The following is a 71508-nucleotide window of genomic DNA, read 5'->3' as shown; positions in this document are numbered from 1 at the left end:
TCCTCCATACGTGCATACTTCTCTGCACGGACGAGCATATTCGAAAACTTTCAGAGATAAATTTTGGTCAACAATTTTTTCAAGTCGTTCTTCAGTAGGCCACCCATCATCACAACCATCGTGGTCAACTGATCCAGGTTGCAAACCTCCAGGGTCACCGCGTTGAATCTATTCACAAAAGCACAGATCAACTCACCCTCCTTTTGTTTGATGGTGTGGAGGTAGTTAGACTGCTTCGCTGTCGCCAACTGCTGATAAAATGATCGATGAAGGATCAACACAAGTCTTCAAAAGAATAGATGGAGGCTGGCTTCAAGCTTGAATACCACTGTCGAGCGACCCCTTTAAGGATCGGAGGAAATATTCGACAGAGGATTGCATCTGATGCTCCTTCAAGGAGCATCACTATCTTAAAGATCTCCAGATAATCGACGGGATCGATAGTCTCATTGTAGATCTCTAGCTGAGGCAATTTAAAGTGTAGGAGAAATGGCTCCTGCACAATCCTCGAGATGAAGGTGGCTTGCTTGTTGCCCAGCTATGCAACCCAAGAGGGGGGGTGAATTGGGTTTCTAAAAATTTTAAGCTTAACTAATGACTTATGAGAAATGTTTGACAAAGCTAAATAGATAGAGTGAGTAGAATTAATTCAAGGCTAATAGCAAGAGCAAGAATGCAAGAAAATAATGAAGAGATAAAGAAGAGCAATTAGACACACACCAAACAAAAAGATTTATAGTGGTTCGGTGCCAACCTTGCACCTACATCCACTCCCCAAGCTCCTACTTGAAAATTTCAATCCACTAATCTTGTATTCAACCCGAATACAAACGTCGAAAACTCCGACTCTAGCTATTCCAAGCTAGTCCACTTGTTTTCCGGATACAAGCCAATCCAATACACTCCTGTTGGGTATAAAATACCCACAGCCGGAACCCACGGCGGAACAGCCATCAGCAAGTGCAGCTCTGCCCGGACTCCTACGGGAGCCGGGCTCCACCGCCATCAGCAAGTGCAGCTCCGCCCGGACTCCTACGGGAGCCGGGCTCCACCTCCATCAGCAAGTGCAGCTCCGCCCGGACTCCTACAGGAGCCGGGCTCCACCGCCATCAGCAAGTGCAGCTCCGCCCGGACTCCTACGGGAGCCGGGCTCCACCTACGACATCAGCGCAGCTCCCTCCGGACTCCTACGGGAGCCGGATTTCGCCGCCAACATCAGAACAGCTCCGCCCGGACTCCCACAGGAGCCGAGCTCCGCTCTCAGTATCAACTGCTGGTAAGCTCAACCCGGACTCCTATCGGAGCCGGACTTCACCCTTAACTTTGTTTGCAGCGCAGCTCCGCCCGGACTCCTACGGGAGCCGGGCTCCACCGACGACATCAGCGCAGCTCCCTCCGGACTCCTACGGGAGCCGGACTCCACCATCGACATCAGAGCAGCTCCACCCGGACTCCTACGGGAGCCAGGCTCGGCCCACGACCCCTACCGCCAGGAGGACCTCACCCGCACCTCAACAGAAACTGGGCTCCGGCCGCTATCGAGCTTCAATCGACAGATCCACGACCCCTGACAGGCCCTCAAAGCGGCCACGACCCTGCTCCACCTCCTGTGGCGGACTCCACGCAGTACCATCATTCCCTGACAAGCCGCAGCAGCCATAGCCGCCCTGCTCCACCTCCTGTGGCGGACTCCGCACAGCTCCACTATCCCCTGGCAAGCCACAGTGACGGCCACAAACCTGCTCCACCTCCTGCGACGGATACCATGCGATTCTCCTGACGACGGACGCTGCTCCACCCCTCATAACAGATTCCACGTGGCAAGGCGAGGCGATGCCCACGTGCCTGCTCCATTATCTTTCGCAATCATTTCCCCTGACCGTGGGCGGCCCACTACCAGACGGTTACAAACGTCGCCATCAGTCCGTTGCCTCCCCCGCCTATAAAAGGGGGAACTCAGATACGTTATTCCTTAAGCTCTTTTGCCTTATCTCAAAAACTCTGCTAAATTCTCCGTTCGAGCACTCCATTCTTGTTGAGGCAGAGAACTGACTTGAGCGTCAGAGGGTCTTGCCGGAGCAACTCCACCTCCGGTTTAGACTTCCCTTGCAGGTCCCGGCGGCGACCGCGGCTTCCTTAACTCCATTCTTGTTGAGGCAGAGAACTGACTTGAGCGTCGGAGGATCTTGCCGGAGCAACCCCACCTCCGGTTTAGACTTCCCTTGCAGGTCCCGGCGGCGACCGCGGCTTCCTCAACTCCAGCTTCTCCGGCGCAGGTGGGTTTTTGCACCAACAGGATTGGCGCTAGAGGAAGGGGCTGTGTCTTCGCAGCACCCTTGTTCTTGAAGGAGCGCTCGACGGAGCCATCTCCGGCCATCTCTCCGTCATCTACTCCTAATCCTCCCCCGCGAGATCGACACCCGATGCCTCCATGCAGGGCGTCCACCTGGCGGTCCACGGCCTCCGCGGCCAGATCTCAGGCTCCGGCCTCCCCTCCCGTTTCTCAGCCAGCTCCTCCTCCCCCTCCGGCGACGGCGGTCGGTGCGGAGCAGTTTGACTTGCTGGCGCAGCAGGTCAAGGGCCTCGTCGAGGCCGTACAGGCAATGCAGCAGCAGCCGCCGCAGGCGTCGGCGCATCCGGAAGAGGCGTCTCCGGAATGCCAGAACCCGACGGTGGGGCGGGCCACCTGGGCCAGCCGCCTCGTCCTTCCCGGGAAGGCGGATCCTAGGGTGGAGAGCCCTCGATCGGACCACGACTCCACCCCTGAGAGATCCCTGCCCCCGTTCTGCCAAAGGACCCTCGAGACTCGGAGTCGAGAGGACTTCCTGGACCGGAGGCTCCAGGAGATGAACCGGCGGATCGAAGAACTCCGCCATGCGCCTCCCACTTACGGTGAGGATATCTGCACTGACCCTCCCTTCTCCCAAATGATTATACAGGAACCGATCCCGCCGAATTTCAAGCTCCCCCAGTTTGAAAGCTATGACGGGATGTCGGACCCGGTGGACCACCTGGAGGCCTTCCGAACGATGATGCTGCTTCATAGTGCCCCCGACGCCATCTTGTGCCGGGCTTTCCTGTCTACTTTGAAGGGAGCAGCAAGAAACTGGTACTCGCACTGAAGTCGGGTACCATCTTCTCCTTCGACCAAATGAGCCACCAATTCGTGGCCCATTTTGTCAGCAGCCGACGTCCCCGAAAAGGTTCGGAGTCCCTCATCAACATCAAGCAGAGGGAAGGGGAGTCCATACGGGCCTACATCAACCGCTTCAACATCGCGGCATTGGAGGTCCGGAACTTGGACCAGTCGGTTGCCATGGCCGCCCTGAAAGGTGGCCTTTAGAAGAATGATCTCTTGTACTCCTTGGAGAAGAAGTACCCCAAAGATTTTGCTGATCTGCTGGCTCGGGCTGAAGGATACGCCCGAGCGGAAGAGGCCTTCAAAATGAAGGATGAAGAGACTGCGAGGGAGCGTCAGGCGGAAGATTCTGGCAAGCCCGCAGTTGAGAAGAGGCCAAGGGAAGTCCGGCCTCGCTCCTGATCCCCTCCTGGGCACAAGCGCGCCCATACTCCACCCCGGGCACGCAGGCAGAGAAGCCCGGACAACAGGTTTCGGCGGGGTTCCCAGCCAGGGAAGTTCCGCAGCTACGCCCCCCTCAACGCTTCGAAGGCCCAGGTACTGATGGAGGTCAGGGAGCTGATCCCTAGGCCGGAGAGGATGCGCACGCATCCTGGGAAGCGCAACCCCAACAAGTTCTGCCTCTACCACCGCGACCACGGCCACGACATCGAAAGTGCATCCAACTCCAGGACGAGATCGAGGAGCTCATCCGGCGAGGTTGACTCGACAGATTCATCCGCCGCCGGCCTGAGGGTAGAGGAGACCGACCAAGAGCCCTCCCACCGCCCGAACTGTAGAAAAGGGAGGAGCAGCCCGGGGATCGGCCCCCTATCGGGACCATCGACTCCATCGTCGGAGGGCCTCAAGAAGGAGCGGGAACACTGTAAATGTATCGCTTACTATTTCGTTTTGAATCTACTTTTCTTTCTAGCTAACGCACTCCTCCTGCTTAATGCGGATGTATTATGACTGGATATGACCTCTCCAAAAACAACGGCCATGTCAGGAACAGGAGGAGAACCTCGTCCTGACATGAGCAAAGTCAAAGGCCCGATTCTTTTAGACCGGATGAGGGGAGAGGCCTTACAACGTCCTAATGTGCCCCCACAGCCCTGTTAGGGACAGGAGGAAAATCTCGCCCTAACTTGAGCAAAGTCAAAGGCCCGGTTCTTTTAGACCGGATGGGGGGAGAGGCCTTACAACGCCCTAATGTGCCCCCACAGCTCTGTTAGGGACAGGAGGAAAACCTCGCCCTAACTTGAGCAAAGTCAAAGGCCCGGTTCTTTTAGACCGGATGGGGGGAGAGGCCTTGCAACGCCCTAAGGTGCCCCCACAGCCATGTCAGGAACAGGAGGAGAACCTCATCCTGACATGAGCAAAGTTGAAGGCCCGGTTCTTTTAGACCGGAGGGGGGAGAGGCCTTACAACGCCCTAACGCACCCCCACAAACCAGGCTGATAACGAGAACCTCGCACCGGCTCAAGCAAAATGGAAGACCCGGACTCCTACGGGAGCCGGGTTCCGCCGCCAAGGTAAACTTCACCCGGACTCCTATGGGAGCCGGGTTTCACCGCCCAGGTAAACTTCACCCGGACTCCTATGGGAGCCGGGTTCCGCCGCCAAGGTAAACTTCACCCGGACTCCTACGGGAGCCGGGCTCCGCCGCAGGAAAGCTTCGCCCGGACTCCTAAGGGACCCGGGTTCGACCGCCAGGAAAGCTTAGCCCGGACTCCTACGGGAGCCGGGTTCCACCCCCAAGAAAGACTTCGCCCGGGCTCCTAAGGAAGCCGGGCTCCATCCGCTACTTCGCCAGCAAGGGTTAAAAACGGTGGCGAGGCTCGGCCACATGACGAGATCGGATGGAAGGGAGGAGCCCTTTCCCACGACGACCTCTAAGCCAAACAGGCCAAACGACGAGAAAGGGTCAACGAACGACAATATTGGTGCTACGCGCGGACAAGGTAACACAAAATGCTTTTTCCTCATTTCCGACATATGTACTACAGGGCCGGGACGGCCAGAGAAAGAGGGACAAAACGATAAAAAAAAAAAAAAAAAAGGGGCAGCTACAAAAAGGAGGTGACTACAAAAGAACTCTAAGGAGGTCCTGCTCCCTCTAACCTAGGGTGATCACCTCCATCCCCCAACCAGGACTGTCTCAGGCTCTCCACCGTTTCCTCTAGTTCTTCCTTCTTTTGCAGTATATCCTGGAGCGCCTGACGAAGTCGCCGGCTCTCAGCCTCCGCTTCCCGACGCCACTTTCGCAAAACTTCGGACTCTGCCTCTGCGTCCGCGACGGCCTTCCGCTCAAGCCCCAGTTGGATTTTTACTTGTTGCAGCTCGGCTGTCTTCTCTCCAAGAGAGACGGAAATCCCGTCGACAGTGCCTCTCAGGGCTTGGAGCTCCTCGTTATCTTGGGCATTGGCAAGCTGCGCCCTGGTAACCAACTGCCTCTGGAGGCGAACCACCTCGTCCGCCGATCGATGGAATCTCCCCTTGTACTCCTCTACCTGTCGGCGCCAGCTGGCCCGCTGCACATCGTGGCTCATCTCGGCATCTTGAAGCTGCTTCTGAAGGTCGGAAACTTTTTGTGACCATATCTGCTCATCCCGCGCTGTGAGCCGGGATGAGTTTCCTTCCAGCTGGCCGATCCTCCTCTTGGCCGCCGACAGCTCCACTTTAAGGGCGCTGATCCTGGCTTCTTGAGCCCAAGTTCGGTCGCTGGCGCTCTTCGTGCATTCTTCGAGCTCCTTCGCAAAGTTCGCCTTCCTCCGGCTGTAGTCCATGATTGCCTTCACTTGGAGACTCCTGAAGTGGGCGGCCTCAGCGGCGGCCTCGGAATAGCATTTTTTCGCCTGGCGGAGCTCGCCCTCCGACTTTTTCAACTTCTTCGTCAAGTGGAGGACCTCCTTTTTGAGCCGCTGGATAGTCGACCTCAGCGGGACCCCCAGGGGCAAGGGGAGTGCTTCGGCGGGATGCCGCCATCGAAAATGCAAACGTCAAAAACCAGCTCATTGCGAGAAGAAAGGCAGAAAAGAAGGGGCAGGGGAAGGAAAGGCCATCCACAATAAGAAATTCAACTTTATTGATTAATTTTGAAGACAAGCGGAAAGAAAATATGGCAACAAAAGAAAGATACAAGATCGGAGGTCTCAGACCTCGGAGGCTGGGGGTGGAGAGCCCGGCGCGGGGGGTGCGACTGCGGCGGCGGCGGACGAAGGGGCGGCCTCGTCGTCAGACTCCTCCAGAAAGCCGAGTTCAAGGTCGGGGTATCTGCTGGCCACCCTCTCTCGGCAGAGCTCGAACCCCTTAGTGAACGCCTCCAGGCCAAACTGGACGTTCAGCTCCCTCATCTCCGTGGAGGTCTTGAACTCCTCCACCGCGAGGGTCCTGGCCTCTGAAACCAGAACCGGAGTTTGCTCGGCCAGATGGGTGACCTCGGCCTCCGCCTTCCTTGCCGACTCCTTCAGGCTTCGCCTCTCCTCCTCCCGGACTCGTCTTTCCTCTTCCCGGTCTTGTCTCTCTCTCTCCAGGCCTCCCGGAGGGCGGCCACTTCGGCCGTCTTCGCTTGAAGACGAGCAACCTCATCTTGGCAATGCTCCTCCGCCCGAAGAAGGTCCCTTCTCATGCGGCCCGACGCCTCGACATAGGCGAAGAGCTGGTGCCCGATCTGCAAGGACAGATGCAGAATTACAACAAAGACCGAGCAACTGAGCAAATAAAAATCCACTTACCTCAAGAAAGGACCCCAAGGTGTCCCAGGCCCGCTGCTCGGGATCGGCACGGTCGATCCTCTCCACGACATCGGGCAGAATACAACCATCGAGCAGCCGACGGATCAGAGCCTTGTCGTTGAAGGGGTTCTCCGATCCCCCCTCGGAGCAGACGGACTCGTCTGCAGTGGCTCGGTGGCTGCTTGGCCGGCGGGCCACTGATTTTCTCCTCCTCCCCGCGGCGGGCGCCTCCGCGGGACAGGCCTCCAGAATGGGGACCCCGACCGGCGGGCTCCTTAAGGGAGCCCGGGGGGCCACCGGCTCGGCATCCGAAGGAATGTCGATTGCCGGGGTCGCCTGGACGGGCGCAGCCAAGCTCGTCTCCTCCACCCTGGCCCTCTTCGCCGAGCCAGAAGTCGTCGCGTCCTTCCTTTTCTGGGCCCTCATGGCCTTGGCGAGCATCCGTGTGGCTTCGGCGTCCATTGCTAAAAAAAAAAAAAAAAAAAAAAAAAGAGAAGAGAAGAAGGAAAAAGCAGCACCAATCAGTCCAAAAAAAAAAAAAAAAAAAAGAGAGAAGAAAGGAAAAAGAGAAAGAGAAAAGAGGAAAAAGGAGAGAGAAAGGAAGAGAAAGAAGAAGAAGACAAGAAAAGGAAAGATGTATACTTGCTGGATCCTGAGGGCTCAGGCCGATGTTGAAGAGAAGCGGCTCCCTCAGTAGGTTTGGAAGGGAAGAAGCGGGGTAACTCAGGAGCTTCTGGGCGGCCTGAAGGTCGTCCTCTCCCAGGCTGGGAGCCCGGCGTACGGAATCCCTCAGAGACCCCCAAGGGGGCAGGCCCAGTTCCAGGGTCGGACAGTAAATGAAGAGAAATTTCTCCTTCCAGTTGTGAATCGAAGAAGGGGCGCCCTTCAGCAACCCCTTCTTACCGAACTGGGGGGAGAAGTACCACCAGTCCTTCGCTGAAGGATGGCGCTTGAAGGTGTAGAAATGTCTGAACAGGGAGAGGGAAGGCTGAACCTCGGCTATATGACAGAGAGAGAGAAACCCTATCAAAAACCTAAAGGAATTCGGGGCGACAGAGGCAAGAGAAATGTCTAAGAAACGAAAGAAGGCGGCAACAAAAGCAGGAAGCGGAAGTCGGAGTCCGGCACGGAATGCCTCCTGGTACAAACAAAAGCGACCAGGAGGGGGAGCGCTGGCCCGGTCAGAGGGGCCAGGAAGCTCCAGGTCGTACTCTGAAGGGATCCCGTACCGAGCCCTTATCAGAAGAAGTTCGTCCGGAGTCGACGAACAAGGAATGGTGCCCGGTGCGAAAACCGGGCGAGACCCTGCCCCGAACGCGGGTTCGTCCGCGGAGACAGGGGCCTGGGGGTTGGAAGCAGAAGAACTCCCAGAACTTACGGGGGCAGAAGAATCGGAAGATATTTTTCTTTGGGGGAGAACCTAAAGGGCCCTAGAAAAGCAAGCCGAGAAAGGAGGGAGACGCCGGAAGTCAACTCGGGAGAAGACACAAAAAAGGGGAAGGAGGAGAAGACCCTAGGCGGTAAGAAGGAGAAGGTGGGCACTAACCTATCTTGCTCTGGGGGCCTGGGGAGCGAGAAACGGAAGGCGCCTACGGCTCGAGAGGGCGTTCGCTAGAGCAGACTCTCGGGAGACGACAGACGCCAGCAAGAAATCAGAAGCGGAGTGGGGCGCCTGAAGGGGGAGGACGGGTTTAAATAGACTCTGGGATCCGGCGCCATAGTGATCTCGAATCCCCCCAGGCCAGTCCGCATCCGACACGTGTCCCACTCCCCGTGGCAGACGGCTGAAGGCGGCTGGCAGGGTCATAATTGTGCCGTACCTAGCCCAGCATACCTGCGGGGTATTCGAAGCATCCCCTCGTACCGCCCCAACTCGAAAAGACTCCGGCACGTGCTCATTTAATACCAAAATATCTGGGAGCGGCGGGGCGCGGGATTCGAAGGGACGGTTCCGACTGTACTTTTGTGTACTTCTTTCGTTTGAAATTCAAAACTCGGATGTAGGGGGACTGGTGTTGGGTATAAAATACCCACAGTCGGAACCCACGGCGGAACCGCCATCAGCAAGTGCAGCTCCGCCCGGACTCCTACGGGAGCCGGGCTCCACCGCCATCAGCAAGTGCAGCTCCGCCCGGACTCCTACGGGAGCCGGGCTCCACCGCCATCAGCAAGTGCAGCTCCGCCCGAACTCCTACGGGAGCCGGGCTCCACCGCCATCAGCAAGTGCAGCTCCGCCCGGACTCCTACGGGAGCGGGCTCCACCGCCATCAGCAAGTGCAGCTCCGCCCGGACTCCTACGGGAGCCGGGCTCCACCGACGACATCAGCGCAGCTCCCTCCGGACTCCTACGGGAGCCAGATTTCGCCGCCAACATCAGAACAGCTCCGCCCGGACTCCCACGGGAGCCGGGCTCCGCTCTCAGTATCAACTGCTGGTAAGCTCAACCCGGACTCCTATCGGAGCCGGACTTCACCCTTAACTTTGTTTGCAGCGCAGCTCCGCCCGGACTCCTACGGGAGCCGGGCTCCACCGACGACATCAGCGCAGCTCCCTCCGGACTCCTACGGGAGCCGGACTCTGCCATCGACATCAGAGCAGCTCCACCCGGACTCCTACGGGAGCCGGGCTCGGCCCACGACCCCTACCGCCAGGAGGACCTCACCCGCACCTCAACAGAAACTGGGCTCCGGCCGCTACCGAGCTTCAATCGACAGATCCACGACCCCTGACAGGCCCTCAAAGCGGCCACGATCCTGCTCCACCTCCTGTGGCAGACTCCACGCAGTACCATCATTCCCTGACAAGCCGCAGCAGCCATAGCCGCTCTGCTCCACCTCCTGTGGCGGACTCCGCACAGCTCCACTATCCCCTGGCAAGCCACAGTGACGGCCACAAACCTGCTCCACCTCCTGCGACGGATACCATGCGATTCTCCTGACGACGGACGCTGCTCCACCCCTCATAACAGATTCCACGTGGCAAGGCGAGGCGATGCCCACGTGCCTGCTCCATTATCTTTCGCAATCATTTCCCCTGACCATGGGCGGCCCACTACCAGGCGGTTACAAACGTCGTCATCAGTCCGTTGCCTCCCCCGCCTATAAAAGGGGGAACTCAGATACGTTATTCCTTAAGCTCTTTTGCCTTATCTCAAAAACTCTGCTAAATTCTCCGTTCGAGCACTCCATTCTTGTTGAGGCAGAGAACTGACTTGAGCATCGGAGGGTCTTGCCGGAGCAACCCCACCTCCGGTTTAGACTTCCCTTGCAGGTCCCGACGGCGACCGCGGCTTCCTCAACTCCATTCTTGTTGAGGTAGAGAACTGACTTGAGCGTCGGAGGGTCTTGCCGGAGCAACCCCACCTCCGGTTTAGACTTTCCTTGCAGGTCCCGACGGCGACCGCGGCTTCCTCAACTCCAACTTCTCCAGCGCAGGCGGGTTTTTGCACCAACAACTCCGATTCTAGATTCGGATCAACCTTCTCTTATTTTGGAACCCCTCCAAAACAAAACCAATCACTGAAACTGAGTATAACAATTTATAGCACAAATAAGTACAAAAAAATTTCTTTCAATGAGCGAATATAACTTTAAATACACTTTACTTAAGAGAAGAAGATCCTTTTTGGATTTTCTCAAGGTGGATGGAGACTTGAATGTGCACTTGAGGAGTTGGTGAGCTTGGATTAAAGGCTTCTTGAAAGTTTTGAATGAGCTCTTGCTTAGGGCTGAAAAGTTTGCTTGAAATCTCTTTTTCAAAATCTCTCTCTTTTAATCCTCTTTTTTATTCCCACCTTTTTGTTCGTTTTATAGCTTTAAGAAATAGAAGAAATTATTCTAGACTGGAAAAAGAGCCGTTAGACTGCATTAAATGAGCATTAAAAGTATTTAAAATTGGTTAAAAACTAGCTGTTGCAGAAAAATCTCGACACAGGGGTCGACTCATGAGTCGACTCATGCCTAGGGGATCGACTCATGGGTCGACCTCTGTGGAAAATCATCACAGAAGTAAACGGGATCCATGGTTCTGTAAAACTGACAAAAAGACCCGCAGAGGTCGACTCATGAGTTGACTCATGCCTTGGGGGTCGACTCATGGGTCGACTCACAGGTTTTACCAAGTCTGTGCCGGCCAGAAAAATCAGCGTGCCAGTCATCTCATGTGCCATGAGTCGACTCATGGGTCGACTCATGATTTTCAATCATGCATATCTTTCAAAATACAAGTCCAAAATCAATAAAATTTTCACCATTGGATCACAAATCTTTTGTTCTATCATTTGATACTATCAAATCAGGGTTTTGGTAAAATTATAATTTTATCCCTGAAGAGCAATAAAATTTTTTCAAGTGAGAAATATTAGTACCCCTTCAACTGCTTTGTAATCATCAAAATCAATCTAAGGAGCAATAATCTCTCCCTTTTTGATGATGATAAAATATTTGAATAAAAGTATTTATATGAATCAATGATCATGAATTTCAAAGGAATAAAATGCATTATAGGTAGTTTGAAGATAAATAAAAAATTTATAACCAACTTATAAGTGTATTTTCTTGAAAAGAAGATTGATTCTTTTGGCATGTGATACATGTATCCATTTGCATAATTAATTTGCCTCTTGCTTGATGATTTGAAAATTTGCTCATTTGATTATGTGATTTTGGTATCAGAGTAGAAAATTTATTTTTGTTATCAGAGTAAGGCAGAATTAACCTTATGATTTGAAAATTGCGTGTTTGAAAATATCTCATTTGCTTGTTTTTCAAATTTCTTAGCATCTTGAAAATTTGCTCATTCTCATTTGATTATTTAGTTTTAGTATCAGAGCAAGTTTAACAATTAAGTGTATCAATGCATGCCTAAGAATTAATTTTTAAAGCATGTCAAAGCATGTCAAATTTTAAGATGTATCAGAGCATGTCTAATTTTAAAATATATCAGAGCATGTCTAAGAAGTAATTTTAAAGGTTGCTCATTTGCTTTGCTTAGCAATTCATTCATTTTGTTAGCAATCTTGTTAATTTCTCCCAATTCACTCATTTTATTTTTAAGTTTTGTATTTATCTCTCTTTTGATACTTTTGCTTAGCAATTCACTCATTGTATTTTTAAGTCATTTAATAATCTTGCTTTTGATACTTTTCTTTAATTTCTCTCCCTTTTTACATCATCAAACATTGTTAACTCTCCCTTTTTTTTTTGAATACATTTTCTCTTTAGTGTTTCTTCAAACTTCTTGTGCTAATCATTAATGTTTACTCTCCCTGAATACAGCAATCATAAAACAAAATATGCCATTGAGTACCATAGATATGCCAAGAGAAGATATATAATCAAGAGATGATTGATACCATTACAAAGAGTAGATATATAATCAAAAGATGATTAAAACTATAGTTGTTTCAATACATATTTCATAATATAAAAGTCAACCAGTTAATATCATTACATGGCCCAAAAGACAGATCCTAGAAAGAACAACAGACATGACTAACAACAAGGATCTAGTAGAACACATGACTCTATGGATCAGAATCAGATGTATCAAAGATGGGGTGGGGAGATGATGGATCACGATCAAGAGCTCGTCCTCTACCCCGTCTGCCTCTACCATGAGTGGAGGTGCTGGCACGAGTAGGTGGGCGAGATGATCCGGAAGGCTGAGAACGTTCAGAGTCCAAAGACTGGACTGCAAGAGAGAGCCTGATGGAATCAAGAACGTTCAGAGCTCTCGAAACAGACTGAAGCAGTGCAGTGAACTGTGTAGAAGCATGCTCACTAGAGCCTCTGATCTCTCTCCTCAAAAAATCAAAACCACCCTCCAATACACCTCTGAGTCTGCCAGCCTCCGCAGTAAGGTCTGTGACCTCAATAGTGCACTCCTGTGGCTGAGGATGGGCCAAAGCTAAGACTTGCCCCTGCAAGTCAAGTACTCTCCCAGTCAGTCTCAAAATATAATCCTCGAGCTGCTGAATCCGAATAGACTGATCTGAGATCATCTGAAATACAGTGGAGATATGAGGGATCAAGGTCTGATCAGATGTATCTAATGATGTGGATCCCGATGCAAATGTAGAAGTGCTCCACTGACGAGAAAGCAAGGAAGCCACACGCTGAGAAATCTGCTCAATCTGATCATCAGCCAATTTGTACTCTGAGGGAGGTGCTCTACTGTCTGGCTGCTGAACTGGTGTGTGCCTCCTGGTGGACTCTGAAGGGCCAGCCTCTGGATCTGAAACAAACTGGATGTCTGGAGATGCTGCCCTGAAGTCATGGAGAGGTGATGAGGGACCTTCTTCCTCAGCTCTATCCTCAACTCTGTCCTCAGCTCTTTCTTCTGTACCCTTGATCCAACTACCATCAATCCTAGTGAATCCCATGCGGTGCAGAGTGTGTTGGTTGATGGTGTCTGCGTGAGAAAGCTTAGCAGATGCCTCCCCCTCAAAACTGACTCCAAACCTCCTGAAAACCAGTGTGAGGGCCATACCAAAAGGCAGATGTGCCTTGGATCTATTCAGTGTTTCTCTCATGGCCTCAATCATTAAAGCAGGGAGGTTTAAGGGGGTTTGAGTGATCACATGAAACATTATACAAATGTCTCGGCCAGAAAGGAGGTCATTCCTACCACTCCTCGAAAAGAAAAGCTTTGTCACTAATTGATGTAGAATTCTCATTTCAATTGACAAGATTTTGGCTTCTAATTTATTTAGACTTCCCGAGTAGGTTCCTCCTAAAATTACATTGATCCCCTCTTCCTTCACTGGGAGTTCCATGTATGAATATCTCTCACAGGGCAAATGTAGAATCTCTCCCAAAATAATAGGATCTAAGCAGATATCAATTCCCTTAATATAGAGGTTACTGTTCCATTACCATAGTGCAGATTTAGATAAAACTCTCTAACCAAGTCTACATATATAACTTCCTTGAGAGATCAGTAAAATCTCCAACCTTGGTTTTTGATCTTTGTTCCAAAGGAGAAACCTTCTTTTTCAAAGAATCTAAAATCCACATTCTTGTCGGTTTCTACCTTTCTGTCAGAGAGAGGGATTTTGCTAGGGCTAAGGGGAGACTGAGAGGGACCTGGTGCAGACGCTGAAGCTGGAATGGGAGCAGAGGAGATCTGAGAAGCTTGTCTTTTTCTGCGGACGCCTTCTTCCAGTGCACGGACCGATTTTCTTCTTTGAGGGAGTTTCATCTTTGGTGCCATTCTCATCACAAGAGCAAGCAGGGAGACTCGGAAGATCAAATGGGTGAGGAGAAGGAGGGTTACTAGAGGATGGAAAGGGTTTTGGCGGAGAGAAATGACGATTTTGAGAAGAACGGTGGAAGCTAGGGCACGCTCCAACCGCTTCAATCAAGGGAGAAAGATGCGAGAAGCTCCTTTCCGAAGGGGTGATTTGAGGTGGAGATGTGAAGGGAGAATGATCTTGGGCTAAATCCTTGATTTTAGAGAGAACAAAGATGAGGACGATGAGTTTTAGAGGAAGAAAGACGAAGAAGAAGAAGGGGTCGGCTTATGAACGGGCTTTAAGTTAAAAAGAAAAGAACCCGTGGGAAGTTGGCAAAGAATTTCAAGTATGCCATTGGGTCGACCCTAGGGGGTCGACTCATGAATCACAAAATTTCAGAAAAAAATATGAATAAATTCTGAAAAAATTTAAAATTTTGGGAGAAGAAATTTTGCTCAATGACAAGTTGTGAGAATGATAATCTTGAGCTTTTAGGTCCAAGAGAGATGATGAAAATTGAGCTCAAAGAAATTTTGACATCGATTTCTTGGAATTGGAGAAACATTTAGGCAAAAGGATCAAGAATTTCTAGATTTCTCCTAATTTCACAGAATCTATCCTCACTAAGGGCCTTTGTAAAGATATCAGCTATTTGATTTTCAGTGCAAACATATACAAGAGTTATATCTTTGTTTTGAACATGTTCTCTTATAAAATGATGTCTTATTTCAATATGTTTAGACCTTGAATGTTGAATTGGATTTTTAGTTAGATTTATGGCACTAGTGTTGTCACATCTTATGGGTGTTTCATTAAGTTTGATACCAAAGTCTTCGAGTTGTTGCTTAATCCACAAGATTTGAGCACAACAACTTTCGACTGCAATGTATTCGACCTCAGTCGTAGACAGTGCTATCGAATTTTATTTCTTGCTAAACCAGGAGATTAGGTTAACTCCAAGAAATTGATAAGTTCCACTAGTGCTTTTTCTGTCTAATCTACATCCAACAAAATCAACATCTGAATATCCTATTAAGTCAATTAGTGAGTCCTTAGAGTACCATAATCCTAGAGTTTGAGTACCATTTAAATATCTAAGGATTCTTTTAACAGTATTCAAGTGAGACTCTTTAGGATTAGATTGAAATCTAGCACACAAACAAACACTAAACATGATATCAGGCCTACTTGTAGTTAAATATAATAGAGAGCCAATCATACATCTATAATATTTTAAGTCTACACATTTACCTTCATCATCCTTGTCAAGCTTACATGAGGGGCTCATGGGTGTGTCAATTGGTTTGGAGTTCTCCATTCCAAATCTTTTGAGTAATTTCTTGGTGTACTTGCTTTGGGTGATGGAGATTTCCTCTTTTGTTTGTTTGATTTGGAGTCTGAAGAAGAAAGTAAGTTCTCCCATCATGCTCATCTCGAACTCCCCCTGCATGAGCTTAGCAAAGTCTTGACAAAGAGATTCATTAGTAGACCCAAAAATTATGTCATCAACATAAATTTGTATAACTAACATATCATTTTGATTTCTTTTAATAAAGAGGGTTGTGTCTACATTACCTCTTGAAAAATTATTATTTAGTAAGAATTTGCTTAGCCTATCATACCAAGCCTAGGTGCTTGTTTTAATCCATATAGAGCTTTATTTAATTTAAAAACATGATTAGGAAAAGCATGATTTTTAAATTCTGGGGATTGTTCTACATAGACTTCTTCAGCAATATATCCATTCAAAAATATACTTTTGACATCCATTTGAAATAATTTGAATTTCATAAAGCAAGTATATGCAAGTAGAAGTCTAATGGCCTCTAATCTAGCAACAGGTGTAAAGGTCTCATCAAAATCAATTCCTTCTTCTTGATTATAACCTTTAGCAACCAATCTTGCTTTATTTCTTATTACATTTCTATGTTCATCTAATTTGTTCTTAAAGACCCATTTTGTGCCAATTATTGAATAATTTTTAGATCTTGATACTAAAGTCCATACATTATTTCTTTCAAATTGATGAAGTTCCTCTTGCATTGCATTAATCCAATTATAATCATTTTAAGCTTCTTCAATAGTTTTTGGTTCAAGATGAGATACAAAAGCACAATGATTAAATACATCTCTAAGTGAAGAACGAGTTTTTACCCCATGCATAGGATCACCAATAATTAGCTCCTTAGGGTGATTGTGAACATACCTCCATTCTTTGAGTAGGTCAGTTGTACCTTGAGGTTGTTCTTGATGTTCTTCACTTTCCTCATCCTGTTTGTCTTCATGTTCCTCATCCTCTTGAATTGTTGAATCTTTCAGAGTGATTTCCTTCATTCCTTCTATAAGAGGATCTGCATCATCAACACCTTCATTCTTCCTTGAAGGAAGATCATTAGATTCATCAAAGATAACATGTATGGACTCCTCTACTACTAAAGTTCTTTTGTTAAAAATTCTAAAAGCTTTACTAGTGGAGGAGTAACCAAGAAAGATTGCTTCATCCGATTTTGCATCAAATTTTTCAAGTCTTTCTTTACCATTATTTAACACAAAACATCGGCAACCAAAAATATGAAAATAAGCAATATTAGGTTTTCTTTCTTTCCAAAGCTCACAGGGGGTTTTCTTTAGAATTTGTCTAATCAAAACACGATTTAAAATGTAACATGCTGTGTTGATTGCTTCCGCCCAAAAATATCTTGGAAGGTTGCTTTCACAAAGCATGGTACCGGCCATTTCTTCTAAGGTTCTTTTTTTCTTTCTACTACCCCATTTTGTTGGGGTGTCCTAGGAGCAGAGAAGTTATCGCCAATTTTTTTTTCATCACAAAAATTTTCAAAGTCTTGATTTTCAAATTCAGTTCCATGATCGCTTCGAATATTTTGAATTGAAAATCCTTTCTCATTAGTGACTTTTCGGTAAAATTTAGTGAAAACATGAAAAGTTTCATCTTTGTGTGCTAAAAAGAAAATCCAAGTAAAATGAGAGTAATCATCTATAATTACAAAACCATATCGTTTTCCTCCTAGACTAGTGGTTCTAGTAGGTCCAAATAAGTCCATATGCAAAAGCTCTAAAGGTCTAGAGGTTGAAACAATATTTTTGGATTTAAATGAAACTCTTGTTTGTTTACCTAGTTGACATGCATCACAAATTCTATCCTTTTCAAAATTCAGTTTTGGCAAACCAAGAACTAATTCTTTCTTAATTAATTTTGAAAGAGAATGCATGCTAATGTGTGCAAGTCTGCGATGCCAAAGCCAACTAGTCTCATTAACTTTAACATTCAAGGATACTAGGCATTGCATGTTTATTTTGGCTAAATCATTTAAATCTATCATATAAACATTATCATGTCTATGTCCAATAAATTTAATGCCATCATTAATAGGACTAGTTACAATGCAAACAGACGATTCAAAAATAACTTTATATCCTTTATCACAAAATTGACTAATACTTAGTAAATTATGCTTTAAACCATCAACTAACAAAATATTTTTAATGTATTTGGAGGGAGTGATACTAATGTTACCTATACCGATGATCTTTTCTTTGTCATTATCTCCAAAGGTGACCATCCCTCCATCCTTAGCATCAAGAGTGATGAATTGAGATTCATCATCAGTCATGTGTCTCAAGCATCCACTGTCAAGATACCATTTCCTGTTTCTTCCTTAGGATGCTAGACACACCTGCAAGCAAAAGTCAAATTTTTGTTTTAGGTACCCAAGCTTTCTTGGATCCTTTTTGGTTAGTCATAATGATTCCTTTTGGAACCCATATTTTTTTTATAGTTGAGTTTGCAGACTTGTTAGAGAAGCAAGTGTATGACTTATGTCCTACTCTACCACATTTGAAGCAAGTAATATTAGAAGACTTGTTACTTAAAAAATTTACATAAATATTTTTCAGATATTTTTGTTTCTTCAAGGGGTTATAGCCAAGTCCAGCCTTATCATACACGACTTTTTGATTATCAAGAATCATATTGAGTTTATTTGAACTCAAGGTGAACTTTTCTACTATTGGTTTTAGCTTGGTAATTTCATTCTTTAAGCTTTGATTTTCTTGAAGCAGGGTGGATTTCTCAATTGAAATATTTTCAGTTTGTTTCAATAAAGATTGATTTTTCAATTTTAGCTCTTTGTTCTTCATTCCTAGTTTCTTTAATTCATCAACTAAATCATAGAAAGCTTCATGTAATTCTTCAAATGTAAAGTCACTAGGAGTTTCAGAAATTATCTCATTTTCGTGTGCCATAAGACACAGGTTGGCTTGTTCGGTTGAGTTTTTCTCATCGGAGCTTGAGTCATCACTCGCACTCCAAGTGGCCATCATGGCCTTCTTCTTGTACTTCTTGGAACCTTTCTTCAATTGTGGGCATTCGGATTTGAAGTGTCCCAGCTTCTTGCATTCGTAGCAGATAAGGGGTTGGTCTTTCTCTTTTTCTTTGCTCTGTTCTTCTTTTGTGAATGGCCTCTTCCTCATCTCCTGTTTCTTTTTTCTCAAAAATTTCTTGAATCTTCGGGTAATGAGTGCCATCTCTTCATCCTGTTCTTCATCTTCAGTGTCATCAGTTTCTTCATCTGGTGGAGCTGTGGATTTGAGGGCAATGGTTCTTTTCTTTTTGACTTCTTCCTCTTAATGTTGCTTCATGCTCAGCTCATGAGTCATCAATGATCCAAGAAGCTCTTCCAAGGGTAGAATGTTCAAGTCCTTAGCTTCTTGGATGGCAGTCACTTTGACTTTCCAAGTTTTTGGTAGGGACCTGAGAATCTTTCTTACAAGCTCACTGTTAGTATAGGACTTACCAAGACTCTTTAAACCATTAATAATATCAGTAAAGCGAGTAAACATTCTGGTTATGGACTCATCATGCTCCATTTTAAATAATTCATATTTATGCACAAGCATGTTGATTTTAGACTCCTTTACTTGATTGGTTCCCTCATGGGTTACTTCTAACCTATCCCATATTTCTTTAGTAGATGAGCAAGTAGAAATACGATTAAATTCGTTTGCATCAAGAGCACAATAAAGAACATTCATTGCTTTAGCATTTAATTGGGTCATCTTCTTATCAACCTCATCCCATTCTTTCTCGGATTTGGTTGATTCCTCACCATCTATAATTTTAGTGGGTGTGTGAGGACCGTTCATTATGATACTCCACACATCATAGTCGAGTGTTTGAATAAATATTTTCATCCGAGCTTTCCAATAGGTGTAATTAGACCCATTGAAAAGTGGAGGTCGGTTGGTGGATTGCCCCTCGGTTAAAGAAGTGCCGACATGAGTTGCCATAGATCTTTTGCTCTTTGATTGTTTAGATCAAAGAAGGGCTAGAGCACCGGGCTCTGATACCACTTGTTGCCCAGCTATGCAACCCAAGAGGGGGGGTGAATTGGGTTTCTAAAAATTTTAAGCTTAACTAATGACTTATGAGAAATGTTTGACAAAGCTAAATAGATAGAGTGAGTAGAATTAATTCAAGGCTAATAGCAAGAGCAAGAATGCAAGAAAATAATGAAGAGATAAAGAAGAGCAATTAGACACACACCAAACAAAAAGATTTATAGTGGTTCAGTGCCAACCTTGCACCTACATCCACTCCCCAAGCTCCTACTTGGGAATTTCAATCCACTAATCTTGTATTCAACCCGAATACAAACGTCGGAAACTCCGACTCTAGCTATTCCAAGCTAGTCCACTTATTTTTCGGGTACAAGCCAACCCAATACACTCCGATTCTAGGTTCGGATCAATCTTTCCTTGTTTTAGAACCCCTCCAAAACAAAATCAATCACTCAAACTGAGTATAACAATTTATAGCACAAATAAGTACAAAGAAAGCTCCTTCAATGAGCGAATATAACTTTAAATACACTTTACTTAAGAGAAGAAGATCCTTTTTGGATTTTTTCAAGGTGGATGGAGACTTGAATGTGCACTTGAGGATTTGGTGAGCTTGGATTAAAGGCTTCTTGAAAGCTTTGAATGAGCTCTTGCTTAGGGCTGAAAAGTTTGCTTGAAATCTCTTTTTCAAAATCTCTCTCTTTTAATCTTCTTTTTGATTCCCACCTTTTTGTTCCTTTTATAGCTTTAAGAAATAGAGAAAATCATTCTAGACTGGAAAAAGAGCCGTTAGACTGCATTAAATGAGCATTAAAAGTATTTAAAATGGGTTAAAAACTAGCCGTTGTGGAAAAATTCCATCACAGGGGTCGACTCATGAGTCGATTTATGCCTGGGGGGTCGACTCATGGGTCGATCTCTGTGGAAAATCGTCACAGAAGTGAACGAGATCCATGGTTCTGTAAAACTGGCAAAAAGACCCGCAGAGGTCGACTCATGAGTCGACTCATGCCTTGGGGGTCGACTCATGGGTCGACTCATAGGTTTTACCAAATCTGTGCCGATCAGAAAAATCAGCGTGCCAGTCATCTCATATGCCATGAGTCGACTCATGGGTCGACTCATGATTTTCAATCATGCATATCTTTCAAAATACAAGTCCAAAATCAATAAAATTTTCACCATTGGATCATAAATCTTTTGTTCTATCATTTGATACTATCAAATCAGAGTTTTGATAAAATTACAATTTTGCTCTTGAAGAGCAATAAGACTTTTTCAAGTGAGAAATATTAGTACCCTTTCAACTGCTTTGTAATCATCAAAATCAATCTAAGGAGCAACATTGCTGTTGAACCCCTTGTAAGGTAGCACCAAGAAATTATGGTTATTAAGAGCATTTTCTATCTTCTTATCCAATTATTGGCCGAGCACCTGGAACCGCCTTTCGATGTCAAGGTCTCAGATGGTGCAGACCTTGGAGCACAGAGAAGAGTGGGGACCAGGGGTTGAACCATACCCTGATCGCAGACTTGGAGATCACCGCCTAGCCGGTTGGGCCCTAGGGTGGCTTTGATGAGTTGGCCTCCTCTCCGGACTTCGAGGAGGCACTTACAGTTTCGGCTGAAGTGGCAGCTGTGGGGTCGAGTTTAGAACAGAATTCTACGAGGGCACCACCATGAAAATTGTAGGTTGCACTGCTGAAGAGGGTGCAGGGGCAGCCTGAGCAGGCTGTGGTGCCATCTGAAGAGGCGCAAGGAAAGTTTGGACCGCCTAGGCTGTGATCGTCAGATTCTGAACTTGCTAAAAAAGTTGGTTGAACTAGTCAACCAGTTGGTCGGTGGTGGAACCTCCGACGCCGTTGGCTGACTTGGTTATTGGCCTAGCCTACTGCTTGGTGGGAGACGACAGCATTAGAGAGTCAGAAAGATGTTCGTCTAGGAGCTATAATGCGAGTGCTGACCCTTTCTCAATCTATTGCTATTTGAAATCGATCGAGATCGGAGAGAGGATGACTGAGCCTCACGTAGGATTGCTGGTGCTGGAGTAACCTGCAAAATAAATCCAAATCGGAGGTTGTGGCTCCGACGAGGATTCTCTGATATTCAAATCAGATTCAAAAAATAGTGAAGCAGCAACGAGTTCTCTGAGAGAGATTGATAGGCTTACCTGATCCTCAGAGCTCCGGTGGTTTATATAGAAGGCTATTGAATAGTTGGTTGCACAGCTGTGAGATCGTGCAATCTTGAGATTGCAGAGCCGTTGGACATGCCATTATAGATGAGATAATTCAGCCTTCAATCATTCTTGTGAGATTGGGGGAGTCAGTTACGTCTGAGTCAATTCACTCGGGATGGACAGCTGTCGCGCACATTGAAGAAATAAGTCGATTGAGGCAATAGGGATGGTTTGTATGCTAAACGGACCGTGCAGATACCTCAGCTCTGTATAACAGTTGATGATCATGATGGTAGCTCGATAATTTAAAATAGTCCATGATATTATATTGATCCGAATACTCATGATAATCATCGATCCGAAATACTTACCGTAACCATCGTAACAAAGATGAAGATAATGTCTGCCAGCTTATCCCCGGGAGCTTTGAGTGACCCTTGATCCGCGCCCACTTCAATTATCGATCGCCTTTTCTTAATTTTTATCACTTAAAACTCTGTTTGAGCTTGGAGGCCAAGGCAAAGCGATGGAAACTATCACAAAAGCCTGACAGCTGCCATGCGCACCTAATTATGAATGCCTTCTGCACTTTCAGAGGACTTCGTGGACTAGCATGATTTCTATTCTTCTTGCGGTGCATGCGGTTGGATTGACTAAGGATCGACCTCCATTAGGTTATTAGCTTACCAGGGTGGTTTTGAGGCTTCCAAAATGCCGGTACTTTACATATGTCACTGGGCTCAACCAATTTTTTTTTTTAAAAAAATTGTCATGTTCGTCTTTTGACCTCAGAGGAGTTAAATCTATTTATTGGGTGTGGATTGTTTCTTTCTTATCTCGTTCGGGACGTCAGGAAGTAATCATGATAAAAGGTGGATATTATTCTTAATTCAACAATGATTCAAAACAGCAGTTAATACTTGATTTAGACGTGGTAAAGGATAATGAGTGATGATTGCACATGGATGACAAGTGTGTGTACCTGTGTGTGCGTGCGTGCGTGCGTGTGTGTAATTGAAAGATCACAAATCATAATGCGCAGCTTGAGGTTGGTCGTAAAAATCTTCAGAACATCTATTTCGTTATGTTATTGTGGTATGTTAATTATTATGATGTATGTTATTACAATTTGTTATTGTGATGATTCAGATCGGCGAACTCCACTTTTAATTAAAAATCACAAAGCAAATGATTGCTTTTATAATATTAGCACACGTTAGGTCAGACAGAAGTGATCGCTGCTTTGATCGTTGCCATTTGCTTTTAGAAAATTAACTACAAGCAACTACACGTATCAAGGAATATTAATTTCATTTAAACGCCGAGCCAAGGTTAAACAGGAAGTCTGGATGTGACCTTATGCATTGTCAAGGAATATTAAGTTGCACTCGGCTTTATGTTTTGGCATATGGTAAGCTTTTAGTTAAGAAAATATGGACACTACAGCAATAACCGAGACGCTTTTCGCAATATACATCGCGGAACCTGTGCTCTGCTTGGAGATGTGCCTACGAGATTCCGCTTACTCCGTTACATAATTTACATGTCTGTCTTAATGGGAGTGAGAGGAGGTAAACAAAGATGCTTTGCTGTCGCATCCAATGTCCACCTCGATGGCTGTCGTCACAAAAAGGGTCTTGGCAATTTGTTTACAAATCAATTATTCTAAATTTTATTGGCCATATATGTGGTATACAATAACTTGTACGTTGAAATGATCATCTCCACAGAGATGTCAATCGATCGCACATTATTAAAAACCTATGAGCTGCTAACCTCATGCTAGTTAGATATGCAATAGGAAGTTGTTGGGTATGAATCACCAGAGCACAAGGGATAGAGAAACGGTTTCAGGATGAATATATAGAACTAATTAGGAGAGAATCAATTAGGTTTTACTTTTGGGAGTGATTCATCCTTCGCAAATTCATTCCTCGTGGTTATCATAGTTTGTTTTACTTTTGAGAGTGATTCATCCTTCGCAAATTCATTTCTCGTGGTTATCATAATTTAACATTGTGTTCCACATGAGAATTTTAGTGGAAAAGGGAGTGTTTTCAAGAGATCTTCCTCCATTCCACAAAATTTTTAAGTGAAGGAAAAAGTTTTAGAGGGTTTCCGTGAAATGCTCCAAATCTCATTTTTCAATCCCACCAAATCGGTAGATTTTGGAGGGAAGAGATTCATTCTTATATATATAATGATACATTTATATATTTTTTAGATCTATTCATATATTTATATATAAATTTTAATTTTATCTCCCTTTTCTTTCCTTTTCTTTCCCATCTAATTTTTTATTATGAAATATATTTTTTAATTTTACTCTTTTTCCCATCTTTTTTCTCTCTTTTTTTTTACCTCTCTTTCCCACGAGATTGTGGAACGCTGTTAAAAGAAACACCAAGACATTGCATCAACTACATATATTACAACGACTGTCTTCTAAGAGAATTCATTAATTTTTTTATATATATTTGCTATCGAGAATGACCAATATCGCTCCATTCTAAAAATCTTTATTTTGTATTCAATTATTTTTTTTTCATATAATTAAACATATTAAAATTTTGAAGGGAAAACTCAATATTTTACTTCCCTTCAAAATTTTCTAAAACCTTTATCATGAGTTTGTCCCAAGTAAGAAAGAGATGATGATGTTTATGTACCATTTTCTCTTGCCCATTTTGGAGGTTTCGAAGGAATTGGATTTTATATTTCACATGCTCACCGACCTAACTTGGCTCGTACATGCGAATGCGGCATGGCATGTTGATGCGTAAGATGATGTTCCGAGGCATCCAAAAAGATCTGCAATCTGACCCCACTCACATGCGTGAATGCGGCATGACGGTGGGATGATGTTTCAAGTTATCAGAAAAAATTTGTGAACTTTCCCTCTATTATTTTTTATTTCATCTTGCCCTCCTACTTTTACTTTCTCAAGAGTTTTTTTTTTTTTTCTTTATTCTTTTTGCTGAGTATTGACGAAGAATCTATCAATCCTCTCCATATTTATGCTCCAAAAAAATTTATTTTGATCATATTTTGAGATAAAATTTTTGATAAATACCGACATAAAAATTGAAAACTTATCTTAAGATACTACTTAGCATGTTTTCGGATTTCTTCTTCCTCTGTATCTTCAATCATCAGATCAATTCGATTAGATTTTAAATAAGTTAATTTAAATTTTTTATCTTTATCATATAGTTTAAATAAATATAAAATTTATCAAAAATTTTTACTTAATATGATTCACAATTTGATAAAAATTTTTTCTCCATAACAAAGTATTCATTGGATTATCCCTCAAACCATGGCTCAGGACTTTCTTATTTACTTTAATTTTTCATAATATTTTTTTCTATCGGAAACCTTGAGTCTTTTTACTAAAATAGTTGAAGCTGACCTTCCATTGATCTTATTTTGCTATTCGACCTAACCAAACGAGGATGTCAAGCATTTAATCAATTATTAATCTTAGTTTCTCCAAAATTATAAATAAAATAAAGAATAACATATTTCTTTTGCAGGCTGGAAGGGCCTCGTGTGGTGACAAACAACGACGCGGGTGTGGTGTGAGCAGATAGATGGGCAATTAGGTAGGGAATGATTCTAATTTGGAGTCTTGTCAGGTATCTTCTTTTTCTTTTTCTTTTTCTTTTTTTTTTTTGGGGTAAGAAGATCAGGTACCTTTCGAACTCAATAAAATGCTAGCAAAGTTACGGAGTGGTGGGCATATGGCGGCGATCACAATGGCATCGGAGGTTGACGGCGGTGGGGCAGATCGAGGTGTTTGCAAAGTGGAAGTGCTGTGGGTTGATGAAGGATGTAGACTGGCGTATATCATGCAGGTGCATAAGCGGTACAGTAAGCGATGGGTCTCTGGCCTCAACGGTGAAGCCATCACAAAAAATCTGCCTTATGATCCGACGGCAGATCTCCATAAACGAGGCACTTCACCCACACATGAGCTTCTCATGGAACACACGGTTGGTATCACCGCCGGCCAACACGACGAAAGATTACATTACTATAATGAGCCATCTCCTTCGCTAGAACCTAGACTCATCGAGGGTTCTTCGCTCAACCCCCATCGGAAGGACGATGATAATGGGGACTGCCATGGCTCTCTCACTTGCTTTTCAAGTTGCTTTTTGTTGCGGTCAATTCTCTCATCATCTGGTCATCGGAAATGAGCGCCTGCAAAAGAAAATCCACACTGATCGGAGGAGGCTCCGGTGGAAACCCTCCGACGGTCAAATCAGAGAGGAGACTAGACAACAGTGCTAGACGGGGCTCCGGAGAAAAAGCGCTAAGGCTCTCTCTGTCGGAGCCACGGAAGTCGTCCACCGCCCGACTAGTGACTCCTTCGCCGGCCTCGCCTCCGCTTCCATCCGGCCGAGAGAGTCCTTCGCCGACTCTGCCTCTGCCTTCGCTATGTCGGCGTCGGCCTGGACAATCGACAAGTCTTCCTCAACCTTGGCAAGGTTCTCCAGGCTGACCCGGAGCTGCTCGTGTTCGGCCTCGAGCTCGGCGGCAACACCGTCCCGTTCGCGCCGCAGACGGCACGCAATCCGACCCTTGCGTTTGGCCTCCTTTCGAGCCGACTTGAGTTCGGACCCGAGACGAGAGACCTCGTCCTCCAGCCTCGCCTCTCGGTCGGTCGACTGCTTTAAGTGCTCGACCAACGCCGCCTTGTCCGCTTCGGCCGCCGCCGCCCTGTCCTTTCAGGTTGCCCGGATGTTCCCGAACCTCCGGTACCCGGCCTCAAGTTCGGACATTGTATAAATTAGTTGCAAACGTGGACGCTGCGTCAGGAAAGCGAAATAATGAGAATAGTAAGAAGGAAAGACCCTTCCGGGGGTTGAAGAGCCACCACCCTCGGGCCTTAGGGTGGGATCGGAGGACAAAAAATGCCCGAAAGAGAGAGATCCGAAGGTTGGTCGGCAGGAGCTGACACAAAAGAACAAAGCTGATTATCAGCCGAACCGAGTTCGACGCCAGTTGCACCGGACAGAGTCCGTAATAATCTAGTAGATTCCGAACGAACTCCGGAATCGAAAGCCGAAGATTAGCCCGGAGGTCCTCGACGTACAATGCCACCTGGCCCGTGGGCGGGTTGTTAACCTGACCGCCGGTCCCTGGGGCAGAAAGTCAGAACTGCTCCGGGATATGATACTGATCCCGAAGCCGATCAACATTCGGCCCCGAAAGTGAGAAAACCTCAACTTTCGGAGTCGACCGAAGGTCATCGGTCGGGTTTTTCGACCGAGCCTCCTGAGGTGAGGTTCTGGCCATAACACCAAAACCAAGAAGAGGACAAGACCGAAGAAGAAGGAGAAGGAAAAGAAAGGGTTTTAAGGAAAGCAAGAACAAAGAAGAAGGGGGCACGAATCCCGGATGAACCCTTGCGAGAGTGGGGGTGGGGGCAGCTGCCGGCGACGACAGAGAGACCGTTCGGACAGAGTCTCCGCAGCAAGACCATCAGAAATGAGGCTTCGAGTACAAGTGGCCCCATATATATAGGGCTGTTCGACGGTCGGGATGTCGCCGCGCCGACCGAGACTTCTCGGATGGACGACACGTGGCAGCATCCGGGCCCTCTTTCGGTCCGGCGGTTCGGTGCACCCATCCCGGAAGGACCACGTTGCCTTCATTAACGCGAGGGACGCCGGTCCAACAACCTCTGATGCGTGGCAGAAGGGCCGCGATTCGGAATTAAATCGCCCGCGCCGATTCGCGTCCCCGATGGGATGCCTGGTAGCGGCCCGCGCTCCCAAAACCGGCACCGGATGACGGTTGGCATTCCCTAAAAGGCACCGGACACCCGATCGCCTGACGTCGGATCGTCCGGCACTCGATCGTCTGACACCCGATCGCCTGACACCGGATTGTTTGACGTCGCGTCATCGAACAACGGAACGCCTGACATTGACTTGCCCGGATCGTCCGTCGGCAAAACTAGCAAACTCGATCCAAGATGCAGCAGAGAATCCACTCCTTTCGCCCAACGTCCCACCAGCGTGGAGACGCGGGCCAATGCGACATCAGGCTTGGGAGTGGGGGGGGCAACTGTTGGGATATACCAACCGACTCCATCCGACCGACCGACTCCATCCGACCGACCGACTCCATCCGACCAACCGACTCCATCCGACCGACGGCGGGCGACACCGACAGCGACTACCGATTGTGCCTCGATCGGAGCGGATCGGCCTAACGATCCGACGTCACCTCCGATCGCCTGAGGGCCGATCCCCCGCCACCGACTTCCTATCGGAAGGGACGCCGACGACCCACCATCAATTTGGATGACTGACATCCCACCTCTACAGGCCCTCCTAGCCGTCGGATGAGCGGCATGGGCTGCAGTCCCATCAAGTAAACGCCGTACGAATGCTAGGGGGCATTACCCTGCCAGGAAGCCTGGGGCGCTGTCCTGCTAAGGACGAGAATTAATTCCTAGGACCTGTCAACTTTGTCAATGACGTGACAACCCCCGACGATTTGACAACTCTCCAGTTGTCTACATCACCGACGGCGAGGCCCTACCACCTCCTACTATAAATCGGGGAAGGCAACAGTGCTAGAGTCTCCTCCGGGAAAAAAGTGCTCAGGCTCTCTCTCTCTCTCTCCCTCTCCCCATAGAGCTTCTTGTCTCCTTTTTTTTACTGTTGCCTAGTCTCCTCTCTGACTTGACTGTCGGAGGATCCCCGCCAGAGCCACCTCCGGTCAGCGTGGACTTTCTTTTGCAGGCGCTCGTTCCCAGCGACCAGGCGACGAGGGGATTGGCCACAACACTTTCCACCTTTGGCTCTTTAAAGTGTTGGGCAACATAATTTAAGAATAAAAATAAATTTAATAAAATTATATTATTTAAAATAAATTGAACCTCATTAAAGATATATTTAAAAGCTATTTAATCATTAAAATAAGAATTAAAAGTTATGTATGTCACATGATAATGAAAAGCAGATGATGTTGAGTTGGCAAGATTTTCTGATTTGGCATGATTTATCGAGATTGTTAATTAGATAGCATGATTTGTCAAGATTATTAACTACATTATCATATCCTAAATAAGAGTGTGCATTCGATTTTTTTGACTTAAATTGATCTGAAATTTTAAAAAATCAAACTTCTAAATTTGTATTTTATAGAATCAAAAATCGAATCGAAATAGCTCAAAATCAAACAAATCAAACCAAAATAATTTCAGTTTGGTTCGGTTCGACAATTCGATTTTGAACTTCTTTATGCTGGACTTTTGGTTTTGATTTAAATTTATTAAATTTTTTAATAGTTTCATTATTTGGACTGCTGAATTGCACTTGAGCTCAGTCTAGGTTGATCGTGATTTAAAAGAGAGGTGATGAGTCTAATTCAAAATTAAATTAAATAAATCATAAAAGATAGTCTTTTAAAAAAAATATATTTTAAGATTTTATCACACATTCTCCTAAACATAAATATCATCCAAAGAAATAACATCAATCCGTCTCACCTAAATAAGGCATCAAAAAAAATTAGAAAAAAAACACAAAATTTATATAAATATATTCTCAGAATATTAACATTTGAAAATAAACTACTTTAAACTCAAAACAAGAACCTCCTCTCACAAAGCAGATGCACGATGGATGGTGTGCAATTAGGAATTGATCAAATACAAGGGGTAACATAGCATGTTATCTATTGTGGGATTTGGTATAATCTAAATGGATCATCTGGTTCAAATAATATTTAGTCCAGATATAAATATTAAATCAAAAGAGATTAGATAATTTTGATTTTTGATTAACAAAAATTATCAAATTAAATACTAAAGACTGAACCGATTAAAAAAATTTCAGTTTAGTTTTAAACCAAAATCAAAATTTTTAGAAAAAATTGGATCAAATACTGAAATAATTAATGGTTTAGTTCAGTTTTCAATTAACCGAACCATTTGCACACCCCTAATCCTGAGGCTCATTTGCTCAATTAGTAGTAGTATAAAAATTAATGATGCAAAAATATGTTTTTCTTATAATCATTCACATTTCAAATGGATGACTTGGACATCTACAAGTACTCGGAAGAGTTTTTGCATTTACAATAAAGGTCTATTTGGTTGGGCATAATTTGACATGAAAAAATAAATTTATATGAGGTTATCATATTTGGTATGAAAAATAAAAGAAAAAAATGATAAAAAAAAATTGATGGACCCATATTTATTTTTCGAAAAGAGAAGGTAAAATAAATACTATGAGGGATTGGTATTTATTAAATTTCTGAGTGGTTCTAATCTATGCTTGACAAAAATACTTACAATAAAACTACATATATAATTATCGAATTTGTTATGATATCTTTTTAAATTCATTCAATAAAGAGTTTTTATAATAATATTAAAATAGAGATGGTATTATACAAAAAGCTATGTGATTTTAATCATTATATAAAAATTAATTAGAGATGATAATATTATTTTAGTATTAAAAAATTATTTTATATTGAAGGATATATTTATAAATTTCATCATATTTCTGTATAAGATTACCTCCAATCAAATATAGTAATCTTTTTTACAGTATAATTTTTTAGTATAATATTTTTATTTTTTAAATAAATAATTTTATAAATTATTAAATAATTTTATAATTTAATATATTTTAATCAAATGGATCTTAAGAGAAAAAAAATATATATATATCTATCTATCTTTTGAATACATATCTTGTCCTTTTTAATTTTTTTTTCCCCCTTCTCTTTATTTTTTACTTTTTGCCCTTTCTTTTAATTTTCTCAGCGGCTCAAACTCCGCGGAAGCTCCGGCTGGGCGAGTTTTCGGATCCTCCTCTCCCCTCGATTTGGCAAATCAATATACGGAATCCACTCATACAGTGCTTCCGTGCGGGATTCCGCCCTCTGGTTTTCTGCAGTGCCGTCTCGAGGGCATTACGGTCATTCGAATCCGATCCACCCATTGGTCCATACCATTCCCTTTTTCTTTCTTTTTTTCGTATCCTGTAATAACGCATCAGCAAACGGTAGGGGCGACAACGTTTCTAATTTGACAAGGTAGAAACTGAAGAAGCCTTGGGAGCATCGCGGGAGAGGGGAGATGGGAGGAGAGCGGAAGATCGGGGTGGCGCTGGACTTCTCCAAGAGCAGCAAGAGGGCGCTGGAATGGGCCATCAGCAACCTGCTCGACAAGGGCGACATGCTCATCGTCCTCCATGTCATGCGCCCCCAGAAAGACGAGTCCAAGCACGCTCTCTGGGCCGCATCCGGTTCCCGTAATTAAGATCTCCACCCTCACCACAACCACTCCGATTCCATTTCTTTTTTTTTTAATTTCTTTCTAACCGATCAACTCCATGCACATGTATGTGTTTCAGCTCTGATTCCTCTGACGGAGTTGAGGCAGCCGGAGGTGATGAAGCACTACGATCTGGAAGTCGACATCGAGGTCCTCGACATACTCGACACCGCTTCCAGACAGAAGGAGGTACCTCCTTCCCCACTTTAATTAATTTCCTCTTTACCCCCATCTTATAATTTATTCTCGATCGGAAATTGTTTTACGACCATTTCTTCTGTTCCCTTCCGTCAAAATCAGGCAACGATCGTGGTCAAGTTGTACTGGGGAGATGCGAGGGAGAAGCTCTGCGAAGCCGCAGAAGATCTGAAGGTGGACTCGCTGGTGATGGGCAGCAGAGGTCTTAGCCAGATCCAGAGGTAACGCACTAGCATTTCGACTTTACTGTTGCTTGCTTGCCAGTTGCCAAGCTTCATCCGCCCTCCTAGATCGGCATGTGAAAAAGAGAGAGAGAGAGAGAGGGTGCAGACATAAATATCCAAGCAATCTCATATTCCTTTTTATAATCATATTTTTTAAATTTTAACTGATCATCTGGTGCACATGAATTCCGTGAATTTATATATCTGAAATCTGCGATTATTGATTTTTTTTTCAAAAAAAAAAAAAAAAAGAACAGTCAATAGGCTTGTTGTCTATTAGATAATCCCTGATCAATAGGCCGTAAGTATGGATGTTTAGTGGTGTTGCGGACCCATTATATTTAATTGCCTGGATATAGGACCTACTCCATCCACACACGCTGCTGATTTCAGAGACCACGGAGTGATCTCAGACGTCAGAACGGGACAATTAAATCTGTCCCAAGAGTTTCAGACAATTAGATTCCAAATTTGAACTAGTCATCTCCTCTTGTTGCCCGGAAAAAAAAAAAAAAAAAAAAAAGAAGAAGAAAGAAAGAAAGAAAGAAACAATGGTTTTAGCCGTTCAAGTCCATAGTAAGAATTAGCAAACAAAGCAATGCCAACTACGCCAATCAACACCTATGCGCATTTTGTTTGCCTATGGAGGCCTTGTAATCGATTTGTGAGTCTTCATCACCGCTCAACTCGAAAGTAGACCTTACTAATATCCAGGATAATTGGAATTGTCTATTTGCTGTTGCTTGATCTATTCGGGTTCAGGCTCATTTGTCCTACCCAAACCTGCTCCAATAAACTTAGATCGCATTATTCAAGCATATCCAGTTCCCATAGTGGTGATTCTCACCTAACCCAGTCCTACCAATGTCAACATCTTGATTTCCCACACACCTAGTTGATGATAATAAGGAAAAAAAAAAAAAAAGGCTTACCTTCATAAGTCCAATTGCTATGTCTTAATACATCCAATTAGAACTTTGCTATAGGATGAACTTCTAAGTATTGCCTAAGCATGTACCCTTGTTTATATGTGATTTGCCTGGGCCCTCATTTGGTTTCGTCATGTGGATCCGTCAAGCCATATGCTGGGATATCACTGATCAATGACCACAACATGGAGTTCACATTGTGCAATAGCCAAACAATTGCTTTATATGAGGGAGCTCTTCAGACAGTCTAGACAGCCAACTGCCATCAGCTATTCTTATTTTATTAGATGAAATGAGTTGCTAGCAAGTGTCTTGGCTAGTAAGCCGATTATGTTGTGGGGTCTTTAATATTTCTTAATATATCTCAATTCTAGCTGATGTAGAAATAATTGGTGCACAATTTATCTTAAGCTGAACTTAACAAAATCGACAAATTTCATCTTAGGTTGCAGAGTCACATGTAGGACATGGAGCTTGGACTCTTCGAAATATCATGTTGCAGAGTGGCTCCTTTATGTGTTCATACATATGTTCTCTTCAGGACAATTCTTGGTGTATGCATCATGTGAGTCCTCCAAGTTTGCATGCCATCGGACCCAGAGGCTTAAGTACTCTCTACATATAAAATTAACAAGAAAAAATCCTTTAGAACTCCTATGCTTTGAGTTTGAATTCTTTCCTATTAAGAGCTAAATTGGAGCTATCCAGCCTACCAATCACGGCCATCTATGTACTGATGATGGCCATGTTTGACTGAACCCACATGGTGCATGTGATAGCTAAAATAGACAGAGGTGTAAAATAAAAATGGGCAAAAGAAAAATATTTTTCATTGATATCTTTATTCAGAACTTTTGCAGCTTTTATGGGCAAATACATAACAGAAAAACATCAAAATAGGAACTTACGTGCACTTTTATAAGCAAATACATAACAGAAGAACATCAAAATAGAAACTAATGTGTAAAGATTTCTTTCTAAAGTCTAGGTAGCAACACTGCATAAATAAAGTAATTGAACTCCTAAAGACTAGGACTACTTGGACTGAGACAACACAGCAAAAATAAATGTGTAGAAATAAATAATAATTTTTTAACAATCCCTCCCTTAAACTGAAAACTTTTGGACTTCAGTTTACTTGTGAAGCTCCTTCACGAAGGATTCTCCAAAGTGCAAACTCCCATCAACCTTCTCAGATTTTGGAAGGAAAAAAATTTGAGCGGTTTAGTAAATATATCAGCCAGCTGTTCTTCACTTCTGCAATACTTTAGATCAATCACTCCATCATTACTGAGATCTCTTAAAAAACATCAATATGCTTACTTCTTCCATGTAGCACAGGATTTTTTGAAAGCTTAATAGCTAAATTGTTGTCACAAAAAATTATAGTAGCTCCCACTTGCTTGAAATGTAGCTCTTCAAAAATTTTTCTCAGCCAGATTGCTTGACAAGCACAAGCTATTGCTGCAACAAATTCGGCTCTATAGTTGACAAGGTGACAATTGGTTGCTTCTTGGATGATCATGAAACAACCCTTGTACCCATCATAAAAACATAACCCGAAGTGCTCCTTCCATCATCTTGATCTCCTGCATAATCACTGTCAGTAAACCTGAACAAATCTAACCTTTTACCCTTTTTGTACAGCAGCCCAAAATCTTTGGTTCCTTGCAAGTAGCGAAATATTCTCTTGATAGCTAACAGATGCATCTCAGTTAGATTTTTCATATATCTACTTATTAGACTCACAGAATGCATTATGTCTGGTCTTGTTGCAATTAAATACATTAGACTACCCATAATTTGCTTGTAAAGTGTGCTGTCCACCTTCTTTCTTCATGATCTTTGTTTAGCTTCAAGCCAAACTCAATTGGAGTGCTTACAGGATTGCAATCCTTCATCTGAAACTTATCTAAAATCTCTTGCAAATACTTCTTTTGAGAAATAAAGATTCCATTAGCAAACTGCACTACTATGCCGAGAAAGTAATGCATCATAGCAAGATCAATCATTTCAGATTCAACCATTATAGACTTCTTAAACTCTTCAAACATGGCACTATCATTTCTAGTAAATATAAGATCATCTTCATATAAGCAAACAATGAGCATTTTCCCTCTATCTCTGACTTTAACAAAAAGTGTGTGCTCATATGGACATTTCTGAAAATCTTTTTTTAAAAAATAAGCCTCAATGCGACTATACCAAGCCCGTGGGGCTTGTTTTAAACCATAAAGAGCCTTTTTTAATCCATACACTTTATGTTCATTTTCAATCTTAATATAACTGGGAAGTTGATCAACAAATACCTGTTCCTTCAAGTTTTCATGCAAGAATGCGAATTTGACATCCAACTGGAAGATAGGTCATGAATTTTGTGCTGCCAATACGATCACCAATCTAATTGTATCATGTCTTGCAACTGGAGTGAAAACTTCTTTATAGTCAATCCCATAATCTTGCTTGTATCCCTTAGCCATCGATCGCGCCTTATACTTGTCAACTTCACTATTTTTTCATAGTTTTGTCTTGAAGATCCACTTCACACCAATGGTTTTGTGCCCTTTTGGGAGATCAGATAGCTCCCAAGTATCATTTCTTTCAATGGCGTCGATTTCATCATCCATCGCCTTCCGTCACTTTTATTCTTTGACAGCACTTTCGAAAGTTGTAGGATCACAGTCTGAAAATAAAGCAAATGGGGTGATTGGATCTTCAGTTTAGTCAATCTCGATTACCTCATAGTCTGACATCCATGCCGGCCTCTTTCAAACATGGTGAAGATGATTCAGCTACTGCATCAGTAACTTTTGCTGCTGTTGTTGAAGTTTCAGAGGCTGTTGAAGCTACATTTGTTGGATTTTCAGGTATAGAAGCTGCTGAAATTTGTTGTTGCAGGGGCTGCTGCCTTTCTTCTTCTGCTTCGCTATCAAAAATGACTGGAGTCGGCTACTGCCCACTCCAATTCCAAATGCTCTCCTCATCAAAAATATTTCTGTTGGTCAAAATCTTTTTTGTCAGTGGATTGAACAATTTATATGCTTTGGATGCTTCACTTACACCAAGAAAGACACACTTTTCACCCTTGTCATCAAGCTTCATCCTTTTCTCATCTGGGACATGTGCATAAGCGATACAATCAAAAATTCTGAAATGATCTACAGATGATTTTCGCCCACTCCATGCCATGGATGCTCCAATTCACTACTTCCGGCTAAAAATTCTTTAGAATACTCTCTCTTGCTAGCAAGCTTCTCACCATGTCGAGGATGGTTCTATTTTTTCTCTCTGATATACCATTTTGTTGTGGTGTATAAGTGGCTGTGAGCTCTCTTCGAATGCCATGAGCATCACAAAAAATTTTAAATTTTTTTGAGCAGTACTCTCCACCACAATCAGTGTGGAGGGTTTTAATGGTTTTTCCTGTTTCATTCTCAACACGTGCCTTGAAGCTTTTAAATGCATTAAGAGTTTCTGATTTCTCCTGCAAAAAATAAACTCAAATTTTTCGAGTATAATCATCAATAAAAATAATTAAATATCTTTTATCCCCATTAAAAGTTGGTTTTATTGGCCCACAAATGTCGGAATGAATTAGCTCCAGGACATTCTTTGCTCTTCATGACTTTTCTTGAGGAAATTGAGAATGATGTTGTTTGCAACAACACATTCTTCACAAACTTGGGCAGGAATGGCAATTTGGGGAAGATCGGTTACCATATTTTTCTGTTGAAGAGTCTTTAATCCACCGAAATTCAAATGGCCATAGCAAAAATGCCAAAGCCATGAGGGTCTTTCACATCCATCAGCAAGCAAGGTTGAGCACTTTCGATCGTCAATGGAAACAACCTGTTTGAACTTATTTGAACAACAGCAATAGCTCATCTAGAAGAATCATATATCTCACAAGTACCTTTCTGAATAGTTATTACATAACCCTTTTCTTGCAATTGACCAGCACTTAACAAATTGCTTTTTAAGTTAGGAACATAAAAAACATTGGAAATCGTTTCTACAAAATTATTTACAATGGGAAAGCTTGCAATGGCTTGATCGGACTCTAGATTTCACCTCAAGCCAATTTATTTACAGATAATCCCCTGGTGATGGCAGTAGGAGAGAAGTGGAACGTTTTAAGAATGATGAAATTTTAGTTCCATTATCGCTGGTCTGAGAAAAAATTATCATGTCATTATTATGTAAATTTTAAATTTCATTTGTAATGAAATTAGTGTCTCTGTCATCATCAGATTATCTCTAGCTTTTTGCTTGTTCCATGTCTTTGGATATTTTTGCAGGATTCTGTTGGGAAGCGTGGCAAACTATGTATTATCAAATGCAGCATGCCCTGTGACCATCGTTAAGGATTCAAACTTCAAACCTTGATGTACCTTCTGTCTAGATAAACTCAAGCACCAGAAATTCAAGGAATGGATGATCTCCATGACAAGGGACGGGAATTTAGTAATGCACATGGACTTGAAATAAAATTGAAATGTTAAATGAACTTGCGGAAAGTGAAGCATATTTTGTTCCAGCTTTGTGTAAGAACTGTGAGAATAAATTGTGAGTGATGTTTAGTTGATCAGCATCTCATGTACCTCTGTCATATAAACTAGTATCAGTTCTCAACATGCTATCAGATCCGTAATAATTTCTGAAGTTTCATATGATTAATCTGCTTGAGAAAGGAATGCAGTCGCTGTCTTATGTTTTGTTTCTACTGGTGATATGATAAAAATGCCAAGTAGCTGGTGGGCTGGCTACGGATCAGAATCACCTCACATGCGAAGTTATATCGGAATGTGCCTTGTCCTTGAATCAGGTGTTTCTTCTCCAATTAAAAATCTGAGTTGTTTGTTTATAAGCTTGTGCATGTGCCCGAGACATGTAAAAGAGCTTTAGTTTACTTAGATGGGTGATGCCTTTGAAAGAGGCGTCCGGTGCAGTTCCCGTTCTCCTCAATCGCGTCTGAGAAGCCGTTTCGGGCCGATCGGTTCATGGCCTTATAATCGCAGCTTCAATTGGGCTGGGGCTGAGATCCACTAACCGGGCCTCAACCGGCCCAACTGGATGCCCGTGTGGATTTTATTTGTGGGTCGTTTCGATCGGGGGATTTGGCGGGAGACGACTCCGACCCGGTAACGCAGCTCATTTTTGAGAAGAGAGCCTGGACTGTGAAACCCTAGACTAGAGAGTAGAGAGCTCGCCGATTCTCTGATCCCGTCTTCGCGAGCCGAAAGCCCAGGGTGGTCTTCTCCGACTCCGATCTCGTCCGGTGCCGGTGAACGAGGTAATGCATCCCCCGTTCTCAATCCTGTCCATCTTCCTCTTCTACCCAATCCTCTCTCTAGTGGCATCGTGTTCCCACGGGAAATCCCTCGATTGAGTCCTAAGTTGGCCGGTCCCTCGTGCAAACCGTTGCCCAACCCGACCCAACCCCCGTCTCTCTCTCTGAAGGGATTTTGTTTGGGAGAAAATCCCTGAGTGGAAATTTATGTAACCTTTTTCATGATTCTGAAAACCTGAGTGCATTGCTGGGTTGGGATTCATGAAAATCTGCGAATTATGTTATCTCGTTCTTGTCTTATTCAATTTATTGGAGTACTTTCTGTTCCTGATTGCTATGTGCCTGTGGCTAGACCTTTCTTGCAGATTTTGTTCTTAGTCAGTGCACTTCCTCTGCAATTTTCCCATGATTGGATTTTCTTTTAGTTGGGAAAGTTCTCATCATACATCTTATCCCATTGTCATCTGTTCCTTTGGTCTATATCCTGGCTGTAATTTTCTTTCTTATTACACTACTACTAGTTGCTTCCATCCACTGATTTTCTGATTGTTACAAACTGCAGTTTTGGTATTTAAGCAATTATCTAAATGCAATTATGTTCCTTGTATGTTCTCTCTTCTTTTTTTCTTTTTTCTTTTTGGCTCAGTCAAAGTAACTGCTACAATAATTTATTCTTTTGTTCCATGTTTGAATGATCGATGTTTTATCCTTCAATATTGCTTTGGCAGTTTAAATTGCTTGTTAGTTTAGCCTAAAGGAGAAAAGGTTAAAGCTTGATGGCTTGAATCTTATCTGCGGCTTTTGGCAGATATCTCTGATTTTGGCTTTCTACCTTTTTGGGTGAACTTTACTGTCTATTTTCATCTCCTTTTGGATGTTGAATGTCTATACCACTCAGGTGTTGGTCATCATTCTAAGTTTGTAAGCAAACCTTAGGTTGAATATACCATAAAGGTGTTGTTTTGGTTTTTGTGTGTAGGAGGTGAAGATAATCTCCTACCAACTTCTTCAGTTTATAACTCTAAGGCTGCAATGAAGCTCATAAACAACTGGAATTGTATGTTTGTACCTAATATCAGGTTAACCAAGTTTATCGAGGACTAAAACACTGCTGGCTCCTATAGGGCGAAAGCTTGTTAGAGGAGAGGTTGATTCTCATGTGTTTCACATGAAATTTCTACATGCACATCTATAGTCCAAGTGTTTTCCCTGAACATATAAACAACATCAGCACCAAAGTATGGCTTTGCTATAAACAACAGAAATATTTAAATTATATATACCTATACATGCATGTATGTGTATGTGTATGTGTATGTATTTACACGCATTAATCCCAGTTGTCATTTTTGATATATAATTGCTTTGTGCTTATTTAAAACCAACTGCAACTGCTCTTTATCTAGTTAATCTTCGATGAGCTTGTGCTTTTTGAATTATATTTATAAACACCAGGCCCCCTTCTTCCGACGGTGTTGCATGCTCTTCTCTTCTACAAATATAGACAACCTCCTTCCCTGAGAACTGATTCTTTCATCAGATCTATTGATGTTGGCTGTATTCCTAGTTAATTAGAGGCTCTGGCTAGGAGCCCAGAAAATGTGGTCCCCTTGAGGTTGGGAGGTTGGATTTTATGCTGTACATTGTTACTGCTTTGATTACAAAACAATAAATATACAATTTCCATATTTCTTGAAAAAAAGAGGATAAGAAAGAAAGAAAAAGAAAAAAGAGAAAGGAAAATATATGTCTCTGCAATCTTCCATTGTATTATGTTTCTCGGCACTCTTTCCAACAAATGACTGGTGGTTATTTGTTGATCAATGCTTAAGTTCATTTTGTTTGTTTAACACCAATATAATTTGCATGATATTTCATGTAGAGTGATACATTTGATGAAGCCACTAAAGAATGTGATGAGCACAACTTGCAACCCCAGTTCTTGATCAGGTAACTCTGATTGCTCGATGTATGTAAGCAGGTATTTGTTCATCTGCATGCAAGCATGTATTTTATTCATGTGGATATTGATCTTTCTTGTTGAATTAATGTCCAACAATCTGCAATTTCTCCATATTTTTCTGCATTGATTCAGGAAAATTGAGGATGGGAACCTTGACGGACAGACAACAAGAAATGAGGAAAACTTTGATGCAATTATACATCATCTTCCTTTAATCAAAAACAAAGCTTGTCTCATGGCTTATATGTTAACCATAACCTTTAACATGATCATTTTTGCTTAACACCATATTTTCCTTCTACCTTAGTATGTTAAGATTTTTTTACTTTCACAAGCTTGACCACATGATCACGAATCTTTATCAGCTTCCTCGGAAACTTCAATATATTGTAGTTGAACTGGCACAACTGAACAGAAATCATTTAGAGTTTGAGATGGAAGGTTGGCCCTATACTTCCCTAAGAAATTCAACAAAAACTTAATTATTTAGAAGAATATTTCAAAAATCATTCTAGGCTTGATTGCAGTATTCTGTCTTCAACCAACTCATGTGCCATTCCTCAAAATGCTTGATGTATATATATTTTTCATCTGCTAAAGAATATTAGTACCCTTTCCAGGATATGGTTCCTCCTAAGGGTCCTTACATCTGTGTTTGGGTAGATGACATAGGAGAAGTTTCTCTTTGTGATCGTTTGATATCTCTCACCAAGCAGTCGCTGCATTTTCTTAGATGCACAGATGCTGAACCATTTTATTCACAGGTTTGCTATTACCAATCCAGTGTCATTTCTGGGTTTACACACACACACACACACCCTTCTAATACTAGTGACTTGCTTGAATACTACGGCCTGATGGAATTTCTGGAGTGATATGAGAGGCTCAGTTCATAATAAAGTATGGCATGTGCTTTTTTGTATTTGATTTAGTTCTACTTGTAATGGCATCATCAGGTTACAATAAATTTGTGTTGATGCTTGATGTTGCATTCACTAACACATGCCAACATAAAATTTATTTTTCTAACAAGTAGTGCTCACAATGCTGTTCGAGCATCTGTTCCTCCAGTGCCGTCTAAGCTACTGGTTTCAGGATTTATTCCTCAAGTGCTGCATGTTGGATTTAGTATTGAACCATGAGAAAATGCTGCCTACTGACTGGATATGTCACATTGTCTTTACATTCCATTTGTTTAGCTCTTACAAATCTAGTCAGAGTAAAGTGGCATGCATAATGGAGTTCCAGTTATGTTGCATATATTATGGAAACTTATAATTTTAGTTGAAGAGCTCTGCAAGCAAAGTGTGGAGAAATGAAAGGGTGGCTGGAGCTGGGAATGCTTCTGGGTCTGGGATGGTACTTGCTCCTTCTTTTGGTCTATAGTGTTTACCCGGATTTTTTTTTTTAATATTTTTTTTTTAATATTTTTTTTTTTTTCAAATCTATCCTCCATCCAAAAATACGGTTGTTGGGCTGAGCTCCCAAATCTATCCTCCTCGTCGCCTCCCTCCCCGCTCGCAAGGCTGCTGACATGGACCTCCCCTCCTTGCTGCCTCCCTCCTCCCCCCCCCCCCCCCCCCCCGCGACTCCACGCAACACCCACCACCCAGGGCGCCGCCCCCCACCAATCCCGCCCCTTGTTTAGAAATAATATTTTTTTAAAAATAATATTATTTTTAGATATAGAAAAATAATATTTTAAAAAAAATAATCCGTGTTTACATGGAAGAAGCATAAAAGCTGCAAGCAGCAGCAAACGCACCGCTTGTCAGCATCAAAGCTGGGAGCATTAGAAAAAGCACTGATTGCCCCAGTGAAGCAGGACCATCGCCTGCCACGGCCCATGTGCTGCACTATTCATCTTTTTGGTTGGTCCAGTCGAAAATGGTTGCTTCCTTTATCAGCTTCCACATCAGAAGGGGCCAGTGGAATCGAGATGGCGCTGCATTACCTTCCACGTTCCAATCCATCTTCTGCATCGATCACCACCAAACCACTGCAGTCCCTGCTGCTCATGAAATCCTGCATCCCATTTCGATTTCGGTCATGAATCAAACGCTTATGAGAATTTGGCCATTCTGATTCTAAATCATTTCGATTTTTATTCTCATCTTGATTTCGATTACAAACTAAATACCCTCTTAGTATTTAGTCAAAGGAATGCATCCAAATTTGACTCCAAAGCTATCCATTACTGTTTGTGGCTCCATGGATGTGGCCAGAGAGGATCTTGTATCTGAAAAACATCTTAAGAAATAGAGACAATGAATCTAATGCCTGGGTCCGTGGCATTGTAATATCCTGATAGGTCTGCCTGATATGAGCAACCTGGATGGCCCATCATCTTTGACTGTTAGCAAAATTTTTTGTGCACCGCCATGGTGTAGAAAGTCTGATGGAAAGCGCATCATTTCATCCTATTGGATCACGTGATTATTGTTTTTTAGCATATTGAATGCTCATAATTTTATTTTTTTCGTTTGAAATTTGAATGTTGAAAAAATTCTCTCTTGCAAAGAATTATGACATTCCGTGTTGATATTATGACATTTTCATTGAAATTATGATTTTCTGCATAGGATGTCATAATTTTTTTACAGGATGTTATAAATAAATAAGGTATTTTCATCAACGCAAGATATCGTACTATTAGCAAAGGATGTCATAATTTTTTTGAAAAGAAAAAAATATTTTTGTCATTTAAAATTTTAAATGAAAAAATAGAATTATGAATATTAAATGTACGTTGGAAAATGATAATTACATGATTCAATAAGATGAAGTGGTGCATCAGATTTTCTACGCCGCGGATGGTGCACAAAGAATTTCTCTGGACTGTTATGTCAAATAGATGGAAGGGGATTATTCTCTTATGGTTATGTAATGGATTAGTGTTCTTTCTTGCTCTGGCCTTGCTAGTATTCCTATTCTTAAAGTATATGGTAGATTAAAAGAGCTCTGCAAGCTTTCACGGCAACACGCATATTCAGTCAGGGGAGCCAATCAGCTGACTTCTTGGCTACTGATGTTTGACAGGCGGACACATTAATTTGAAAATTCTGTGCTTCCTCTTTCTTACAGTCAATAGGTGGTTGTACTGTTCTTAGATTTTGATTTTGAGACTTGCCTCCACCAATGTACCAAAAGAAAAAGAAAGTGTGCCTGTTGTTTTGTTTTATTTTATTTTATTTCTTAAGTTTTTTTTTTCAAAAAAAAAAAACTTTGTCCTGACGGCATTTGTGTCTTCTGTAGATTATTAGATAATTTTTGGTCATCCTAAACTCAAACCTTGAGAGCCAAGGCTTTGCCGGAGAGGTGGGTGGGAATAATGATAGAGGAACCTCAGAATGTCCAACCCAAACGGTCAAGAAGCACGAAAAGAGAACGAAAGGAAACAGTCAGCTCGGTGCTAAGGAACGGCTGTGATGTGTAAAAATGTTTGATGGCCAACAAACCCTGATCCTTGTTCTGTTTTTACCCTTACGAAACAGCAAACAACAGTCACAGCGACGTCCCACCGGCCCTTTTGAGGAGTCCAGCGTAATGCCCCCATCTGATGGAAGTTGGAACCACCAATTACTTGATGCCATGTTTTCTTTGGGAGCGTGTTTTCGAAGCCAAGCATGTTCTTTTCACCTCTCTGATTCGCCCCCCACCGTCGTAACGGCCATTGCTTGTTAGTGCTACTCAGGGCTCAGAAATTGGTTCCCAACGCGCCCCCCCAAAAAAAAAAAAAAAAAAAAAAAGAGGGGAAACAAGGATTCAAAATTCGTAGAGACGCGGAATGAGTGATCGAAACGTCAAGTGACATCCACTCGTGTTTTGGTCTATTTTTGGGCTTCGCTTCCGAGTAGGGAGTGATTCGTTGCCATTTTATTAAATATTTTCACGGGAACGGGGGACCCCTCTGCGTCGATCGTATGATGGACTTGGGCTTTGTTTAGGCACGAAGAGCCGAATTGTTTCGAAAACCATCCTACCAAATTTCTCTAGAACCAGGATTCTGCATTCATTAAAGACATCATGGAAGCGCCATCTCCTGCAGGAGCCTGCCTTTGCTTACCGTCATCATTGCCTGTAGATCTGCTCTCCCGGCAGGGAAGCTTTCCTGCCGAGATGATAATTGATTAAAGCGAGTACATGCTGGGATTAAATAGCATTTGGCCCAAAATTCTTGCACAGAAACAGGTAAATACGGATACCATGTCACGGCGTAGGTGTACCAGACGCGCACCTCCTACCAAAATTACCGGTAACGGAAATACTTAAACATGATTGAAGCTTTTGTTGATGGTGCCAAAAGCGGGGGAGAATCGATATGGACTCCAAAGAAATGTGCTAGATATGCGATTGGGTGTAAAATATTTGGAAGATAAATTACAGTGATATTTTTTTTAATTTAATTTATATTTTTTATATTTTAAAAAGTATTAAACTAATTCTTTCAGTTATTGATATATTTCGATATAATTCAATTATTTATCTTCGTTAATAAAAATTTTTAAAATGATAAAAATACTTATCTCCTTCCTTCTTTCTTCTTCTTCATGGCCGGTGTTCCTCTTTCTCTCTCGTCCTTTCTTTTTTTTTCCTCTCTTTCCTTTTCACTCATTTCTCTTCCTTCTCTTCCTCCTCTTTCTCCCTCCTCCTCCTCTCTTTTCTCCACCCATTCTCCTCCTCTCCTTTCTCTACCCATTCTTCTTCTATCCTTTCTTCTCTTCTTCCTTCCCATCGACTTCTCCTCCTCAACCTTTTCCTCCAAGCCATCCCTAAACCATCCTCTATACGACGGCCTCCTCCACCTTCATCCCTTCTTGTCTTCACCATTTTATTCCTCCCCATCCTCTTCTCCTCTCTTTTCTCCTCTTTCACTCTATTCCTCACCGATGGCCCCTCCCCTTCCTCTTTATTCTCTTTGTTCTAATTTTGTTTCTTCTCTAAACCAACCCATAAACTTTTTCCCTTTAAATGGTTCCCTCTACATTATCCTTCCTCACTGGCAAAAAAAGCCTTCCCCTTTCTCTTGCTCTTCACTCATTTCTTGTCCTCCATGGTAGCTCCCTCCATCTCCTTTTCTTCCTCCTTATTTATTTCACTTCCTCATTCTTCTTTTCTTCCAAACCGCCCATAAACCATCCTCTTTACGGCAGTCCCTTGCACCTCTACCTCTTTCTATCGGTAATCCATTCTTTTTTCTTTTCTTTCTCTTTACCCTCTTCTCTTTCTTATCTTCCTTCTCCTTCTCTAATCCATTCCTTATCTGCGATCATTCTCTCTTTTTTTCTTATTGTCATCCATTTTTTCTTCTCATCTTCTTCTTCCTCCAAGTCCATTCATAAACAAGGGGCATTTTCATTCAATAAAAAAGAAATCTAACACCGTTTATTGATAAAATGAACAGTTGAATCGTATTGAAATATATCGCTAACTAAAAGGATCAGTTTGATATTTTTTAAAATATAGGGGTGTAATGAAATTGAGTTAAAATTAAAAAGGTGTTTCTGTAATTTACTCAAAATATCAATAGATGGTTACGATAAAATACTGAATGGTGATCTAATATTATATTAATATTATCTTAATATTTATATAAATATAATATTAATATTTTAATATTTATTATATTTTAATATTTATACTAATATAAAATTTTTATTAATATTAATATAATACTTATATTAATATATTAATATTTATATTAATATAATATTATATTTAATATCTGTATTAATAAATTTATTATATTAAAATATTAATATAATATTAATATATATTAGTATTATGTTAATATAATAAATTATTATAGCTAATGTTATATTATAATATATTAATATTATATTTTATATTAATATTTATATTTATATAAATATAATATTTATATTTATATAAAGTTTAAGAGTAAGAAGGTATGTTCTTATAAAAAAAATATATATTTGTGAATCTAACGAATTTTTAGAGGAAAAATAGTAATTGCTTAGCTGTATGCTATCTATTTGAGCAGGGAACGAAGAAAATCTTGTTTAATACGATTTGAGATACATTGTTAGATGGCATCATAATGAGCGCTTAATTTTGATAGCCCCTAGGTTCTACGTATAGATTATGGTGCATTAAATCATTGCAGCGAGTATTGATGCTTCAAGGGGTTCCATAAAATTTGTCACTTTGATACGCTAGCCCTTCGAATCTCTCTCTCTCAAAAAAGAAAAAATAAAAAATAAAATGCAGTAGACCTCAAAAAGGGAAATGCCCTTGGTTTGCGAATTTGCGATGCCCAGCGTGGGGGAGGTGATCCAAGGAGGGAAAGAAAAGAGAGCGTCTGTTGGCGGTGATGGATCCCTTGATACACGCCTTCCATTTAATAGCCGTTGGAGCAAATAATTCAAAGGTAAAGGGCGCTCTCGCTCTCCCTCTCCCTCGCACTCACAGAGATCATGTGTGAGGGCCAGCGCCAGTAATAATCATGGCCATCCCCAACCTCCCCCTATAAAAAAAACAGAAGAAAAGAAGGAAAGATAAAATGATATGGAGCAGCCCCCACAAGGCCTTCTCCTCTTCTTATGGACGGGCGGCCCCAATTCTACCGACCAGAGGATCCTAAGAAGCACCATTGTCTTCCATTAGCCCACCGTGGAGCCTCCGCCCTCCATCCCCTTTTACTTCTCGGTTCCTGGGCCTCTAGATCTCTCCGAAGAGCTCGCTTCCTCGGCCTGAGGAAGCCCGGGCGTGGGGTTGCATTCGACGAATCAGGGGAGCTCGAGATGGAGGGTGGTGTTGGCGAAGGCGAGACCTTCAGCGAGTCGGTGGTGGTCGAGAACCATGGGAGCAGCACTTCGAGCTCTGAAACCTCGTTCGGTGAAGATTCACAAAGCCATGTTAGCGGCTATGAGGAATCATCCAAGCACTCCGCGACATTGGGTTGGACGATGCAGGGTAGCGTAGAATCTCATCTGGTTGCCAATGAGGAGAAAACCCAACAGCACGATAGGGGAAAAGATAAGCTGAAGCCTAATGTTTCGGGTATTGATATCTTCTTCTTCTTCGTCTTTTTAGCTTCCATAGACTTTCAGCTCGTGTCATCTACTCATCATCATCGTCCGTTTATTGCAAATATTTTTACAAAGCAGTGGGAAGAATGCCACAAAATTGGATCATTCAATTCATTTGTTTGGACACTTTACCATCAATTTTTATCGTGAGATCTTTTCTGATTTTTCTTTTTCTCTCCACTTCTCTTTTTTATGTGTGTTTAAAATTTGAATTCTCAATCAACATTTAGTCAAGGTAGAATAGCCAGAAATTCATCTGATTGGGTTATTAGTGTAAGTATGGATTATAACGTCAATGCCGGTCTGCTCTTACATAATCTGTACTGATTAAAGTTCTATGTGGTTATGACCTGTATTCTATTAGAAATTGAGATGATGAAGGAAAGATTTGCCAAGTTGTTGCTTGGAGAAGACATGTCCGGCTCCGGGAAAGGAGTGTGCACTGCATTGGCTATTTCAAATGCTATTACGAATCTCTGTGGTGAGTTTTGTAGTTGGTTCTAAGTATTCCTTGGTACCATTGTTCAAGTTATAACATTTTGTCTACCTCAATAAATTCGGTGCGCTCTTGTTTAAAGCCCTCGTTCCTTTCTCCTATTTTAGCCACGATTTTTGGGCAGCTTTGGAGGTTAGAGCCTCTAACCCCTGAGAAGAAGTCGATGTGGAGAAGAGAGATGGAGTGGCTTCTCTGCGTTGGTGATCACATTGTCGAACTGATACCCACCTGGCAAACATTTCCTGATGGAAGCAAGCTTGAGGTGATTACTATTCTAGGACTGACTATTTTCTTGGGTTATATGGATTAAATTTGCCCTTGTTCGGTAAATTTAGCGATTTGCTCTATTTCTTATTTCACCACATAAATTTGTTTTTGGTTAGCTTTTTCAGGATGCTTGTTTATGCTAATAAATTTCACTGGCTGGATCGTATCACTCGATCGTACTAGTATGAATTCTTCCATGTGTATCCAAGTCACTGCGTTTGGTTGGGTCCTAAGAGAAAATTCTCAGTGGAACTCCCTACCCTAGATATTTTCTCCATGGCTATTTCGGGATCATTTTGCTCCGTTTCTTTCAGGTCATGACTTGCATGCCGCGGTCTGATCTGTATGCCAATCTTCCAGCGCTGCGCAAACTAGACAACATGCTCCTTGTGAGTCTCACCGCTTCTTACTGTTTCTCAATCCCAACTTGGGGGTGATAATTTTTTTATTGAAATTTTACTCCTCACAGGAAATATTGGATAGTTTTAGCGACCCAGAATTTTGGTATGTCGATCAAGGAATAGTAGCAACTGATTCTGATGGCTCAGCCTCTTTCCGGAGAACTCTTCATCGTCAAGAGGAGAAGTGGTGGCTTCCTGTACCTCGTGTCCCTCCTGGTGGTCTCCACGAGCAGACAAGGAAACAATTGCAGCACAAACGTGAATGCACAAACCAGATATTGAAGGCTGCAATGGCAATCAACAGCAACGCTTTGGCTGAAATGGAAGTTCCTGAGTCATATCTTGACTCACTTCCAAAGGTGAGAGAGATCTCCACTAGGTTGTCCTTTTGGTTGCTTATCTGCTTATTGATTAGGTCTACTCCACTATACGATAATGTTTTTGATCCAATGCTCTAGTGCTCGTAACATTTGCGTGCATCAATGTATAATGATTACAATGTAATTGAGGAATATAATGTTTTTCACTTTATCGTAGCAGAAGTATCCATGGCTTGTCCCATCATTCTGAAATTTTATACATTTTTCATCATATCATGAATCTCGAGGTTGAACTGTGTTGGTTATGTCTTGGATTTCAGAATGGAAGAGCATGCCTAGGTGATGAGATATATCGCTGCATTGCTTCAGATGAATTCTACCCGGAATGCCTTCTCGATTGCCTTGATTTATCCTCCGAACATCAAGCTTTAGATATTGCCAACCATGTCGAGGCATCAATTTACGTGTGGCGTCGAAGAGCACCGGCCAAACCTATAAACAACACTAGCGCTAAGTCATCTTGGGGCATGGTCAAGGATATGATAATGGACACGGACAAAAGAGAATTGCTGGCTGATAGAGCCGAGTGCCTCCTATTATGCTTGAAGCAGAGGTTCCCTGGTCTTACGCAGACAACCTTGGATATGAGCAAAATCCAGTTCAACAAGGTTTGGGTCCTCGCTACCCTCACTTATTTCAAATGTTCACACTTGCTTTAAGACCTCTTATATTGTGACTTGCTTCTATGATCGACCGTTCAGGATGTTGGAAAGTCCATTCTAGAAAGCTATTCCAGAGTTCTGGAGAGCCTTGCATTCAACATTGTTGCTCGCATCGATGATTTGCTTTATGTCGATGACTTGAGCAAACACTCAGATCAGATCTCATCAGTTCCCACGGTCAGTGTTGTTGCTCACAAGGAAGTGCCATTTCCATTCTTGGTGCCCGCCGCAGGCACTCCATTTGCGTCTGCTTATGCCACGCCTAGCATCTCACCCCCAGATTTAATTAGTCCGGTAAGGGGACAGAGGACCCCTTTTATCAGCAGAAAGTCTTATAGTCGTGGATTTGGTGTGAAAAAAGTTTTGACAGATTATCTTGGAGTTGAAATGAGGGGGAAAAAGACTGGCGATATGGTTGAGGTATCAAGCATGAACCTAGAAGCCTCGGCCTCCTGAACACGACTGGCGGAGCTCGGTATTGGGTGGTTGATTTGTCATTCTATTTCAAGTCTCCCTTGGAATGTAAAACAAACATGCGATGCTTCTCATAAGTGTTGTAGAACAGAATTCTCTGTGCTAGATTGATACTTGCATTCAATAGACAGATGAATGCACAGTGTGGTCTTGTAGGAATTAGCAAGCAGTGTCCGCTAGTTGTATAAAGGACATGGAATTTCATATTACAGTTTGAAAACAAGTGTTTTCTTCACCTTTAGTTTCTTTTCCCTATTTTTTGGAAGGAAATGATGAGAGTGCTGTCTTGAATCAATTATAGGAAATGTTTCTTTTGTAGCTGGGTGGGGCATTCTGTAGAAAGAATGCATGAATTGAAGAGGAATCTCGTATCCTCAGGGAAGAGCCTTAGCACGTGAATTAAGTCTTTTTTAGAGGACTCAGATATCCACGTATTTTACAGTGATGATTGTTTGATTATCCCGAGCTGCTTTTCTGCTAGCAGCCAATCAACTGAGGAAATCCTGATCGATGATGATGACCTCTTTGGACACAACGCCAATGTCTGCGCATCAAAATGTTTCCTATTTCAGAAGTCAAAGCTCCAGTTTGGACAAAAGGCCAAGGTAAATGATTTGATAAGTTTCTTCCTTCGTTTCTTTTTTCTTTCTTAGAGCAAAAGGAATTGATAAATTTCAGAGGCTACGCTGGGTTGGATAGATAGGACTTAGGTTCACTCGATATAACCACAACTCCGTTGCTTAGGTTGCAGGGGCTGAATCTTACAAGCAATACTCTGTTGTGTGGTTACTGGCAGTTTCTTCGTTAGCAGAGTCCTTGGACAGGGATAGGGATCTCCCAGGAAGAAAGGTGCCGTCGCCTTGGAAAAGTGCAGGATCGCTGCCTATGAGAGACTCGAAGTCTGAAAAATAACTCAAGTAAAGGATATTATTACGATCATCAAAGGAAATGAAATTAAAGGAGGTGACATTGCTAAAGCTTTCTGATGAGAGTTAAGTTGGGCAACAAACAAACAGATTGTAGTGCTGGCCCCCCATTAAGGCTATACGATTTGTGAGGTGGTGTTGCGGCCAATCTCCTCGTCGTCTGATCGCCGGGAACGAGCGCCTGCAAAAGAAGTCCGCACTGACCGAAGGTGGCTCCGGCGGGGACCCTCCGACGGTCAAGTCAGAGAGGAGACTAGGCAACAGTAGACAAGAATTAAGAAACTCAACGAGAGAGTGTGAGAGAGAGAGAGAGGAGGGATTCAAGGGGTTCGAAAGGACCTCTCCGCACTGTTGCCTTCCCCGATATGTATAGTGGAGCGCGGTATGGCGCCGTCATTAATGGTGCTGACAATCGAAGAATTGTCAACCCACTGAGGACTGTCAGAGTCGCCGTAAGGCTGTCAAATCACCATGGGACTGTCAAATCGCTAGGGTCGACCCATGCCTTAGGTGGGATAATGTCCCTAGGCGGTAGTGCCGCATGCCGTTGTCAGGACTGACAGTTTCCAACAGTCATACAGCATTTGAAGGAGCCGGCCGACCGTAGGTCGGCGGCTAGTTGAGGGGCGTCGGGTGGAAATTCGGGGCCTCCCCCCGACAGTCAGTCGGACGCGTTGCGAGAGTCGGATATCGGACTCCATAGTTCAGCCGACCAAGAGAGAAAAGAAGGTATGTCCGATCGACATATCCTCGGTCGGTCGGTAACGGCAGCCGTCGGTCGGCAGAGTCGGGCGTATGTCAAGTAGGCCCGACGGTGAGTCGACGTGAGGGGGTACGAACGGTATATCCCAACAGTTGCCCTCCTCCACTCTTGAGTCGGATGGTGCGTCGGCCACTGTCTTTGTATGGGCGGCAGCGTCGGACGAAAGGAGTGGATTCCCATCACATCAAGTCCTGATTCTGACGACCGTACCGTGGGCTGATCTGGTGTCAGGCACCCTATGAATGCCAGGCGATTCGCCGGTGTCAGACATCCCATCAGTGTCCCGTCGGTGTCAGATGCCCCGTCAGACGTCCCGTCTCGTTGGGAATGGAAACCGTCGTTCCCGCCGTCCCTTCGGGAATGCGAATCGTCACGTCTTTTTGGGCCGCATGGCGGGAAGCCATTGGGTCGGACCCGCCCAAGCGGATAGAGGGGACGTGGCCCAATCTGAGGGCTGGTGCGTCGAACCGTCGGGCTGGAGAAGGGCCCAGATGTCGCCGCGTGTCGCGATCTGGAGGATCCTCGTTGGTCGTGCCTCCATCTCAGCCGTCGGGGGGCACTATATATACAGATTGCCTGCTTCCGGATTTTCATCTTCCCCATTTTGCTGTCGAAACTCTGCCTGCGCAGTCCCCTGTTCCAGGTAACCGTCTCCGCTTTTCTTCTTCTTGGGAGTTTCCCTTTTCTTCTGGGAGCCTTCATCGTCCCTTGTTTTCTTCTTTGCTTTCTCGCGGTTCTCCTCCTTCTTTTCTTTATTTCCTGCCTTCTGTTCTGGTTCATGGCTAGAACGTCTCCAAGAGGAAGTCGGTCGGGGAATGGGCATCGGGGGCATCGAGCCCGAAAGTCCCATACCGGATACAATCAAGGGACTCTACTGCTTAAGTACTACCACTCCCCCTCTCCCACGTGAGGCGCCTTTTGCGAGGCAAAACCGTGCGGGGCGGGGTGCTGACCGGGTCAAAGGCCTGGGCCCCGTTCCAGAGCGGACAATACCTCACGCTGGGTGGAGGAGATGGGGTCGGTACGACTGGGCAGTAGACCTCAACAATTGGCGCCGTCTGTGAAAATCCGTCCCCTACCTGCAGCAGTAGACTCCCTTGCTGGGGGGCTCTGTTGTGGGATGGGCATCGGGGGCATCAAGCCCGAAAGTTCCATACCGGATACAATCAAGGGACTCTACTGCTTAAGTACTACCACTCCCCCTCTCCCACGTGAGGCATCTTTTGCGGGACAAAACCGTGCGGGGTGGGGTGCTGACCGGATCAAAGGTGTGGGCTCCGTTCCAGAGCGGACAATACCTCACATTGGGTGGAGGAGATGGGGTCGGTACTACTGGGCAGTAGACCTCAACAGGTGGCAATCTTCATCACGAGGGACAATACTTCCAGGAGTCTCTACTAGCTAGTAGTAAATGTGGGAATCAAATAATTTGGTATATTCTGTGCGAAGTAACGAACAAGAGATGGAGGCTTCAAAGAAGTAACCATGCCTTACTGGATTGTTTGTAGTTGCATGCTTATTAGTAGGACTGGATAGCGTCGATGGAGCCGGGGAATGGCTCCATGTGCATCGACGTTTTTCGGCTAAATGCTGTCAAGAGGTGCAGAAGCCAGGCAGGAACCTGTGCTGTGATGTTGTCAAACGCTGCTGCGAAAGGTGCCGGAGTCAAGCCTGCAGTGGCGATGACGATCCCTAAGCGTCGCAGACTTTGGGATATAATTGCGGAGGTGGGCAGAGTGTTGTCATGATGCATCTGCCTGCCTACTTATCTTCATTAAATTCTTTGTAGTTTTCTTTATATCGATCTGTCTTATATTTGTTCCCAGAGTATATCTTGCCCTAAGGATCGAGGAGCTGGAAGAAAACCCATGATCATGAATCATAAAAACGTGTGGGACTGCTGTTGGTAGCTGCCGGCGTGATGGTTGTGGTGAATTAGCTCATATCTTTCTAATAACATGCTGGTGTGCACCATGAACGGACAAACCAATGAGCTATTGTTGTGTTGTCTGAGATTACAGCCACTCTTCTGGACGGACTCAAGCTGAGCTGTTTGGCACGGTGAATGCACCCGTTGGGCGCCCATATTTGATTGTTTGGCACGCCGAACGTCTATTGTATTAGGAAGCATTTTATGATGATTTTGCGTAGGTGTGAAAGTTGCACCAATACTATTTTCTAATTTAACTGCTTTATACAAGGGTCAAATATAGCATTGCCTTCTAGATGCAAATGATGCACAACAGAGGATCCAAACCCTATGACTTCAATATTTAGTTTTTTTGTTGGGATCGTATTTTGCATTGCAGAGGGTTGTTAGTTCTGAATAACCTCTACTTCATCCATCATTCTTGATGTTGGAGAATACCCACCGACCGACCGACCGACGGCCGGAGGGACCGACCGACCGATTGACAGTCGGACCGACCGACTGACGCCATCACCGGCCCATCATCGGCTTACGACCGACTGAGGATATGTCGGGCGCACCCTTCCCGACCGACTGAACCGGGAGGTCTAACGGCCGACTCGCATAAAACTCGCCGACCAACGGAGGGGCCCGACGCCACTCAGCTGGCTACCGACCTAGGGTCGGTCGACTCCTCTGATCGCCATACAACCGCCAGACCTTGTCAGTTCTGACAGCGGCATGCGGCGCTGCCACCTAGGGGCATTGTCCCGCCTAGGGCTTTGTCAACCCTATCGATTTGACAGCCCCACGGCGACATGACACTTTCACGACGACTCTGACAATCTACAGTGAGTTGACAATTCCTCACTTGTCTGCGTCATTAATGACGGTGCCATACCGTGCTCCACTATATAACTCGGGGAAGGCAACAGTGCAAGGGATCCGCTCCCCTCCACTTCTCGACTCCTAAATCACAGGCTCGCTCCTCTCCTTCCCCCTCTCTCTCTCGATCGAGCTCTCTGTCTTCATTTCACTGTTGCCCAGTCATCTCTCTGATTTGACCGTCGGAGGGTCTCCATCGGAGCCGCCTCCGGTCAGTGTGGACTTCTCATTTTTGCAGGTGCACATCTCCGATGATCGGACGACGAGGCGATTGACCGCAACACTTGGAGAAGGATGGTTATTGCTTATCTTGTAACGTGCGAAGTCTGGCATCCAATATGACCCTCCTATTTCTATGCTGACTTGACAGCTATCAATCACATGATTCCCATCCAGAGTTATACGACCCTCTACACCAAACAAGCATCGCAAGAGATCTGAATTTGTCACCCTTGGAAATTAGCACAGGGACTGTTTGTTCACTACACCTCTCCAAATTTTGAAAGAATGCCTCTATTCCATATGATATGTTATGCTCGATGTTATACAGTGAAAATTGGTAGGATGTGAGGCATGAATTTTCTGCTGGTTTGATTTTTGTCCAAGAAAGTAAAAATAAGAAACCTAACAAAGACCTACTAATAAACGAGAAATTGTGTTCTACACTGTAAGTAACATGTATGTGGCTGTGCGTATAGCCAATCATAACTACTTGTTTCTATGGATCTCATTCATCAAGCGCTCATCTTGATGCCCCATGACAACAATGAGCAGATGTGATTATCTAATATGCATCATCATATGGTGCATGTAATATGATGTATAATTTTTTTTTCTTCTAATAAACATATGCTAATTGAGGAGGACAGTAAACGTGGGGCATGCTCCGGTGCACTTGATCAAGAAGCCCAACAAACATCCACTAATTCAAAGAAGAGGGCAAGGAGAGCCAGGTCAATGATAGAAAATTAGATAAACACACACGCCTTTCCGATGAATGCTTTCTCTGTGTCATGCTCTCCGGAGTTTTGGAAACAGATCGAGTGGCTTCGCGAAAATAAAAGGGGGAGTACTTGAAAATTTTCATAAAAATATGAAAGCTATCAAATCTTCCATCATGGAGAAAACAGCTTCTCTAAGAAAATCTAGACCTCTAGAGTCTGCATCTATATAACAATAACAATAACAACAACAACAATAATAATAATGATAATAAATAAAAACTTTTGCACTGGCAACTTTTTTAACAAGCTCTCTGGCCAGAATAGAGGCATGGACTCGCAAAAGAGCTTCCCTCATGTTTTTGCTCCTCTTGGTTTGCTTCCAGGTTCGCGTCTCCAGGGGTGCAGAAGTCGGGCCACTTGCCCCTATCAAACACGACGGTAAGCACTTCTTTGGGAGTTTTCAGGTGGATACATGTGTTAAAAGTGTTTCGTGCAGTTACCAATAGCTGAAGGGAACAATATTTGGGAGTCACTGAGACAAACGCAGGAACACCCGTGACTCCACTTGTGCCAAACTGAATTGACATCCCTGGAAATTCTTACGCACCCGCACGAAGGAAATGGGTGGATATCTATTTTCTAATTTTTATTTTTCCTAAGAGACCATGAGCGGAACTACCATGACAATACAGCAAGCCCTGAACGATACAAGAACCCCATCCCAAGTGGAAAACCATGACCATAAGCAGGAACAAAGAGGTGAGAGGCTAAGACGGTTGAGGCCTCAGAACCCCCAAAAAAAAAAAAGAAAAGAAAAAGCCACCGCAGCCAAGCCATTTGCCTTTGCTCCATGAGTAACTATGGCTGACATAAATTTACCAAAAAAAAAAAAACCTATGGCTGACATAGATCACACTGGGGCTCCATATTCAGAACAAGGGTACGAGAATCGTTGCCGAACCTCCGCGTGGACTTGATAGGAGGATAGCGATCGTAACACGATCGTCACGATGATAAAATAACGGACAGCTTCAAACGTTAAGGCCCTTCCTACTCCTGAAATTTGCTAGTGGCATAACAACAATATCATCATAACTCAAAAGCCAACACGAGATTCATTTTGAGAAAATTAATGATGGGACTTGGTTCGATGAAGAAAATCGTGTCTTCTGCAACATGGACCTATTAGAACACGACAGTGTCAAGCATGGCTCCCAGAGTCTGAACTATGTTTGATGACATCAAGTTCGAGACATGCTCTTCCAAATGCTTCTTCGCATCTTGCCTTCCCACATTTGCAATTGCAAGCTTCTCCGGTGGCAACTCGTCTTCCTCCTGAACCGCTTTGTTGTACTTGATGGCTAAATTCAGCATTTCCTGTTCATACACCCAACATCACGGACCGAATCACAAGCCGCAACTAGCAGACCAGAAATGAACAACTTTTGCAACAACATGAAGTAATTCTCCATCGTGACATGACAATCGATTAGAAATTCAGAGAAACAACAAAGAGATGAAAGATTTATGTAAGCAAACCTGCACGGTCTGCTCGTTAGTTTTTGAATGGGTATCGAACCGCTGCAAAGTCAATCCATCAGTCCACTTCTTTTTGTGCAGGTTCAGTAACATCTTTTCTTCAAGCTCATTTTTCCGATAATTTATAGCTATAGAGTAGTAATGTCGATTCAACCCATGGATTAATGCCTGTGAATGAAAGCAATTAAAAGGATTAACTTGTAAGAACATAGTCAAACAAAGCTTACACGGTTGACAACTCCAACTAGCAGTTACCTGAATGGACGGCTTGTTGAGATGCCCGACATTGGAAGTAGTCTGGCGAGGTTCTTGGCCTAGCATCATGGTCTGAGGATTGATGAGGCGGAAAGCATCGATGACAACTTTCCCTTTAACACTCTGGATTGGATCTACCACAACCGCAACTGCCCTTGGATTCAAGGCTTCGAAACTCTGTCACAGGCAATGCAATCGAACAACCATGTAGTTAAGAATCAAAGCAGTTTAATGACCATAGCACATAAGCAGACACAGCAATAATAATAGAATTGATCTGAAGACTGAAGCACATGCATTTCCAGAAAATTTTACATAAACCAGAATGCTCGGGAGTGATATCGGAAGCATCACCAGATATGCTGGTACAACAAAAGAGAATCATTCTTCTTACAAAACAGGTCCAGAGTTGCAAAAGCCAACTAAAAAAACTTGGCCCCAATCCCCAATAAACAAATATGTGAAACAATAAGATGCACAGTTTCAATAACCAAGAAAAAGGATGGGTCAGCCCCATCCTTCTCCATCATTTTTTTTTTTTTTTTGAAATATTTTTTATTCATGAAGTTGCTCACCTGCTGTGTATTTATATCAACCCCAGAGAGCCAACAACCAAAGCCTGGATGAGAATGGTACCAGCCTACTACCATTTCAGATCTGTAAAATTAAAACCAAAGTTATTGGGCACTCTTTCTGCAGGCCATGCAAACATTCCTTATATAGAAAAGCTAACAAAGCGCGCTTGTCAAAAAAAAAGCACTAGAGAGAGAAAAATGTAAACAACGACCTTTATCTGTGTGATCGTAAGAAATAAACATTTGACCAAGTGCAACCTTCATACTTGCACAGATAAAGCTTCCAAACTTAATCCGCATGGCCTGTTTAAATAGCTTGCAAGTACAATTTAAAATGACCGAAGAATAAAAGAGAACTCTAGCAGACACCGCGCAGTCATATCGAATTTGACTTAGTCAAATAACCCTGCAGCTCTCTAATGGCCTAAAAGCAGGGTTCATGACCCTATCAGCCAAAATGACCAAAAATGCCTTCAGTCAGGGCTCTCTTTGAGATAACACCTTTTCCTGCAGTCTGTTCCGACATACTTTGTTCTCAGATCCGCTAAAGCTACAACCTCCAAACCATCACAAGACCAAATAAATAGAAGAGTGCTCAGATTTACGGGGTGAAGTTGAAAGAAATTATCACAAGAAGGAAATGCATTGCAGTATGTAAAACAGATAAATATCTGAAAAGGGAGATGCAAGATAATTTTTACCATACATAAGAAATGACTGCAGAGATGATAATGATCAAGGGGAGGAAGCAGTGACTACATTATGGTTCTGAGTGTAGGAAACAAATGCACTTCACTCATCGACTCTACAGCATTTCCCAGTCTGCTGCAAGATCAATATGGCAAGCAAGGCAAATCCTTAGATTTCCATCTCAAATTCTACATCGTACATGCAGCTATCAGATGAGGACCTCGCAAGCTTTGGGTTTCCAGAACACTTTATATCTCTTGGAATTACAAGGAAATTAACCGAAACTCTCCAATGTATTTCCAGCATAGAGGTAAAAGTATCACATTCCATCCTGTGCATCCATGTTAACTTTATGATCAATATAAGATCAATAGAATTCCAAGATGTGTACCGTCACATCCATGTCCTCTTAAAATAACAGACAAAATTCTGATCACAAAGACACCCTTAGCTCCAAAAGGCACCAGGTCCATCTCTTTTCAACAGCTAATATTATCTGTATCCTAAATACATGAAACACCCCCCACAAATCACATACATTCTTTTACAATTTAGTATAGACAAAGACCCCGTAAAACAACATAAAACACAAAAAAATTACATGAAACCATGTTAGCAAAGATAACACAACCATAGATAAAGAGGAAGTCGAGGCATCCAATTTTGATAAAAAGTTGCACATGCATCCTTTTCACCATAAGATTGTAATCACAATTCTTTCTTCCGAGAGGTAACCAAGTAGTTAGCACAAAGCTTTTCCATTTTGAATGTTACTAGGGCAACCTCTCCAAAAGTCAATCCTCCCTGATTGTATATCCAAATATAGAACATTAACCATAAAAAATATTCTCACCTATAACTCATCCCAAGAAGAAAGAAAAGAATTAAAGCAGACGAATATTTGCAACTTGTTCTTAGACAACATCAACGTTGTCCACATAGTGGAACGCAGATTATTGTGGCCCCAAAATATAAGAAACTTTTACTGCAGATCTGATACGATATCTTATCCTATAATCAAATTAACTGATCACGAAAAACTGGATCATTTTGACTTTTCTAATGCATACTAACACCAAATGCGTCAACAAGATCCCTTCACCAAACAAAAGCCCTTATAATCAATACAATTTCCAAATCAGCCCATCTAGCTTACACCAAATCACACATACTTTATAGCACACCGACTATAATTACTTAGTAATCATTGTTTATTGCGGTACAAGAAAAGATGAACTTCTCCGCTAACTTCAGCCCCTTCCGTGCGTAAGTACAGAGGGTATAAGCCATTCATTCAGTCCAGCAGAGTTCTTCAGGGAAAAGAATAAGAAGATTAATGCCCCTTGTGCTAGAAGTAAAGAAAATAAAAGGTGGAATTCCAATAATTAGACAAAATCTTTAGTTTCTATCGAGAGAGAGAGAGAGAGTGAGAAGGAAGAAATTGGGGAAGATGTGTGTGTATGTGCGTGTGAGTGAGTGTGTGTGTGTGAGAGAGAGAGAGAGAAGGACCTTCCGGTCTGCTTGAGCATATCGAGCATGTTGGTCTGGAAGACGTGGTCGACGGCCTCGACACTGACGCCGGTCCCGCTCTGCGGCATCGCGAACACGTCCACCACCCGGACCGTGTATTCGTCCACGAATTCCCCCAGCATCAGCCCCATCACCTCCATCGGTACCCCAGCCCTCCCTATTTTACGTTGTTCAATCAATAGTTCCAAGATCAAGAAAATGGTATGTACTCATACGAAGAAACCCTATTCTAGAGAAAGAAGAGCGCAGAAGAGTTGTTGAGAAAACTGAAGCAATGGAACGTAATCAGACGAAAACCCTGGATGTGATGGACGGGAAGGGAAATGGTGGGGGTAATTACCGTGCTTGAGCATCTTGAGGAGGGCGAGCGAGGAGATGTACACCTGCTCGGCCGTGTCGAGCAGCGGGGAGTCGGTGGGCGGGTGTCCCATCCCTCCCGCGCCCGAGAAGATCCGATGCAGCCTCTCCATCCCTTCTCTCTCTGTCTTCTCCGGCGCCCTATCCTTCGCTGGATACGCAACTCCCTTCCCCAGGCTTTAATTTATGAGCATACCTGCCGTAGGCTTCAAGCAATGGACACTTAATAAACTCAGAAAATATCAGTCTTAATTGCAAATAAGCCCTTCCATTACCATCCGTCATCCCAACAAACTGATTTTGTTTGTTTGTTTCGTTTTATTTTATTTTTTTTTTATTTTTGATAAAAAAATTGAAATCCTATTAAATTTTTTTAAATTAAATTAAAATAATTAAGATTGAAATCAGAATAGATGACTCCTATTTCAAATATTTGGTTGGAAAGAATATCTTTTCGATTCTCATTCTAAAGAGAAATGGGAATGATCTATTTCTTTTTGTAGTCGAATCCGATCTCACCTCAAGGAAGTCAAAATCTCACTCCATTGAAATGACATTAAAAAAAAAAATTTATCGAACGTGGGATGTGGGGTGCGAGCGCCATGGCTAGAGGAGGAAATAGAAGAGGGAGAGCTTGGGGAGGAGATTAGAGTGGACATCGGTGACGATAGAGAGGCGGCAGCGGATGAAGCGGCGAAGCTGGAGAATGGAGAGGCCAGCACGGCGATGGAAGAAGTCGAGGATGGCATCGGGCTTCGTCTTGAAGATAAGTGGAGAGATGGGACCGAAAGCAGAAAGGAGGCGTCGGCGCCGGATGCGAAGGAAAAGAGCAGAGGAGCCGCAGATCACCAGAGTGTTTGGAGGTATGGTGGTGGCTCGGAGGAGGTACGGGCCTTGAGGGGTTAGTATGGGAGAGCTGTGGACCACCAAAGATTTGGGGGGTGGGTCAGAGAAGGTGCTGATCTTGTGGGGGTCGGGGTAGGAGAGGGGGTGGTGCAGAGAAGCGGAGGAGGCACGGGGGGAGGGGGTGGTGGTGGTGGCTCGGAGGAGTGGTGGGCCGCTAGTGGGGGTGGGGGTGGGTGCAGAGAAGTGGAGGAGGTGCGAGGGGGATCGAGATGTGGCACGGAGGAGACGTAGGGGGTCGGAGAAAAGAGGCGGGGGGCAGCACGGAGGAGACGCAGTTTGCACCGATAGAGGTGGGGGGTTGGACACAGTGATGCCATGGGAAGAGGGAAGAAAATGGAAAAAAAAATAAATCTCCTCATCCTTTTATCTTATAAAATATATATAATAATAATATTAATATTAATATTAATATTAATAATAAATAAAATATTATTTTTAAAAAAAATAATATTTTTGATTCTGATTTTTTTAAATGAACCAAACAGCAACAATGAAAATCATCTATTCCGATTCCGATTTCGATTTCGAATACGAATCAAATATTTCAGAAAATTAGATCATTCCGATTTCAATTTCAATCCATTTCGATTCTCATTGTGAGCCAAACACCCCCTAAAGTATAGAGCACAATATAAAAATACTGTAAAACCCAAATAAACATACACCTTCAGCGAGACAGAAAAAACTCTTGTACCAAAATGCTATACCCACCCAACAAAGATGCAACAAAAGGAATACATGACAAACAGCAGGAATACATAAGAAAATGAAACCAAAAAGTGGAACAAGGATGGTCAGTGTGCATTGATCTTCTTGTAACAGGAAACCTGAAAATCGGAAAATATATATAACTTTGAATAGGGGAATTGAAAACTGAAGAGCAAATCAAAGAGAGAATGTCAGAGCAATGATTCTTTGCATGAAGTGTAAGGCATTATGAAGATTGATCCGTATGGAGATGATACAAAAGTAGCAATCTCTGTATGCAAGGACACATGTATGCTGTTGACTGAGAATACCTGTAATCTGGTGGTAGATTAGCAGATAACAGAGATAACCTAATGTGTTGATGTAAATCACATAGGGCAAGGAGGTAGTAGTAGCCCAGCGAAATTGACTAAGAAATAAAGCAGCTAGAAAACCTTGGATAATAATATAAGAAAACCATCCATCATTGTCAAGTGTCCCTTGATTAAAATCAATTAGCAGAAGAACTGGGCACAAAAACACCTGGAACGGATAGCATAGAATTCTTAGCAAAAATATGATAGTGTAGCAACGAGAGTTCTTCCTCTCGAAGGTGGTGGTGATCACATAATTTAGTATTGAAGCCCAACTTATCTGGTGAGGCAAAGAAACCATGAGAAAGCTTTGAAAATATCTCTTAACACTTCCAATCTCGAGAGTACAAAGGCTCCCCAGTGACAAAAGGATGTGTAGAATAAACCATGTAGTTATTTCTGGCACAACAAAAGTGACTGAATGACATAGAAATTAGCAGTTGGTAAGCAACATAACAGCAACTGAAAAAGAGACAGTGTGACCAAGTATGTAGGCTACGAGTGAGATTGTAAGTATCAGTGACAATTGCATTGCATGGTAGATACATCCAGGACTGCACCTTCCAAAAAACAACTAAAAAATATATTAGATCTTGCCTCTCAATGCACTCCTCATTTTTTATAAAACTATCCCTCAATTTTTTTGTTTCCTCTAGCTTTTCCCAATCATTCCTTTAATTTTGTCCCTTTTTTCTTTTTCTTGTTTTCCTTTTCTCTTTTTTCTAATATTTTGTATAAATCTTTTTTCCTATGTCAATTGACCAACTCTTTTGTCAAAGATAGGACCATTCATTCTGTTTGGTTAATATGACCTAGACCATGCTTAATATCAGTATAGTGAATAGCCAAGCGTATGCAGAGGAGGCACCAGCCAGTCCAACTTAGCTTCCAGATTGGTAGTAAAGGCAAAGCATGCATCCTCTTCCAATAGTGCCCTACTATTTTCAGAAGACCAATAGAAATAATACTTACATCTCTCCTTTTTTTCCAAAAAAGAAGCTTTGGGGCTCTATATCGTATGCAGACATAAACCATATGAGTAAAGAAACAGAAGGCATCTCGATTTCATATTCGTTCCCTTATTTTTAATCTTTCTTATCTCATCCAATCCATGAATATCCATGTTGATCTCATGTGCATCAACATAGCTGCTGCTAATGTTAACATCAGCCATTATGCATCGCGAGTTGTCGCAATCATAGCAATTAGTATTCCAAGTCAAAGATAACAGGAAGCCCACCAGCAAAATAAGCTTACAGTAAGCACATCTTGCAAATAGAATCCAAAGTACCATGTTAGCAAGGAAAAGATAGAGACCACCTTCTCCCGTATCTCTTATAAGCATGGCCTCTCAACTTTATGATCCCCTTGATACATGATGTGTTGGTTTATTTGCTGGAGCCCCAGATTCCAACACATCATACATCCACAATTCATTTGCTGTATTCTAGGCTGAAATTGATTAAGTTAACCAGTATGATCAATAACTATTTTAGGAGAGGAGGGGTGAGCGGGTCTCTCTAATGGAGTAGTAGTCATCTGATTAGTTCAGGCCGCACTTGCATCTTTTTCTGATCCCCATCTCCTTCTTTGCACAAAAAATAAAAATAAAATAAAAAAATAAGTCTCCAATCCTTTTTCTTCTTCTCATTCCCCACTATCGTCCCTCCATCTTCTCCTCCCGGCTCTTCAACTTTGCAATACACCTATTACTTGGGGTTAGTATAGAGGAGTGGGGTCGAGGCTAAAGAGGAAGGAAAGAAATAGGCAAGATCAATAAGATTGATGCCAGAGAAGCTTCAAAAGTAGAGATAGAAACATCAATGATGTCAAAGGAGTCGACATGAGAGCAGCCAAACTTTTTAAGCATACCATAGGTGAGGCAAAAAAATGATGGCCGAAATAATTTGAAGGTACGTCTGACTTAAAAGTTAAAAAATTATCGACGGCGAAAAGAGAGGTGGCTATGATGCCCTTCACATAAAAAAAAAATTATCAATACGACCACTTGTTTAAGCTTATTCAAACTTAAATTAATTTGATCCAGCATCCCAATCAATACTATGCTTTGAGATTTTTTTATTTATCCAATAATTAAAACCGTATTATCTGATTGCCTAACAAATCTCATTTTTGTGGCCACCCTTTCTCTCCATCCCTCTCACCCCATGTTGGTCTCCCATAAAAAATTTAAAAGCCTTAATTAGATTTATTAACTTAATTAGAAAATGATATCCAATTTCCTTAGGTTAGTCAAAATGATTAGTTCTTCTTATATTAATTTTAAATTATGATTTAGAATTGTCAAGAGTTTAGTCCCGTGATCTCTTACCCAAAGAAAAAAAAAAAATCCCGTGATCCTCAAAATCGAGCCTTGCATAAATATCGTTTAAGAATATAAAATAATTATGTACTCTAGGGAGTCTCTACTCTCGTCTTCGGTGAGAACTGTATATGTTATCCAAAATCTTGTACCGGGACAGGCAGCATCGAACAAGACGCCGTTCTACCCGACAAAAAATCACGATGCCGTGCCCAACGGGGATTGCGATCTTGCTATCTTACTATCTTACGTGTGATTCCGCACACGCCTGCAGGAATCGCATGCATGCGTAAAATGATAATCCCAATCACATTTCATTTTTGGAGGAGGAGCAACAAAAATAATGGTGTAGGCTTGCGGCGTCCTCTTTTTTAAAAAAAACAATCGTCTGTGATCGTTCGCGTCAGGCCAGGTTGGGGAGGTTGCGGGGGACGCAGAAGGAAGAGAATCTAAACAAGTGGTCAGATCCGCAAAACGACATCGAGTCCAGCTCTGACATCCTACGGTCAAGCCATGGACACCTCACACAACCAAAAGCACCCTTGCGACGTGGGGCCGCGGACCGGCATTGCAATTGACAAATTGTGCGCGCGTCTCCGGAGAACGTACGTTGACCGCTTTTTCGGCCCTCCGTCCGTCGTTCCTCCATTATTATACTAAGGTGATGAATAAATAAACGTGCGTGTCCGCGCGCGCTAAAGCAAATAAATAAATCTGTTTTACAAAAATAAAAATAATAATGATGAGGGATATCATATCATATCATATCATATCATATCATATCACTGCGCATAAAATCTTGATGGCCGTCGCAAGTGCCCTTTCCTCGCTTTTCTGTTGCTCGCCATTGACCTTTGGGGCTTTTGCTCCTTACCCCCCTCTCCTCCTCTCCCTCCCTCCCTCCCTCTCTCTCTCTCTCTCTCTCTTTCCGCCCTTTCTCCGATTCCCCCATCTCTCTTGAAACCAATCGAATTCTCGGGTTTCTCCGCGTTTCTTCTATCGGATTTCACGCCAGGTACGGTTTTCTCCAATCTGATCCGGATCTTATTCGATCCAATCTTTCTCTATCAACTTCGGTTTCAGATCTCGATTTCTTTTGTTCAGATAGGAGGTTAGAGGGGAAGAGATGGGGCACCGAGTCGATCACGAGTACGATTACCTCTTCAAAATCGTCCTGATCGGTGATTCTGGCGTCGGCAAGTCGAACATCCTCTCGAGATTCACCAGAAACGAGTTTTGCTTGGACTCTAAGTCCACCATCGGCGTCGAATTCGCCACCAGGACTCTTCAGGTCAGCTGTTCGCGCTCTCGCTATCTCCGATCTGGGTCCTGTCCATTATAATCTGCTCTATTCTCTTTAGATTCAGGTTGACTATGATGAAGGAATCTGCCGCCAAACGATCTATATGTTCTGCTTAATCTTACAGCCCTCTGCTTGAATTGAGCCATTTTATCACGAGATCGAAGCTTTATTCATACTCACATACTCTGCATGGACATTTTGATCGGTAGATTCGTAACATCTAAGAAATGTTGCTGCCACGGTATTATACTTGTGCTATGTAAGGGGAAAGGGAATTTAACCCTTTGAATTGGGGTGCTGTCGAATAGACCTTGTTATATGCTCTCAGAACCCTAATATTATATTATATTTTCACGGTCAGGGTTTGTTACAATCTCAAGAATGTAAAAAGAATACACCCACACCCGCATAAGAAAGTCACTGCAGAACGAAGGTTACGATCTGCCTTTCAGAAATTTGGGAATCCCACCATACTAAGGCTGCTTTTGGATGCGAAGTAAAAATCGTTTAACTCACTTATTCCTCCCTTTTTTTTATGCCACGCTCATCGAGCACTTAGGTTGAGCCACTCTTCAGAAGGGAAAATAGATATTCATGAAAAGTTGGTATAAAATAACTTTTTACCTTCCAAACTCATTTATCCTACTCAACTTATTCCAGAATAAGTTGACCCATTTACTCCGGGCTAAATTACTGTCACACTCCTACACGGCCCTCCTGCCTTTTCTTTTTCTTAATTAACTTCTTGCTGGTAATATAGAGTTTTATGAAAGTTTACTCATCCTTCCAGAAATTCAAAATAACCAGGCACTGTGTTCGCATTCTTTTTTAAGAGACACAATAGGCAAACAACCCCCCACCAGAATAAACGGGATTCATTTTGAGGATAATTGAAATGAATTTCATTTACCTCTGTGTTGATGCCATCTTGGATGGGTTGGAGCAGATAAATCATTACCTTGACAAGAATAGGATGTTGAGCTACATCAATCTTAACTTTTCTTTTGTGTTCTCAAGTGAGGGTTAAATTTACTATTTTTTGAAAGCAAGACCAAAGTAGAGATCCAACGCTACCACATAATTCCAAACTAGATATTAGCCGTTTCTGCATCATGTCCTCGATGTGGTACACATCATGGGCTTGTGGACATGCTGATTGACTAAATTCTGTGAAGCTGCTAGCATCTATTTCCTGCCCCGTATCACTTTGCAATCATATAGTTCATCCATCAATTCATGTATGCGTGCATGCATACATTCATAAATGTGAATTTTTCTCTATGTTTGCAAATGTGAATTAAATTACTTAAGCGATTGTAATAGTCCAGCCATCGATCCATCAATGGACACATGCAGCATAAATGTGAATTTTCATCTATGTTTGCAAATGTGAATTAAATTTCTTCAATGACTGTACTAGTAATTTAACTTAGGTAGCTTGTTTTATAAATTTTCCCTTTGCATTTTTATTTTTTCTCCCATTTTTCTTTCTTCTTTTTTTGTTCTCCCTTTATTTTTTCTTCCCTTTTTAAGAAAAGGTCTTGCATGAGACTTACAATTGGTCCAATGAATTTACTAATATTTATTGTTTCTAACATTTTAGAGGATGAGCGTTGGTGCAATGATAAGATTGCTCTATTATGACTTGGAGGTCACAAGTTTAACACAGAAACAACCTCTCCACATATACGTACTTCAGAACTCACAATGGTGGTAGCCCCATCCACTGGACTGCCTTTTTTTAATTGTTTCTAAAATTCTATATAATGCAAATCTTGTCTCCATTAATATCAGATTACTGTTGTCATAGCAATAATATAATTCTTGCATGGGCCCTTAGGAAAGTTGATTGCTCTAGAGTTAGTTTACCTTGAGATTCATCTTAACAAAAGGATTGTCACTTAACGAGGAGAGTCCAAATGTACAGAGTAAGTGTGCAGAAATGAGAAGAACGAGGTGGATGTGTGCTTAAATATAGGGAGAGGAAGTGACAGATAAGAGCACTTGCAGGAGTTGGGTCAAAAAGAGGACATATTGACAGAGAATTGATCGAGAAGTATGGGACATGGTCAAAGATGGTTCTCAGAATCGTCTTAAATAAAAGGAGGTTAAGGCAAACAAAAATCTATCACCCTCTTTTTTAATCCATCAGCTGTTTCAAATTGGCTTTAATCTTGTATAAATTGCTGATAATCAATCAACTAATAATTAGTTTTTGGTTGACTGCTTATCTGCTGCTTGATTGTGTTGTAAATTTCTTTCTCATGAGTTTCTTGGGTGGTCTGTATTGAGTGAGCTGAAGTTGGTGTCTGTTGGGTTGGTTACCCACTGTTGCACGGCATCAAGGTGAAAAACTTGAACATATAATTGTTAGTATCATGTGTTTCTAGACATACTAAAACAACAGTTGCTGTGATCTGATTTCTGTTGTTTTAAGGTGCAGCTTTTTGCTTGTTCATTTTGCAAGCGCTAGTTGCTCCATCCAATAAGCTGTTACTCTGATGGGTGGAGATGGCATTAAATACAATCATGTCAAGCTTGAAATGCATTCGAAATTGTTTGAAACATTCAGTAATTATTTGCTTAATCTCCCTAACAACTCTTGCTGATTGTATGACATTTTCTCCTTTTATATATTGATGCATCAGTTCAATATTATACACACACACACACACACACATATATATATATAACCATTTTTGTGATTTCATTTACTGTATCAAGGCTTTATTTGAAGCTTATAGATGTTCTTTTAGATGTGTTTTCCATTCAAGGAATGCCATTATGCATGCCTCTTTATGTAGATTGTGTATTATTCTATGTCACTGTGTTTTGCTGCCTTTTGCGCCATTGGTGGTATTCTGACTTGACAATCTAAATATTAAATTGTCTTTACATCTCTGCCATTGTGATTGAATAACTCCTGTACTATGACACTAATGTTGCTATATTAATTCTTTTGTTAATGCTGCAATATTTTTTTTATAAAAATGAAAAAAACAGCTAGAAGGGAAGACAGTCAAGGCACAGATATGGGACACTGCTGGTCAAGAGAGGTACCGTGCCATCACCAGTGCATATTACAGAGGTGCAGTGGGAGCACTTCTAGTCTATGACGTAACAAAGAGGCAGACCTTTGACAATGTCCAGAGGTGGCTTCGTGAACTTAGAGATCATGCAGACTCCAACATTGTCATTATGATGGCTGGTAACAAGTCTGACTTGAAGCATCTACGAGCAGTTTCAGAGGATGATGCCCAGGAATTGGCTGAGAAGGAGGGGCTCTCCTTTCTTGAGACCTCAGCATTGGAAGCGCACAATATTGAGAAGGCATTCCAGACTATTTTGACAGAGATTTATCAAATAATAAGCAGGAAGGCACTTGCTGCTCAAGAGGCAGCAAGCATATCTGGACTACCTATTCAAGGAACGACCATTAATATTTCTGATTCCTCTGAAAATGCAAGGAAGGCTTGCTGTTTCACTTAGGTGACTGCCTTTGAAAACAAGGAGGACAACAGCAAAGCGGATTAGCCCCAGGCAGCTTACAAAGAGAACTCAAACTATGTGTAGATTTTCTGATTTCTTGTGCATGATTCTGGGGGCTCTGGAAGGTAAATTCCCTTTTTTTAGAAGAAAATTTTCAACTAAAAGATAGATGAGTTTATCATAGGATGAGTCCATATGTACTTTGCTTTTCTTGCTGCTGAAACACAGAAGAGTAAACATATCACTTAACGAATGCAATACCCACTTTGTATTCTTGATTTGATTTTCACTTTAAAATGAATCTCCTTTTTAGGCTGTCTTTACATGTGAGCTTATGCTGATCAAGCTTTTTTACTTTGGTTGGTCATTTACCAAAGCACTCACTGTTTTTGAACGTTCTGGAATTTTGCTTGGTCACGCAAAATCCTTAATAACATAATCATTGCTTAATTATTGTTGATACACCAAAAAGACAAAATGCATGCACAGCCTGCTGCTTATTTGATTTGAGAAGAAAATGCCTGCGTGTGGTAATAGTGGTACACACAACAAGAAAATTAAGATATGGATCGGATCTACATTCAAGTAATTTCATGTGTTTGATGTACCAATGATCGCAGAAAAGTATTGGATGTTTTATGTTTGAATGGAATATATAGTTGCTGCATTTCAATTTAAGTTTCGTGGTTTTTCACCTCGTCTCCAAATTACAAAATTCTTTAGCGTACTCTGTTGGCAATGGAGGTTGATGTTAACGCTCGGTGGGGGATTTGACAACTAATTTCTTCTCTTCTCATGTGGTAGTTTTTCTTCCCTTACGTGGTTGCATGGAACGGAGCCCAGTAGTTCTATTCAGTAGGTGAATCATGATCAAAGCGGAGTCATGCTGACGTGGACGGCAAACTCAAATGTTGACAAGACCAACGTAAGGCCCAAAAGGCAGCTCTTGGAGCCACAGCTTGATTTCTCATGCTCTGGTACTGAGAACATATACGAACCAACAGCACAAGGAACTTGGCACGTTGTGATCGTCCAATGTTTTGTGTATTGAGCTTTATGTTAGGGGGATGGATGAATGGATGGTTAGACTTGAAGAGATTCTTTGTACGGTTCTACGAATCAGTTAATTGGAATCCTCTTGCAAGATCGAGCTCTTTTTCAGAATAATATAAAAAAAAAACTTAAATATCAAAATATATCAAAATCAAATTTATTTATCAAATTAATACAAAAGGTAAAAACGTCATTTTGAATGGCGTTTTTTCTCCTTCCACGTCACCCCCTTTTTCACGGCGGCATCGTCCCAAAAAAAAAAAAAAAAAAAAGAAACGCCATTCCAAATGGCGTCTTTAAAAATGCCATTTTCAATGACATTTTCAAATTTTTCTACAAAAAAAAAAGAAAAAATCGTGAAATAATGAGAAAATTTGTTTTTTAAAATTTGAAATTAATAAATAAATTAAAATTATAATTTTGATTGAAATTTAAAATATAAAGATTTGAATTTGTAATTCATTAAAAAAATTAATTTAGATTTTTTTATTTAAAATATTTTTTAAAAGGTGTCAAAAAAAAATCTTAAGAAATAAAAAAAAATTATCATAGAAAATAAAAAAAAGAAAAAGAAATTTGAAAGAAATAAAAATTTGAAATTTAATTGAAAAACATCATTCAAAATACTTGTCCTAAAAATTTTAAAAAAAATTATAAATTTTAAAATTTTTAAAATAAAAAAAAGAATTATAATGTAAAAATTAAAAAATATAAAATTTTAAAGATTAATTGAAATTAAAATATTATTTCAAATTACTTTCTCAAATTAAAAATAATTAATTTAAAAAGGATTCAAAAAAATTTGAAAAATAGGCTAAAAAAATTTTATAAAAATATAAAGAATTGAAAAAAAATAGAAATTATAATTGTAATTGAATAACAAACTTTATAATTTTTAATTTTAAGAAATAAGAATTATAATTGTAAATGAAATTAAAAATTATATTTTAAATAACTAAATTAATTTAAATATAAATTTTTAAAAATATTATAAATAAAAGAAAAAAAATACATAATAGAATATCAAAAAGATAAAAATGGAAGAAAACTAAAATTTAAATTTAAAATTATAAAAATTATAAATTAGATTAGAAAAAATATATCATAAAAGAATAAAATTAAATTAAATTAAATACAATTTCATTTTTAGGGTATTTTATAAATGTGACTTAAAAAAATTAAATTTGAATTAAATTTTGATAAAAAAAGAAATACATTAATAAGTTAAAAAATGATGAAAAGTTAAAAAGTTAAAAAGTTAAAATTTTTAAAAAGTCATAAAAAATAAGAATTTTAAATTTAAATTTTTAAAAAAATAAAATTTTAAAGATTAAGTGAAATAAAAATATTTTTTAAAATTAATTTCTCAAATTAAAATTAATTTAATTAAAAAAAATTCTAAATAAAATATAAAAATCGCCTAAAAAATTTCATAAAAAGATAAAGAATTGAAAAAAAATAGAAATTCTAATTGTAATTGAAGAACAAAGTTTATAATTTTTAATTTTAAAAAATAAGAATTAAAATTATAATTGAAATTAAAAATAATATTTTAAATAACTAAATTAATTTAAATATTAATATTTAAAAAATATTTTAAATAAAGAAAAAAAATACGTAATAGAATGTCAAAAAGATAAAAGTGGAAGAAAATTAAAAATTAAAATTAAAATTATAAAAATTATAAAAAAAATATTTCATAAAAGAATAAAATGTAATTAAATTA

At 42.0% G+C, this 71508-nt stretch overlaps 4 protein-coding genes across 6 annotated transcripts; 3 read left to right on the top strand and 1 right to left on the bottom strand.

Annotated features, from left to right (window-relative positions):
- The first annotated feature begins 30651 nt into the window (after positions 1–30651).
- LOC105032995 (universal stress protein PHOS32) lies at positions 30652–36966 on the top strand. Its single transcript, XM_010907609.4, has 4 exons — positions 30652–30915; positions 31018–31127; positions 31239–31357; positions 36588–36966. Exons 1-4 carry the CDS (start codon positions 30741–30743, stop codon positions 36673–36675), a joined length of 492 nt encoding a protein of 163 aa, XP_010905911.1. The 5' UTR covers positions 30652–30740; the 3' UTR covers positions 36676–36966.
- An 8797-nt stretch (positions 36967–45763) lies between these two features.
- On the top strand, positions 45764–49547 carry LOC105032986 (rop guanine nucleotide exchange factor 7-like). Its single transcript, XM_010907599.4, is given in 8 exon segments — positions 45764–46119; positions 46122–46565; positions 46959–47075; positions 47198–47352; positions 47672–47746; positions 47827–48117; positions 48399–48746; positions 48840–49547. Coding segments are annotated over 8 exon segments (1896 nt in total). The 5' UTR covers positions 45764–46070; the 3' UTR covers positions 49257–49547.
- Positions 49548–55752: 6205 nt separating this feature from the next.
- Positions 55753–59845, bottom strand: LOC105032978 (26S proteasome non-ATPase regulatory subunit 14 homolog). The gene is made up of 6 exons (XM_010907588.4): positions 59631–59845; positions 59270–59447; positions 57071–57152; positions 56496–56672; positions 56241–56408; positions 55753–56078 (listed from the first exon to the last, which is right to left on the bottom strand). Exons 1-6 carry the CDS (start codon positions 59758–59760, stop codon positions 55887–55889), a joined length of 927 nt encoding a protein of 308 aa, XP_010905890.1. The 5' UTR covers positions 59761–59845; the 3' UTR covers positions 55753–55886.
- Positions 59846–64731: 4886 nt separating this feature from the next.
- LOC105032958 (ras-related protein Rab2BV) lies at positions 64732–69875 on the top strand. 3 transcript variants are annotated; one of them, XR_012136914.1, is made up of 4 exons: positions 64734–64952; positions 65042–65228; positions 68244–68854; positions 69534–69875. XR_012136914.1 is itself a non-coding variant. In XM_010907580.4 (3 exons), exons 2-3 carry the CDS (start codon positions 65064–65066, stop codon positions 68727–68729), a joined length of 651 nt encoding a protein of 216 aa, XP_010905882.2. In that variant the 5' UTR covers positions 64732–64952; positions 65046–65063; the 3' UTR covers positions 68730–69007. The 3 variants fall into 3 exon arrangements, 2 of the variants coding, with proteins under 2 accessions (XP_010905882.2, XP_010905873.2); XM_010907580.4 differs by lacking the exon at positions 69534–69875 and having other exon boundaries at positions 64732–64952; positions 65046–65228; positions 68244–69007; XM_010907571.4 differs by lacking the exon at positions 69534–69875 and having other exon boundaries at positions 68244–69007.
- The last annotated feature ends 1633 nt before the right edge of the window (positions 69876–71508 follow it).

Source organism: Elaeis guineensis, chromosome 14 (genome assembly GCF_000442705.2).
Source record: "Elaeis guineensis isolate ETL-2024a chromosome 14, EG11, whole genome shotgun sequence".
Lineage (NCBI taxonomy): Eukaryota > Viridiplantae > Streptophyta > Magnoliopsida > Arecales > Arecaceae > Elaeis > Elaeis guineensis.
This window is presented reverse-complemented; position numbering and strand designations above follow the sequence as displayed.

Bases quoted from the DNA above. Each gene is read 5' to 3' on its own strand.
- LOC105032995 (XM_010907609.4), top strand. From the start codon at position 30,741: ATGGGAGGAGAGCGGAAGATCGGGGTGGCGCTGGACTTCTCCAAGAGC. The intron at 30,916-31,017 runs GTAATTAAGATC...TATGTGTTTCAG, and splicing joins CTGGGCCGCATCCGGTTCCC to CTCTGATTCCTCTGACGGAG. The intron at 31,358-36,587 runs GTAACGCACTAG...ATATTTTTGCAG, and splicing joins GGTCTTAGCCAGATCCAGAG to GATTCTGTTGGGAAGCGTGG.
- LOC105032978 (XM_010907588.4), bottom strand. From the start codon at position 59,760: ATGGAGAGGCTGCATCGGATCTTCTCGGGCGCGGGAGGGATGGGACAC. The intron at 56,409-56,495 runs GTAACTGCTAGT...TTTCATTCACAG, and splicing joins TCAACAAGCCGTCCATTCAG to GCATTAATCCATGGGTTGAA. The intron at 56,079-56,240 runs GTTTGCTTACAT...GTGTATGAACAG, and splicing joins CTAACGAGCAGACCGTGCAG to GAAATGCTGAATTTAGCCAT.
- LOC105032958 (XM_010907580.4), top strand. From the start codon at position 65,064: ATGGGGCACCGAGTCGATCACGAGTACGATTACCTCTTCAAAATCGTC. The intron at 65,229-68,243 runs GTCAGCTGTTCG...TGAAAAAAACAG, and splicing joins TCGCCACCAGGACTCTTCAG to CTAGAAGGGAAGACAGTCAA.